Below are 60,948 nucleotides of genomic sequence, written 5' to 3'. Positions count from 1 at the left end.
GTTAAATATTTGATTTTACTAGTTTGAACGATTTACTCAAATGGTTTAAAAAGTATGTTTAAAAACTAAGAAAGTTTTTTGGGCCATTCTTGTATCCAATGTAGCTTTTTGTATTCAGCCATAACGACTGGGCTGGGTTTGGAAAGTTACAAATAGGGTGTAATAGCATGCTAAAATGTACCAAAAATTAAATAAAAAATTTAGAAGTGAAGAGACTTGAACCTAGGAGCCTTAAGTATTAATTAAAGCTCCTAAACACTTGGCCAAATTATTCTTTATTTATAAACTACAACATTTATTTTAAAAACATGGTGTGAACTTTGCTAAGGTTTGAAGCAAAATTGCACCACATAGAAAATAATGTGAGGGAAGGGATTCGAACACAGATCATCAAGGACATCTCTACCACTGGTTGATCACTAAAAAAAAATTCGAGCGTAACCACTCTCGGTTCATTAACTCAATTTCTACTAACCCAGTTTTTGGGATGTGACAACATGTGGATTAAAACAAACAAATTTGAAAACTATTTTTGAAACGTTGGTCTTAACTGCAAGTGAGCAATGTCAATTGTAATATTTATAGGTCCGATGGAACACGAAGTATTCCAAGGGGTCAAATCCAAAGGAGATGGCGGTTGAGTAAGAATTAGGGCACACTCTAGAGTCTAAGTATCTACTAGTGTGGTTTTATAGTACGAAAAAACATAATAAGAAAATGTTGCAAGGAAATTAAAAAAAATTAAAAATTCTACTCTATGGACTAAATTGTAAAGTGTGCAAAACTATGAAATTAACCAAGAAATGACGAAGGGTGATTGGTTGACTTCGATGTGGGTGGCCAATTTTTGAATAAAAGACTTCAATCACTTAAATTACTAAAGTGGCTCAATTTTATCTCCCGATCTCAATTTTACCAAATTAGACAAATTAGTCTAGTTTCTCTCTCGATCACATTAGGTAATCTTGTAATGCCCCAGAATTCTTATTTTTGTTATAGTGAAAATGTGACACAATTGTGTATCGACATTTGTGGTTAAGTGCTCTGGGTGAGTTTGGGAGGTCTTGAGTTCAAGCCTTGACTTTGGCAAATTCTAGAATTTTTCTGACTTAACCCCTATTTCTGGCTAGTAAGCTTTTAATTAAAAGTTTGTAAGTACTTATTAGAATGGGCTTGCTGGTCTGGTGGTTAAGGGGAGTATTGGTTGGCAAAGGGTTAGGAGTTCGAATCCTTATGTGAGTGTAAGGACAAATATATTTTTTTTATTTGCTCGTCAGTTGGAGAGTTTGAGTTGTATTGGAAATCTGAGTAGTGGGAGTTTGGTAGAGAGAATTTAGGGGAGTGTGTTTTGGGGTTATCAGATTTTTTGAGCATTATCATTTCCTTTGTGTAAAATTTTGATTTTCCCAAAACTCCCCACCTTTCTGACGCCATCTTTTCTCCTTTTCTTCTTCAACTTTAGTTTTTTTTGTTGTCAAACCTGAATTTTTTTCCTTCCATTATTCTTTTTGTTTCCGTCTCTTTTGTTGGCTACCATACCTTCGTTTCGTTGGGTCAATTTTCGTCGCACGTTCTGGTAAGTAGAGTTTTTCTTTCTTTAACTTACGATTTTTTTCCAACTTTGATTCGGGGGTTTGTGGCGTTTGGCAGCAACATCTCGCGTGGATTAGGGGTGTCATCGTGCTATTGCGTAACCAACTATTTTGAGGTGCTGGGGTAAGTTTTTCATCATTTAAGGGATGCCTTTCTCTTTTCGGATTTAGTTTTAGTTCGATCGATGAAGTGATAAATTTAGTGAAATTAGTCAATTATAGGTTTTGGAGTGGTTGGGATCATTGTAGCATCAATCGATACCAAGTGTGTACTCGAAAAACAAAAATAAGGGATTTGACGAAAAGCCGATATTGCCTACTGGTTGGACAGCAGTAGTAGGCTAATTTTAAAAAAATCACCATAAATCGTGTGAATCGAGTTAGAGGGTGAAAAAATATGGGATTAAAGATATTTAAGTCTAGTTTCTCATAGAAGAAACGAAGTAAGCAAAAGAATTTCATATTATGATATAATGGAATTTTAGTGAGACAGGGTCAGAATGATTTCAGAATCCCCTGTCTTGATTTTTGAAAATTATTAAAAATATAAAATATTTAAAATCTTGAATAAGTCTATTTTCAAGATATACAAATAGGAACATTGTCCAAAATATGTACGAAAAGATAATTAATTTTTAGTGCAGAAAGGTCGAAACTGCCAGACAGTAGAGTAGGGGAAACTTTAAAGAATAAACTGTACTTACTGGCTAAACCAAAAATTCTAAAAATTTTACTGTAAGAAGGATGTGAGTTTAGTTTCAGGGAAAATTTGCGGACCTTAATTCGAAATTATTTAGCTTAAGATACAAATAATTTAGTAGCAGTGACTCAAGTAGACAGCTTGAAGGATTATAAGTAAATAGTAGAAACACATATGATTAATTATCTAGCATGGGTTACACTAAAATGGATCACGAGGCCAAGGCCAATTTGGGCCATATGGGCCACATGGGCGTGTGGGCCCACACGGGCGAACTTTTTGGGCTCGTAGGTCCATTATCACTATTTGACTGATAAGGTTGCACGGGTCGCCCAAGTCGACTGTGAACCTACTGCAGGGACGGTAAGTTTACCTAGACCCCTAATTGACTGAAATGGCTATATGACTGATATGATTAAGCCTAATGATGTCCCAATGGTTTGATACTGTATGCTCTGTTTACATGCATGATATTATGTTACAGCATGCCATATCTGTATGTTGCATTACATTGGGTTGGGGAATTCTAATGTTCAGAGGAAGTGTACTGAAAGGTCTCGAGCTTAAGTTACTGACAGCTCTACTGCGAACTACTGTTTAGTGCCACATTTGATACTTTTTGGAATGTAGGGATGGGTGGGTTGATTATATCCCCACATAGAGTGTAGGGTTGGAAGGAGTAGGAGTGTAGAGGCTGGCTGGGTAGGATTTGAAACTGTATATCTGTTACTGCACTGAATATTGAAATTGTAATAGGCCAAGGCCCAAAATGCATGACTGCTTATGTATTGTAATGGGCTAAGGCTCTATTTAAAACTGAAATTGTACTGAAATGGGCTTAGGCCCAGTTTACAATTGCCTTCTGACTGTTTGCTTTATATGGGATTACACACTAAGTTTTCGTAAACTCACCCTTCTGATTTGACTGTACAGGTAATCCCCAGACATAGGCGGATCGGTGCGACGGAGGATTCTGCGGTGGCCACCTGACCTATTTAGTTCGACTTAGTAATTAATTATAAATTTTATTTTATTTTGGACTATTTTACTATAATAATGGCCTGTTTGGGTTTTTATTTTTAATTTGAGATTTTTATTGTTTTGATTTACAATTGCTAGTAGCAGGGATAATCAAGTTTTCAAAACGAATCAAACATTTTAACAAAATTTGCACAAACATGCAAACTGTTTTGAAAAACTTCTGCAATAAGTGACATTTTGAAAATTAATAACGTTTTGAAAGAGAATAACTTTTGAATACGAATCACGTTGAAATTGATCGACACGTCTTTGAATTAAACATAAGAGAGTGTAAAGAGGTGGTAAAGATAAGAGATTTTCGACGACAACTCATTTTTTTCGAAAAATACTACCATGTGACACCGCCAGATTCAGCCATAACATCCAGGTCAGGTTGGGGTGTTACAAATCTGGGATTAACGAATTGGTCCGCAAAAAGATTACTTCTCAATCTCACTTGTCTAGATGCACCCTTAAGGTCGTTAATCCTAAGTTTTCATGTACATTGAAATTAATCTAATTTATTACGATTTGGTCTTTCTTCGAAAAATCAACTCATCACATCTCCATCAACCAGCTCCCTTAAAGGTTTAGTTACTCATACTTAAAATACAACTAACAACCATGAAAATGAAAACTAAGGCAACCATGAAAATAAAGCTTAAGAAAAATATAAAAGTTAAGATTTTTATGCAAGAAAATTTAAAGAACATGAAACTAAAAGCATTCAATAAGAAAACCTAAAGCAATAAACATAAAAGGAACAAAATTTAACAACTACAAAGTAAAAGAAACTAAAATGCATTAAATTAAAGCTAAAAATGTCATTGCAACCAAAGTACATGGATTGAAAATGTAAATAATCCTAAGCTACAGTGATAACTAACTTAACTAACTACAAGAAGAAAATGTAGTAAAATAAACTCTAGAACTAATAAAGGAGAAGAAAAAAATAAAAAAAACCCTAAAAAAGTTGTAGAAAAGCTAAAAGAAAACCTAAAGAAACTAAAGCTAAAAACTAAACTAATGTGTGTCTCTTCTTTCCTCCACCAAAAATGGTTGTTTTAGGTTGACGGCTGATGAAATTTCATTGCCAAAATTGCCCATACACAGGCCTTGTGTTATTGGTGCATCGGGTGTTCAAAGACTAATCTTTTTGTCCAACTTTGTCCCCTCACGATATTGGTATCACGATACGTAAAAAGAAGGTATCGTGATACCCCGATCAGTTTTAAACTCGAAGGTCTTCTTGGAGGGTGGATATCGTAATACCCAAAGTGGATATTGTGATACCACTGAAGAGTGGTCTCCAATATTCAAGTCTGTTGGAGGTATCACGATTCTAAGGTTTGGATATCATGACACCCTTTCCTTTGGTACAGTTTTTGCTTGTTTTCAACCTCTAACACGTCCCTACACCACTCAACCACACGTTAGGTCACCCAATGGCATTATCAGCCAAATTGGGTAACAAAATGAGTAAAAATGAGACATTTACACTTATTAAATTATAATCTAAAAATTATTATCAGCCTAATTTGCCATATTAAATTATAGAAGATCACGTATAGAGAAAAAATAGGCATAGGTTTGGCCACAATAACAAAATGAAGAAGAAACGAGAAGAAAAAAAAAGAAGAAAAACGGCAACGGTGTGGCGATGGTGGGCGGTGAAAGGTGATGCAAGAAGGGGCTGTGATGAAGATGGGAGGAAGAAAAGGTTGTTTGGGGTCATGGTGTTGATGGTGGGGGTAAGAAATAATAATAAAATAAAGAAAACATAAAAAAGAAAAGAAAAGAAAAGAACTAAGGAGGAGTTAGAGAAGGGGGCGACTAAAGTGGATTATGAGAGAAAAAATGATAATAATCAAATTATGCTTAGGGTTTTTGGGGTTCAAAGGTGGTAAGAATAAAAAAGAAAAGGAAATAGAGGGAAAACATAAGAAGAGATATCTTTTCTTAAGAGTTTTGGGGTAAGAGAGGCAGTATGAACACAAAGAGAGATTAATAAGATTAAAATTTAGGGTTTCTAAAACCCTAAGGGTGGCAAAGAGAGGGAGTGCCAATTTTTTTTAAAAAATTAGAGTAAGGAATCAAACTCGGGTCTCAAGACCCAAAAGCAATTTTACTACTACTTAACCACTAGGCTAGATACTCATTCTTTTCTAAATGCTAACAACATTAAAACATAAATTGGGGCGTGAGACCATAGGTGGGATAAATTATATAAAATCCTGACAGACCCGACTAACTGTTTACAATAATTTATGCATCCTTAAAAGAAACGAAAGCCAAGTGACCATTAGGTAAGCCATGGTCGTACGTCACTATTAGGGGCATAAACATATCAATATCACCCCCAAAAATTTGTAGATATTATGATGTTCCATTCTATATGTATGATTTTTTTTTGCAAAAATCAGATTTAATTTTTTTCGAAACATAAACATTAACAACATCATAGACTACTTAACTGTCGGGAAAGCTGAATGGACACATCCGTTAGACATTGAGTTTCCAATATCGTTTTCACATGCGAGACTATCCCCTATGGCCAAAATGTGGTTCAAATTTATGTGCACTCGTATACATCCTAAGGTTAATGTGTCTAAAATCAGTACTTTTGTAGTCACTATGCTTTATGCAATCTTGTAGAAGGAGAGAATTTGTATTAGATCTTGGATATACCGAAGCATGATCTACTACGTTCGTAAGAAGAAAATAGGGCTAGTTTTCCCACATCTTGTGATAGCCTTATGCAAGCAAGAGAAAGTTCCCATGGGAAGGTCAGAATTATTTCTGCAACCATCAAAGAATCCTATACGAGAGTTTGTAGAAAGACAATTTGTAGAACTTCATAAACTAGAAAAGGGCTTCGAAGCCCAACAAAGGTTAAATGAAAATAGCATTCCTAACATAGAATGGATAATTCGATGTATGTAAGTGGCAAGGCCAATTTAAGAGGACTAGGCACGAAGACACAACTTGCAGATGCTACAATTCCCATCCTTCAAATACAATTTGAGACCAAGCAACAATAAAATTGATGAGGAGGACACAAATAGGGAGGAAGATTCTGAGGAAGAAGAGGACGAGGCGTCCAAACAAGACTTCTACTGAAATTGAGCTCTTTTTATATTTTGGGGATTGTAATTTTAAAACTTGGATGATTTTTTATTTTTGCTTTCGCTATGTTTTTTTTATATTTTTTGCTAATAAAAAAATAAAATGCTTATATCTTTCTAGGAACTCCATGCTTTAGACGACACTATATTTTGGAGCTAAACAAGTAAGGGGGAGGTCACTTGACAAACATCCTGGAGTTGTCACATCAAAACGGGTAATCTCTTTCTTTAATTATCTTTTGGGCACATTAGGAACAATGTGTCAAATAAAGTGTGGGGGTGAAGTAGAATTTTCAAGTTTTCAATTATTATTTTTTAGTATTTTCTTTAATGTTTGCTTAGTATTTTTTAGTTAAAAATTTTCTTTATTGTGTATTTTGTTTGTGCTCGAACTTGTAGAAATATAAGTGATTGGTTGGGAGCATGTAAATAGGATTGTGTATATAAACTGCCAATTTAGTTTGGTAATAATTAATTCTAGGTTATCTAATTTTAGACTAATTAGTTCAATTTATTACACTGTGAATTGGTTAAAGTGTGTTAAGCATACCACATGATAAATGAATACATAAAAAACATGAATGTTGATTGAATTATAAGTCATAAAAATTGATAAATAATTGAATCCATGTATTGAAATACCTAGGGATGACTTAAGGCATTGTTTGGTAGACACTTGAGCTAAAAAGCCGACTTGATGCATGAATTCCCTAGTACCCCATTTTGAGCCTAAATCCATTTTCTTGATAAACCGTGAATGAAACCATGAGCTTAATATATTATCTCTAGATCTTTTCTTTTTGGTCCTAGCACGAACTTACATGTTGGGCCATTAATATTGAGGGTTAGGTAGATGCATAACGGAGATTTCAAAATAAAGAAAAAAAAACAATAATTGAGAGTGAAAACTAGGGAATAGTATAGTATAGTACAGTATAGTATAGCGAGTATAAAATTCTTGCAAACTTGTGCTTTAATGAAAAAATCAAGTGGAGAAAAGCTTTGTGAAGGTTAAAAGCCAAGCGAGAAAATCTCGAACGAACAAATGCAAAGTGAGTAAAAGGAAAGGAAAAACTATAGAAAAAGAAAAATATACTCATTTTTTGCACAAAAGACTCGCCAAGATGATTGTACTCATGAATACTATATTGTACCTTAGGGAATGGAGAGAAAAGAAAAGTGAGAAAAGTGGATAAAATATGGTGAGTCTAGTGGGGACATTGAAGGAGAATTGGGAATAATATAATGTGCCAAATTATATTCAAGCTTAACCCATTTTGGTGAGCTTTTTCTTAAAATCCGAACCAGCCTAAGCTGTTGAACATTACAAGCCGAAAAGTCCTATGTGACTTAGGTGATACATGACATGGATGAAAATTGAACTGAAAATTGAAAATTGAAAATTCTTACATGCATTTGTTTTCATTGATAACTATGCTTGACATTCTTTGATTTGTTTGCTTAGTAATTTTTTGAACTAACCTACGTAATATTAGAAATCATGAGTCAGTTACATATCGTGCTAGAATTACATGTTTAGCCACACCATCTTGTTTATATTGTTCCTATCTAATTACGCATGCAAAACATGCTTGAGTACATTATTATCTTATGTGTTTTCTTTTCTCTGTCTTTTATTTTTTTTATCTTGTTTGCTTGAGGAAAAGCAACGGGTTAAGTGTGGGGGTATTTGACCTGCCACAATTTGTAATGGCAAATTAGGTACTTCCCAGCACTTAACGAGCTTATTTTTAAGTTATTTTAGGTTATTTTATTGCATTTTCAGTTTCAGTAGCTTAGATTTAAATTCTTTCAAAATAAGGATTTTTACGCATAATTTTAAATTAGTTGACCTTTTGGGCCAATACGAGCTTTAAGATAGTTTTAACGAGTTAATTGTGTAACATCCCAAATTTTTCTTAAAATAATGTATAATTATTTCAAAGATGAGTAAGTAACCCAGTGGTTAAATGAAAAATGAGGAGGCAGTGCAAATAGATCAAGGTTTTGAGTTTGATTCCCTTCCCTTGTAAAATAGCTTAATTTTGATTTTTTTCCCTTTCTCCCTATTTTTGTGCCACTCATGCCTATTAATCCAAGAATAAATATCAATTTTTCAATTATTTTTTAGTCTTTAGTCATTCTTTTACAACCCTAGCCACCCTTTCTCTTCATCTCTTCTCTCGCTCTTCATTTTTCCCCTTCTCCCTCATTGTGTTACCGCCCAAAGTTCCTCTCTTTCGCCCATCTTTCCTTTTTTGATAGAGGATTTTTACACAATTTTCCTCCTCACCTTTTATGTTTTTTTCCTTAAAATCTCCATCCTCAAATCTACCATTTTTATCATTTGAAAGTAAGCCTCCAAAGTCTCCAAAAAGATCACCATTGCCGCTTCTTTACTATCCTTCGAGTAAGTGACCTTTTTCTTCTGTTTTATTATTAAATTCTTTCCTATTAAATATCTCTTGTTTCAGATTTGGATTTTTATGGTTTTTATTGATTTAAATGGTAAATTTTCAGCTTTTAGACTCGTTTTTATTAAGCTCCCAAAACATCACCAAATTGCCATTGTTGGTGGTGGTGTGCCGCTCCTAGAACCACCAAAGGGGGGCTGCTTATTTTTAATACTTTTACCACTTTTTTCCAGTAAGATTTAGATCTACTAAACCACTTCCTATCAGCCTTTAATCATTTATGATTTAAGGAAATTCAACCTTAATCGTTTGACAACTTAGATCTGACGAAATGGGAAGCGTAAGTGCAATTGTTTGTGGGCTAATACGTAGATTTGACTTGGAAATTAGGGAATGAGTTAGATGATTAAATTAAGGTTTTAAATGGATTATTATCTACTGATTATTGGTATTTTAATTTTTTATGCACTTATTTAAATGCCCTGGACCAACAGTGAAGCCGTTTGTCGTTCGCGCGCACGTTTCGCATCAAATCAGTGTAAGTAGTCTAGTCCAATTGGATCTGAAAGTTAGTTGCTGTAACACTAATTTTGTTGAACCCTTAGAGGGTGTTTTAAGGATAATTTATTAGCATCTTAACTCGATAAATATTGTATTTCAATTTAGGTTCAATTTAAGTCTAAATGAGGAATCATGGGTTTCGCCAATAATGCTATGATTATGCGAAATTAAGCTGTGGATTCTAACCTATAAACTTGAAAGTCTAAATAATATTTTTAGTGATTAAATTGATTTTTAAGCTTGCTAGGTGGGCTTAGTTAAATGGCTATGTAAGTGATTTTAAGGTGGCCGAATCAGGTACGTTTTGTTCCTTAACTAATGGCATGCTTGCAAAGTTGCATGGTTGACTGATTATTTGTATGACTAGTATTGCTATGAAATAACATGAATGGTTTGAATATATAATGTGTGTTGGATGTATGTATAGCATGTATTAAAATGAAAATAAAGATTGACTGCATGAAATGTATGCATGAGTGAAATGCTATTAAATGTACTGAATGAAAGTTTGCTACTTATGCACTGGAAAAATTGCTTATAAAATGATAATGAAAGTATGGCCTGTTGGAACTTCATTGTATTGACGGTGAAATTGAATTCTTTACAAGTATTACTACAAAATGAAAGTGACTAATATTATGAGGGCATGTAAAACATGCTACTGAAATGTGAATGTAATGGGAACGTGTTCTTGGTCGTAATTTGTATGACATATTGCATATGCATGGGGTGGGTTATTGTGGATGACGAAGGAGTTCCGTGGAGTAATTGTGGCATATTAAGTTCGCATTTATGTTGTCAGTGCACTGCACCGGGAGTAATGAGGAGAATGGTGATTATATCATATTTTAAATGGTAGTATAACTACATTACGTATAATGATGGTTTAACCACATCAAGCCCAGCTCGTAATGTTTGGAGTTTGGTAGACGAGTTCTGGGGAACTCATAGTGTCTAGAGGATGGTTGGGTAGGATTCTTTATACATTGCATTATGTCCATGACACTCGAAAGATAATGTTTTATGCTATGTGATATGTTGCATTAAATTATTGATTGGCGTTTGTATGGATAATTGAATGTTCTTACAGTTTAGACTCACAATAAGATAGTTAGCTCACCCCATAGTTTGAAGCATCTCAGGAAATGCTTAATAGTAGGATCAGACACGACACACGGACATACGACGGACTTCGGACTAATTATTATTTATTTCATTTGAGTTTTATTTAAAATATAATTTATTTTGGGACTATAAAGTTATTTGGACCGTGGTTTGGATTTTACTTTGTTTTGTGGTTTTCATGCATTCATATTCGACATGTTAATTTGGTTTTAAAGTACATTTTGAAATTGGACAATGAATGATACTTGGCTTAATGTTAAAAAGGGGTAAAAATTGAGTTTTTTGCTGCAATTAAAAATAATGAGCTTTTGTTGAGTGAAGCAACGAGCAATGTGTTTTCTAAACTACGCAAACGCTAATAACATGACCTAAGGATGGTTGATTTAATTCATGAAATGTTTTCTAGAATAACAAAGGTATACCGTGGTTTTTCTTAAAAGAGTGAGGAGCTAAAGGTTTTCAAAGAATGGTAGGGTAGTTTAGCCATACAAGTGGCTAATGTGATCTTCACAATTCGACCATAACGTCTAGGCCTGGTTGGGGAGATTACAAATTGAGCGTGCTTGACACTTTTTTTTGGCCCAAAAGCATCAAGAATGACAACCAAGTCACAACACGAGCTTCCAGGGTTGCAACATAGCCAAACAAGGTTCAGATTTAAAACTCGAAGTTTGTGTCACGATATGCACAAGCCTATTTCATGAAACAGGTTTGACAAAGGTGTCATTGTCCGCACAATACATAGTTAGCCTAATTAAAGCTTGCAACTAGGGTAGAATTTAGGTTTTAGTTTTAGACTTAGTTTTTAATTTATTTTTAAAAATAATTTTTTTTATTTCTTGTTCGAAAAGATTCGATTTGAGTCCAAGACTTGGTTATTAAGTGTTTTGATTTTTTTTCTTTCACTTTTTGCTTGTCAACATTAATATCTCCATAGTTGTTAAAGGAATTTGCAGAACCGAGCGCATCCAGTTTATCAAACGGATCAATATCGATTTTCCTTTTATTTTAGTTTAATTTGTGTTTTTGCATAATTAAATTAATTCTTAGGAGAATGGTCTCGAGATTCATGAGTAGCTAAATCCTTTAGGAATGTTAACGAGTGGATGTGAGAGTAATTAATGGAAGAACGAGGGCTCCCCTTAGAATTAGTTGGTTTAAATTATGTATGCCGATTAAATCGTAATTTATCCCGATTTAGAAAACGAGGTCGAGAGATAGTGAATATTAATGGATTAATTAATCAATTAGAGGCTGAGAGGTATTAACTGGTTAGTTATTAGCTAGTTCACTAAAACCCGACTTCTGAAGTTATTTACAACCATTGAATCGAGTTAATATTTTGCCTGTTAATCGAGATTTCTTTGTTGATTAATTTTACTCTAGTAATTATATTTTATTTCATAATATTAATTTTCTTTATTATTGTAACACCCTAATCTGACCTAGGAGTTTTGCTTAAGTCAAGGGCATTACATTGATCATCGAAGTGATCCAATAAAGTCATTCACTTGTTTGAGTTGATTTGCATGAAAATCACTATTTAGTTTTTAAGACAAACATTCATTAATAAAATCGGCTTTACTTAGTAATCCAGTTACAATATTATTAATGTGAATTATTGAAAAATGGTTAAATTTTAAAAAGACCAATCAAAACTTTAAGTATGTTGCAAAGCAGTGGAAAACATTATTAAGAATAATGGTTTTCTAAACCAAATAACATGCAATTTATCAGAGTATTAACTATATGTCATGCTTAAACTAAAAAATCCTAAACCACAATTATAAAAGTAAGAAATAATTAATAATTACAATCCATTAAATAACCTAATAAAATGATTAAGGAAATTTTTAATAGAAACTTTTAAAATAATAATGAAAGAAAATGGGTCCGAGTCCTAGTTTTTTGCGTTACCTGAAAGGTAAGGAAAGTGGGGGTGAGCTTAGGAAAAATCAGTGTGAGTCTAATTTATAAACCATTATATGTGATTGATCAAACAGTAAAGCATTCAATTTATAGCATCATAGCAAATTAAGCATAATGTAAGGGACATTCAAAAATCAATGCATGTACAGATTATTTTCATGGCGTAATGCAAAAGCAAATTTTAATTTTCAGTTCTCACCCATCCATCCTATCCGCCCTTGAGCATCGCTCAACACTCCAAAACACATTTTAATAACTAACCATCCCGAATTTCCCGATGACGATGGTCGTTCACTTGTCATCTGTGATGATGACTTTTACTACAATAACTTACCATCTCGATTGTCTGGTTTTGATGGCATTTTAAACTATCATCCTGGTTTACTTGATTTCGATGACATTGTCGCTTACTTCATGCAATACTGACTTTCGATGTGGACTTAAATTATCACTTTCTCCTAGGAACTTCTCCGTCCTCCATACATAATTTCATGTAATCATGCACATAAACTGAAGATATCATGCTATTTATCAACAATCGATGCTATGCTTGTCAAGCACATTTATTATTTCATACTATTGTTTATTGGTATGGATTCATGCATTCATTCATATCAATTTCACATATTCAATTTCTTCATGCAAACTAAAAACTTGTATCGATATATTAATATTACATTGTTTATCATGCTTGTTCGGCTAACACATACATAACAAGTTCACATATAGGGTTCGCACATACAAGGTTTGCACATATAGGGTTTGCACATATAAGGTTCACACATATTAAATCACATACTATATAATATGAGGATTTGCATACTATGTCATACTATATAACATGATGGTTCGCATAAAATGTTATTTTATATAACATGGGGTTCTGATCGTCTCTGGATGTACTAACTTCCAGAGTGTGAATACTGCAATAGAATGAAGAATTACGAGGTGGTATCTGCAAGTATACGAGTTGAGTTGTAATATAGATTTTTCAACGAAGTAGGTAAGTACTCTGAGGATCGTACCCAATAGAGGTGAGTACTAAATCAATCTTAACCTAAACAATTAAAAATATAATTAATAATTTAAGTCAGTAGTACGAAAGCAAAATAAAAGATAATTTTAGGGTTTTTTAAACTAATGAAATAAAATAACATAAAAAATAAAATTGCAAGAGATAGAGAGAAATAAAGTGAATCAAATCTGAAGATGGGTGATTAGCTTGCTTCAAAAATCTCAATCAACTGTCGTCTCAGGTTCTTCATCAATCAACTAGTCGCTGCCCTAGCAGGATCTTTCGATCTTCCACTAACATAATGAGTTAGCAAAAACTACTTATCTTTCAACCTCACAGTCCAGACTGGTTTGGGGTCAAGACGTTCACGGATGGGCAATACCAATTTTGGGTTAATTCTCACCTTGATAACTTCCTGGGGTTATCAAACCTAGGGTTTTTTTCACGTTATTCCTTTCCCAAACAATTGGTCCGTTGAATAACCCTACAAAACAGTTAAAAGATCATACTTCCACTCACTATTCCCCCATAGAATGATTAGTTTCTCATAACTTTCATAAACATCATGGAATAAATGGAAGAATTAATCATAGGGAATGGATTGAAATAGAGAGTTTAAGAAAAGCCTAATTGATATTGATAATAAGCACGAATCTAAAGAAATTGATCTCCTTTACAATCAGATCTCTTGAAGAAAGCAAATAACTAAAACTATGAAAACTTAAGAAAAAAATAAAAAAAGAAAAAAATTCTTAAACCTAAAAAGAAAATCTAAGCTAATGGAGTGATGTCTATAATGTGTGCCAGAGAGGTCTATTTATAGCCTTCAGGTAGCCGTCGTCCTTAGCCCTAGGGTAATTGGCGTTCCTGAGCTTAAACTCGATTGTGTAGACCAAAACGCCTCTACTTCGTGTTTTATTCTCGCCACAAAGTCAATATCACGACACACTAAGACTTGTGTCGCAACGTAGCAACCATCATGTTCCTCTGTAGCCATCTTCAGGGGTATGTCGCGACATCCTCAGCCTGTGTTGCGACATTGAAGGCAGTTTCTCACTTTCTCTATTTTGCTCTCTATGTTGCGATATCAAATCCCCCATGTTGCGACATAGCATCCAATATTGACTCAAAATGCCCTCTAGTGGTCTTTTGTACACTCACAAATACGATAGCTCTCCCTTAGGCCTCATTCGGACCTTAAGGTTAATAAAAGATTCAATGTGCACATTTAATTGAATGTAAACAAAACTAAAGAAACTGAATTAAAACATAACAAAAATTCTTGTATTCAAGCTCCTTAAATGTGAAAACTAGTTTAATCTGCTACACTGAATTATGGCAAATCAGGTTCGCATGCTATGTCATACTAAATAACGTGGGTGTTCGCATACTATGTCATACTATATAACATAGGGGTTCACATACTTTGTCATACTATATAACATGAAGGTTCGTATACTATGTCATTCTATATAACATGGGGGTTCACATACTATGTCATGCTATATAATGTGAGGGTTCGCATACTATGTCCTACTATATAATGTGAGGGTTCGCATACTATGTCATACTATATAACATGGGGGTTTGCATAGTATGACATTCTATATAACATAGGGTTTGCATGCTATGTCATACTATATGATGTGGGGGTTTGTATACTATGTCATACTATATAACATGAGGGTTTGTATACTGTCATACTATATAACATTGGGGTTTGCATACTATGTCATACTATATAACATGAGAGTTCGCATATTAAGTCATACTATATAACATGGGGTTCGCATGTTTCTTACTTTCTACATTAATCCCTAATTCCTAATGCTTCAACTTAATTAATCATACATAATGACTTAAATTAGATCCCACACTTGATTAAAGACACAAAAAAACCCCTTAATTTTGGATGAAGAAATCAAAAATCATTGGGAGGAGAGAATTGCAATTGAAAACCTTGAAATCTCTTAAGAACCTTAATTACAATGAAGGTTTTGGCAATGAAGAAGAAGAATAAAGAATTCTGAAACCTTTTTTTCTTGAAATTTTTTCTAAATATGAGTTCTAGGTTTTGAAAAGATTGACTATTTATAAAAATTTCTTTCCCTAATTGAAATAGGTTTATGAATTCATTTAGAATTAGGATTGATTTAAATTAAAGATTAAATTAAAAAGCAGTTTTTGGTCTGGGTTTGTTTGAAAATTCAGTATTTAATAGGGTAAAAACAAGGAAGTAAAATATTTTAGCTGAAAAGTACACAACGAGTTTCAAACTTAGGACCTAAGGGAATGGTAAGTCTTAACCATTGAACCAACATGTTCATTCTTGTTATAAGCCTTTAAAATTTTGTTTTTAAAGAGTTTTGGCCAAGTTTAAGGGTAAATTAAAAAAGAGAGAGCAAAAAGTGTAATCAAGGGAGTTTGAACCTAGGACCTTAGCTTTGGCTAGCACCTAACCATCAAGCCTAATGGTCTATTCTTGTTAATTCCTTATCAAAAATAATTTTTAAGGCATTTTAAGTTCACTTACCCTATTCTTTTTATGCATTAGAAATCTAAATTTTATCTCTATTTCTTCTAGACCTAATTTTGGGATGTGACAATTATTATTTATCATAATATGATTTTTGGTGAGTACTGTTTAGACCTATTATTGTAGAAGATAATTATAGAGTTAATCCATCCTTCTTTAGGCACGATCATCAGTGTACTTCCTATACCTCGTTGTACAAAATTATATTATAACTTGACCTGTATACTTGTGGACACCGCTATTTGACTATATATATTTTTGCAACAGTATTTCCAGTCCAAAGGTTCACACGTTTGGTGGCGATCAATGTCGAAGCCTAGTGTTGCAAATCAAAGGTATCCCGATTAAGGCAAGTCACAATGTGGGTGAGTAAGAGTGGTGGGCTCTTGCGAACGAGATGTACCAATGAGTGAAATGGTTCGAGTTAGGCAACGATAGAAGCCAAGGCAAAGGTTCTAAGGGGCAAGACCACCTGATAGTAAGGCTAGTCGGGGAAGGGCTAATGTGTCGAGCAAATTCCAAGGTGAATCAAATTAGTGCCATTCCGAAGACGTGATGAGGGCGCTGGAAGAATGTGTAAGAGAGAATGTCACGGGTCGCGATTCAAAGTCCATCACCATTGCAATAAAAGTGTCCCACAGAGGTCTACATATTAAATGGGGCTCATTTGACCTACTTGAACTAGCCCGATTCGAAGAATAAGTAACAAAGCCCATCAACTTAAAGCCTTGGTCGCCCAGCGAAGCAATTATGGGAAATAGGGCTACCTTGGTAAATTGGGAAAGTAATCTTAAAAGATTTATAATCTGATAAGATTTGATTTTTGTAATCTTGGAGATTGGTTAAATCCCTTAATTGTAGGTAGGCTTTGATCTCGTCTGTCGATATAATTTGATCTATACTGTCGGTTTTAGAGGAGTTCAACTATAAATAGAGATTCTCTCCTTCATTTGTAATCATCCATTGTATCATATTCTTTGAGTTAAAATATATATAAAGAGCATTTACTCAAATACTTTTTGTGAATTATTTTTTGTGTGGCTATTCTACTCTTTTGAGCTTCTTTTGTCTTTGATATTGCTTTTGCTATATTTTGGTGTCTTAGAGGATTTCTGTGAGAATCTTTACTTTACAAGAGTTAGGTTAACTTAGGCGCATTTGAAGAGAAGGAATCGCCTAAGTCCACATGGATTGCGAAACGAAAGATCTAGTCCCGTTATAAGTAACTTTAAAATAAAAATTTTACCAAACTGTAATTGGCAACAATAGAAAGTTATGAAAATATAAAGCTTTCCATTTTTTTATTTTTAAATTTTTTTGACATTTTTTTTATTTTCGCTCCTTTTTTGAACATTATGTATTTTTAAAAAAAATAAAAATATTTTTTTAATAACAAGGAACCAAAATAAAATATTGTATAACCAAATGACACCTTAGGTACATGCCATGACCAAAATTAAAACATCACCAACACTTGAGTTCGGGATTGCCAATGGATGCTAAATTGACGATAGAATTGAAAAATACCTAGCCTGCGCACAGAAAACAAAATCGTACGCTGAGTACAACTCAGTGGTATTTCTATAATCAAACATTAAAACATAATTTAATAATATAATACAATGAACCAACAAACCAAAAATTCAAATGCAAGTTAGTATGCCAATCTACAAGTCCAGATATGTAACAACTTATTTCAGCACAAAACAGATTTGATTGCACATTTACAATCAATCCAAATCAATTCAAATAAGCTTGTTTTATCATTTCCAACTTACTTTATGATCTTACCATGTAGCACGGTTCATAAACGCATCAATTGAAAAGGTTCAAATTATAGAAATACAAACTGTAAACTCCAAGCTATTCGCCAACGACTTTATCCTTTCCTTTCCTTTTCAAATAATCAGGGTTAACGCTAGCTACGAATTAACATAAAAACATAACAGTATTAAAATACAACCAATTTCAGAATCAATCTCCAATTTATACATATTTTTCATTTTATTCAATTTAGTCCCTGAAATCGAAACTAACATAATTCTCAATTTAGAACTCCAAATTTCAAAAAAATTTCACTATAGTCCATTTAGAACCTCTTATTTTTTAATTTAACATCCAATTTCATAGTTTATGCACTTTAGTCCCTAATGCTAAAAACATTTAATCAAATTTACAATTTAGTCCTTTTTCACCTCTAAGCTTAAAATCTATCAATTTAGCACCTAAAACTTTAAATTTTCAACCATGATAACTCTCAAAACTTTAAAAATTCTAAAAATTAATACATAGGCTAAATAGATTAGACTTCCAATGTAACAGCCCGATTTTGACCCTAATCGCAATAGTGGTTTTGGGACCACAAATCTAAGTCAAAAAATATTTTAATATTATTTTTTGTGTTAATTATGTGTGAATTTACATGTGTGAAAGTTTCATGAATTAATTTTATTTTGTGTGTGCTTAATTTGAAAAAATGACTAAAGTGAAAATTTGAGGGTTAAATGTGAAAGTGCTTAATTTTTGTTGTCTTTATAAAATGGAGGTTTTATGTGGAAACTAGGCCATTTAATTTATAGTGGGTGGCAATGGTCAAATTTATCCTTAGATTATATGTTTTATATATTTAATATTAAAGGTTAAATTAGTAAAACAATAAAAGGTTGATATATGTTAAAATAAAACAAAAACTAAACCATTGTTATCATCTTTTTACACCTAAAATTAAAGAAAGAAAAATATAAGAAAGCTTAGTAGGTTTCGACACTTGTTCATCTTGATTAAGGTTAGTTTTTGTTTCGATTTTTGATAATTTTTACGTTTTTGAGATTGTTGCTTCGTGTTCTTCAAAACCCATGCTAGAATTTTTGATTTTGATGAATATTTTGAGTTATGCCATTGATGAATAATTGTGTTTTATAATTTTTGATAATGGATTACGAAATATATGTGTTAGATTAACATGTTTTGTCTTTGAATTTTTTGTGAATTTGAGTAATTAAGGCTAAATTAAGAAAAAAAATTTGAGGGACTAAAATGTGAAATAAATGAAATGTGTGGGCTTGTATGAAGACTATGAATATTAGGCCTAGCATGATGTGTGCAAATTTTGTGTATTTTGTGTTTTATTGAATAGGGACTAAATTGCAAAAAAGTGTAAAATGTTAGGGGCAAAATGGTAATTTGACCATTTATGTGTTTTTGGATAAAATTGAATGATTTTATGAATAAAAGGGTTAAATTTGAATATGTTTAGTTCGAGAACCGAAGAAAACGGAATTAGATCAGGGGAAGTCGAAAGTAGTCGATTAGTTGATTTCGTCCGTCGACATCCGAGGTAAGTCTATAAGCATATAAATGTTGTTAAATTTGACTGTATATATAAGTTACATGATAAATGAAATTTTATGAATTTTAATTGGTGTTGGCCGAAAGTTATTTGAGCATGAGAAATGTATTTTGAGTTCAATTTGATCAGGTTTCAGTATCCAAAAGCCCCGTACGAACCCTAGGAATAGATAGGATAATTATGTCATGACATAGGATTTTTTATATGTGTTTTCGTGTAATACCACTTCTGGGACGTTGGCATCAATTTATGTTTTCGTGTAAGACCCTGTCTGGGATAGTGGCGTCGATCTGTGATTACATGTAAGACCACGTCTGGGACGTTGGCATTGTACAAGCTTTTCGACCATCCACATATTTTTTTTAATTCCGAACGGTTCATCAAGCAATGTTAAACGAAGATCGGATATGAAATTTAATTATATGTTCAGGTATGTGTTTGTTAAATGTAAGTATGAAAATAAGGTAAGTTGTTTCATTGTAATTATATAAAGCATGTGAATATAATTTTTGAATTAACATATTTGACATAAATAGATATATATGATTCGTCCTTGTTGGTGTTAATTATGTTGTTTAAGGTGAAAGTTTTGTATGCACTTATAAAAGGATACATTCGATTATATAAATTGTATATGTGATCAAAGTATGACTTTATAGTGTATGATATCTTTATATAGTAAATTATATGACTTTAGTTTTACTAGTTAAATGTTATTTGCCCTAATTAAAATACTTGCTTTTGCTTATGAATTACTAAGCTTTAAATAGCTTACTGTGTGTTCGTATTTGTTTACCTCTGTTTTATAGATTTTGAAGTCGTTACGAGCTCGAGGATCGTTAGTAAAGCCTATCACACTATCGACTAACTACGATATTTTATAAGCTGAAATTTCTTTTGAAACTATGCCATGTATAGGTTAGCTTTGGAGTTAGCTTAATTCCGAAAGTGTATGTATTAAAGCCATGCAAAAATGGCTTAAGTCTCGTGTTTGTGTTCGGTTTTGGTTGAATTATGGCTTAAGTATATTTTGATCATGGTTTAATCTTAAATGGATAGTAATTATATGGTAAAACACACATATATGTATATGGTGGTGTTTCATTCATGTGTCTTGGCATTAAAGTAGATGATGTACATATGTTTGATGTATGTATTAAGATAAATAATGTTAAGTTAAATGATTTGGTTATTTGTTATATATATATAAACGATATGTATGATATGTTTGGATTTAGTAATTAAGTAAATATAGGTTATGTTTTATAAATTGAAATATGCTTGTAAAGGTTGGTAACTACTTATATTCGGCTTATTAATGGAGTATATGAATGTGTGTGTGTGGTCGAGTGTGTAATGAATTAAGATTTGTGGCTTTGTTATGAAATTGGAAATGGCATGTTTCAAATGCATAAGTTGGTTTAGAAATGATAGTTTATAAGTATATATATATATTAGGTTAAGGGGTCGATATATGTATATATACAAAACCGAATAGGTATTCTTTAATTTTGTAAAGGTAATGAAATATGGACACTTGGAAATGGTTTAATTATGTACATATATGCACAAGTTTGTAAATGAAAAATATGCATGTTTTGGTTCTATGAAAGTTTTAAAGAAAAATTTGTGAAATGTTAATTATGTTTTTAGTTATTAAGCCTTATATTAGGTTTCGTTAAATCTACTAAAAGTGGGTATACTATTAAGCATAAAGTGTTCATAGTAATTATATTTATTATTCGATTATCTTAGTAGATTATGTATATTATTGAAACTATCATTTGTGGTTAAATATGGCGTATTATTCGGTGACTTAATTAATGGTTTATAATAGGTTCAAGTTGTTTGGTCATAGTATAACATTAATTAATGCCGCATATATGTATAAGAACAAAATAAAAAGTAGGCCTTGTAATATGTGCATGTTTAGAATTTATAAAGATGTTATGATTAACAGATAGTCTATGAGATATTTGTCTCGACATTTAAGGTTATATATATTTGAACATGTATTCAGGAAGCAAATGCCAATAATGTTGAAGTCATATGCATTGAGTATGATTTGTAATAATAGACATTGACTGCTTAAAATTGTAAAGCATGATTTGCGTATGAATTTTAAGTCGTGAAGCTTGTTTGAGTTTTAGTTGATTAAATGAACTATATGTATTATAATTATTTGAATGTGTTATGATTTATAAATTGTGTATTAATAAGATTGAATTACAAAACAAGAAAGGTAGTAAATGTTTGTTTTAATCTGTGCTATGTTCAGTAATACCTTATAACCCTAATCCGGCGACAGATATAGGTTAAGGTGTTACATCCAAAATCTCAAAAATATAAAAATTATAAGAAAATGATTAAATTGTATTATATTAAATTTTAGAACCCTAGATCATCTAACATTCGGCAATTTGAGGATCAAAAGAGAAATGTGTTCTCTCTTGTCCCACTTAATCCATTTTATCTTATATTTTAATTTTATTAATATTATAACATATGTTTTATAATTTTAATAATTCACTTTTGCACATTAAAAACCCACCGTTCACTATAATTTAAAGAAGGAATAATTGCTTTCTTAATCCCTGCTCTTTGTTTCTAATTACAAATTGTTTAGCAATTAAATTTTTACCACTTTTATAATTTAGGACCACTATTTTGATAAAATTATCTAACCAAAATTAAATTCACCTATAACATAACTCCTTAAATATTTAATAAAAATATTTACGGCATCAGTTTACAGAAAGGAGGTCCCAAAACCAAATTTTTCGACACCACTAACTTTCGAGTTGCTACAATTCTCCCCTCATAAAATTTCGTTTATATATAACAATCAGTATTCATAGTCAAGTCTCATTATTAATAATTTAAATTATTTTACCATTAGTAAACTCTAATAAAATTACTTAAATACATGAAAACCATCCAAAACACCAGAGAGCACAGAAGTGCTTAACCCTAAGACATCATATCACATCCCTCCAAATTTTCCATGGTGACATATTTACACATTTCTATTTTAATATCACATTTAATGACTCTACACTAGAGGTGTTCATGGGCAGGGCCGGGCCAGGCCCAAAAAATTTCTAGCCCGCTTCCTAGGCCCGGGACCGGCCCGGCCTAAAATATGGGCCTGAGATTTTGTCCAGGCCCGACCCAGGGAAAAATATGGAACCCGATCCCGGCCCGGCCCGGCCCATTTTTTTAATTAAAATTAAAATTATATTTTTATTAAAATTAAAACTAATTGTTATTAAAATTAATTGTTATCAAAATTAATTGTTATTAAAATTGTATCAAATTATATATTTTTGTACCAGTCAACATTTTGTAAAATCTAACATTTTGTTAGTAAAATTATTAATTATTAATTGTATTAATTGTTACAAATTATCAAATTATATCAAATTATTAATTATTAATTGTTACTAATATTTTGTTAGTAAAATTATTAATTGTTAATTGTATTAATTGTTAGTAAAATTATCAAATTATATCAAATTATTAATTGTTAATTGTATTAATTGTTGTAAAAAAATCTAACATTTTGTAACTTAAAACTAAAACTAGTATATTTTAAAAATAAAAATTAATATATTTAATATATTTTCGGGCCGGGCCCGGGCCAAAAAAATTTTGCCTGAGGTCCTGCCCGTTTTCTAAACGGGCCTCGTTTTTTGCCCAAGCTCATATTTTGGGACTATATTTTTACCCAAATCCTCCCATATTTCGGGCAGGCCGTCGGGCCGGGCCACCCGACCCATGGACACCTCTACTCTACACATACACCAAAATTTTTCTTATTAGTGATTCTATGACAACCAAAATATACATAATACATTATTAGTTAATAAGGCATTTCATAACCAACCATTTCTACCTCAACTTTGTTAATGGCTTATTTCAACACCTTTTAAACATAGAGTTTATACATATTTATTTCACAATAAATCTTATATTTATCCATTATTTTCATATTTTCCTCACTAGTTCATTATTTCCACATCTTAATCCATGGAAATTTCCTTACATTCATACACATGCTTATTTTTATATTAATGTCACAAATTTTTTTTATTAATCCTCTAAATATGTTAAAATAGGAGTAATGGTATCCAATGACACTTACACTACTTAATCACTAGACCAATAATTTTCTTATTCAAAAAACACACAATGATAACCTTATAAATCGGGATGTGATCACTCTCGATTTTCACAAACCCGAATCTTCTAACCCGATTTTTGAGGTGCAACAGGAATTCATGGAACTCCAATTATATGTAACATAAGCTTTTCCTTTGATTTTTGAGTTTCAAAATTGATTGATAATGCAACAACATTTACAAGTTCATCATTTGAAGAAATCTATTAATGTTGCATCGAATGCATTTTAGATAAACATTGATGTATTATGTTCTCATTGTTCCTTTTTTTTTAAAGAACTCTTTTATCAACTATGACATTCTATAAAAACTTAAAATTTCCCAGACCATTCAATACCTTTCTCATTTATTACATTCACAATAAATAGATTATGTAGTAATTAAATACTGTTTTTGTTTAATTAAAACTTGGTTTATGCTCAATTTAGTTTATGAACTTTGAATAGCAAGAAGAGACCTTGTACTGTGGATAAGATGGCTTGAATTATTGGAGACGTTTGTTTTGTTAAAATCGATAGGAGAGTAAATGTTATAGCTGATACTTTGGCTGGGGGTGGACTGCATTCATCTTGTATTTTATGTTTTCTTAAAATCGATAGACGTTGGTTTATTTTATGTTTTGTTGTTCTCTTGTTTCAAGGAAGCAAACTATATGGTTGTTTCTTTGACAAAGGTAGGAATACTTTGATCCTCTTCCATCGCATGGTGGTGATTTGGAGTTCCTTACTAGCCTAGGATCACTTATGGCCATCGATAGTGTTTTAACACCTTTGCTAAGGACTTACGTACGTATAAGCACTAAATGCAAGTGGATTAACTAGTTCTTCGGATTCATGTAATTTGCTTTATTAAAGTCGATTCTTAGAAAAAAAAAACCAAAATCAACCAATAGAATTTAAAGATTGCAAGCAGTTTTTGGAACACTAATTGTGAATCTGTCTGACTTCAACAACACTACTACTTACTGTAACCAACCCATTATGAATAGTTTTAATCAACATTGCGTTGTCACTTTTCAACGCAACACACCTGAATCCTTTAGCTCAAGTCAATTTCAGTCCTTCAAGAATCGCTCTGGCTTCAATTTGGAAGATATCATTCATACCTAATACCATCTTGAATCCTACCAACCATCCTCCACTAAGCCCTCTCACTACCCCTCCTACTGCTGCTTTTGGGTTATTTCTTGACACTGAACCATCAACGTTAACTTTAACCCAATCAGCCATCGGGGGTTGCCATCTTCCAATTGTCATTGTTGTACGTGTGATGCACATGTTACTTATATATTTTATAAAGTTTTTATTATTTAAATAAATATTTATGGTCAAAGTTATAAAAAATGTTTTAAACTTATTTAGTTTTAAAAAAAACGTTTTTTTATTTAGTTGTTTAAAACATTTTATTAACAAAAATATAAACAATATTTTAAACTTTAAAAACTTGTAAAATTATTTTAAAAATAGTCAACATTTTGAGCCTTTTAAAATGCATAAAACATTTGATAAATTATATTTATATTGTATTTAAAAGCGTTTTTATTTTTTATCATTAAATATAAAATATTTTTAAAACTTTTTATAAACAATTACAAAGATTTTATTTTAAAACATTTCTAATACAATTTAGTTTTAATATTATTGATAAAGTGGTATTTCAATTTTAATTTTTTAAAAAGTATTTTTTTAACATTTTATATTTAAAAAACATTATACGTTTGTAAAAATGTTTTTAAAAGTAAGTAAACATCTATGTAAAATTTTAAATAAAACTTCAAAATAATTTTAAAATTATTTACACATATTTGGGGAAAGGTGTTTAAATTATTATTTTTTGAAAAGATAAATTTAATTGTGATAGAAAACATATTTATATTTAATGAATTTTAATAATTTATAAAAAATCTAATTCAGATATCTTTTCTAATTTAATTTATTTCATATAAAATAGTAAATACAAGTTTAATTAATAATATAAAAAATATACTAACAATGTTAAATTATCTTATTAAAGAGTTCTAGAATTATGATTTTCAATGTTTTTATCATTTTAATTAATTTTTAAACAAACTGAAGTAAAATAGATTTTATTTTTAAAAAAATTGTAAAGCGTTTATAAAAAAATAAATTTTATATATTTTTTAATATCAAAAGTATGTTTAAACATATTATTTAAATTATTAAAAGCATTTTGTTGAGGCAAATGTTAAGAGTTGCTGAGTGGCACTTGGTAATACCAACTACAGACTGCCACTAAAATGGTTAAATACTTGTCTTATTACTTATTGAGCTAGGCTCCGTAGATGTAGGGAAACTGAACTGCGTAAACAAAACGTCATGTTATTTCTATTTTGTTTAACAATTTTTCTCAGTGCCGGTCGTAGCGACCACTGCAATCTAACACTTTGATTGTAGTTTTGCTTTCAGTAAATAAGCAAATTGAAGTAGCAACAATTGGCATCAAAGTAAAATTGCTTAAGTTTTACAATGTATAAATGAATCTCTCCCCTATATATATGATGTAATTTATAACATAAATAAAAATTAAATCTATAAACTATTATAAACATTAAAAAAATGTTAAAATGTTTATATATAAAATTTTAATAAATGAAAAAATATAAATGTATTGAATATTAAATTAAAAAAATTAATATGTAAATATTTAAAATGGATTTAAAGTAACTATTTACAAATATAAACCTTTTAAAATATTTATTTCAACAAGGGAAAACAAAACAAAGTCAAAAATTGCATGTTCCTAGCTTCTATATAAGAAAATTCATTCCCAGTCATAGAAACACACACTCACAATCCCTTTGGAAATGGCTAGTCTGCTTACTTCATCGCCAATTTGTAGTTTCCCAAAACAGGCTCAGTGGAAACGCTTCTCAAATAATAGATCAAGCTACCATATTTTAAATGTTTTTAGTCCCTCACAATCTGAAGCTACAACTGAAATTTCAGTTGAAAACGATATCGTTCGGCGATCTGCTGATTATCATCCTCCTATTTGGGATTATGATTCTCTTCAGTCACTTGGGCTCCATCATGTGGAGGTATATGTATCACTTTCTTATTGCTTTAATGCTTGATTTTCTTAGTGCAAAAGTGTTCATGCAACGGATTGGGTAAGGTTTGAGTCTAATTTATAATAAATAGGGATTTACTTACACTGGTGTAAAATTTAAGTAATTTTATACTCTTTCGTAACTTTTTATACGATTAATGTTTTAATAATTCAATCATCATATGTCATTCTCTATTGTTGTAGGTCATGTATGTCAAGTTTTGTATAAATTAAAAATTCCTAACTATTCATTTTATATAAAAGACTTTCAACCGTTAAATATATATTAGAATAGATAATATTTTAGATCAATATGATAGAGATTTTGAATTGATTAAAAAATTTGCATGCATGACAAATACAAATATTTTGATAAATTCAACGACTAAATTGTTAAAATATTAATTGTATAAAAAATTACAAAAAAAATATAAAACGACCTAAGTTTTACACCGATCTAAATAGACTACTCTCCATTTATAATTGTCCAAGCTTAGTTGGGTATGAACAAATTCTCAAACTCATCCATATTTCTAAATACCTATTCTAAGCTGATTTTAGCTGTTGCCTATATATATTTTTAAAAAAATTAATATTTGTATTTTTTAATTTAGTATATAATTGTTCTCTATGTTTTTTCTTTTATTAAAATATTAAATATATATAAGTAAACATATTATTATTTACATTATAGTATTATATATTTAAAATTTTGATTTTCGCATTATACAAATTACATAAAACATAAAAATGATTATAATATTAAAAATGGGTTAAGGGACTAAATGTTGGAGCTCAAACCTAGTCTATATTTTCAATGGATTTCTTGCACAAGCCTATTTTGTAGCATAATATTTTTATGCAATTTCTACTAAAAATTAGGTAAAACTCTGTGTTTGAATGGATAGTCAAACCTTTAAACAAGTCTAGTTGGCATTAGTTTTAGTTTTTCATGCTTTTTTCCATTATAAGCTAATTTTGGATGAAGCTAAAAAAAAATTGCGAATGTATGTATAGGATGAATTATACAAGGAACGAGCGAGCAAACTGAAGGAAGAAGTGAGGATGATGTTTGACAATGTGGTGGATCCTTTGGAGAAACTTGAGCTTATTGATGCCTTACAAAGACTTGGATTGTCATATTACTTTGAGGATGAAATAAGGAAAACTTTAAAGAATATAAGTAATAATCTAAGCAGTAATGTTGCATGGAAGAAAGACAATTTATATGCTACATCGCTTGAATTTAGACTGCTTAGAAAGCACGGATACGAGGTCAATCAAGGTAAAAATAAGAAGCACATTCAAAATTAGATGTATTAAAGATACTTTAACATTGAATTTTTTTTTCATGTACTAGATGTTTTCACTAGCTTCATGGATAAGGATGGAAACATTAAAGCAAGCTTTACCCATGATTGCAAGGGACTACTCAACCTATATGAGGCTTCATACCACTTAGTAGAAGGTGAAACAATGCTAGAGAATGCAAGAGAGTTAGCGGCTAAACTTCTCAAACAGTGTTTAAAGCAAAACAATGATCAATATCTTTCGATGCTTGTGGAACATGCCTTGGAGCTTCCTCTACATTGGAGGATGTTAAGGTTGGAGGCCAGATGGTTCATAGATGCGTATGAAAAAAACAAGGACAAAAATCCCATTATTTTAGAGCTTGCAATACTGGATTACAACATAGTCCAAGCTATGCACCAAGAAGATCTAAGATATGCTTCAGGGTAAGTATCACTACTGCATACTAAAGGTAAAAGTATCATAAAGGCTCTTATACTAGAAGTTAGATTGCATTTTGCCCCTTATATTCAAAAAACGAACAAATTAGTCCTTACACATTAAATCAAAGAGCAAATCGATCCTTTATGTTAAAGATTTCATCCATTTGTATTGTTAAAAACTGGCTTGATTGATGGAATAACCAGATAGTGACACGTGACATGCCATGCATACCTTATGTTGATGTATAGGGACAAGTTTTTAACAATAAAAATGAATGAACTTTTTAACAGAATGGCCAGTTTGCTTTTTAATCTAATGTATAGGGACTAATTTGTCCATTTTTTTGGTAAATGAAGCAAAATGCAATCCAACTCCTAATACAGGACCTCCACAGTTATTTTACTTATATGGTTCTTTTACCTATGTAGTACTTCTAAATTGTTAAACTAAATGAATTTGGTTTATGGATTTATAATCTTTAGATGGTGGAAGGATCTTGGTATTGGTGAGAGGTTGACCTTTGCTAGAGATAGGTTGATGGAAAACTTCTTATGGAGTGTGGGAATCATAGGTGCTCCTCAGTTTGAAAGAGGTAGAAGAATTCAAACAAAGGTCAATGCCCTAATAACATATATAGATGATGTGTACGATGTTTATGGCACCATGGATGAGTTGGAGCTCTTTACAGATGCTGTTGAAAGGTTTGCTACTATAGTTTTAAATTATTTGTCTTTTTTAATAAAGTGCCATAAAATGTTTCACTAACAATGTAAAGAATTATAGATGGTAAAAGTATCATAAAGGGCCCTATACTAAGAGTCAAATTGTTTTTTGTCCTCTTCACTGAAAAATGGGTAAATTAGTCCTTGTACGTTATATCAAAGTGCAAATTGATCATTTCTGTTAAAAAGTTCATTCATTTCTACTGTTAAAAACTGATATGGCTAATAGAATAACTAGACAGTTACACCTAACATACCACGTGTAACTCATGCTGACATATCAGTTTTTAACAATAAAAATGGATGAATTTTTTAATAGAAATGACCAATTTGCTCTTTGGTCTAATGTATAGGGGCTAATTTGCCCATTTTTTTAGTAGAGGGATAAAATGCAATCTAACTCCCTGTATAATGGTCTCTATGGTATTTTTACCAATCGTAGATTCATAGTTCATCAAATTCAAACTCATTAATACGTCGTAATTTTAGATGGGATGTCAATGCAACACAGAAGCTTCCAAACTATATGAAGTTATGTTTCCATGCTCTTCACAGTTCGATAAATGATATGGCTTTTCATACTCTTAAGGAACAAGGAATTGATGTCCTTCCCTTCCTTAAGAATCTGGTACTGAGCCAATCTCCAGAATTTTCTTCATCTTCTTTTTCCATATTTCTTATGAACACTATCTAATTGTAGTTATTCATGGTTCAATAATATTTTTTTAGTGGGCAAATCTTTGTAAATCTTATATGTTGGAGGCAAGATGGTATTACATTGGATATAAGCCAAACTTACAAGAATACATTGACAATGCCTGGATTTCAATATCGGGTCCTGTACTACTTGGTCATGCTTATTTGGAAACAAATCATGTAACAAAGGAGGGATTGCAGACCTTTGAGGAATATCATCCCAATATAATTCGTTGGTCATCCACAGTTCTAAGATTAGCAAACGATCTAGCAACATCATCAGTAAGCAATATATACTAATCATCATACCATGTTATTAGTCTAATAATGATATGCTTAATTAGTTTTTTTTTTTGAACCAGTATGAAATAAAAAGAGGTGATATACCAAAATCAATCCAATGTTACATGCATGAAACTGGAAGATCTGAAGAAGAAGCTCGTGAGCACATAAAGAAGTTGATTGATGCGACATGGAAAAACATGAACAGAGATCGTATGGCCGCTAAGTCTCTTTCGTCTCAAATGTTTTTTGAAACTGCTATGAACCTTGCGAGAGTGTCCATGTTGGTATACCAAAATGATGACGGTCATGGTATTGAAGATGGTGAGCCTAAGGAGAGAGCGTTACGATTATTTATTCAATCAATTCCATCGCCAAAATAATTTAAGTACATGTTTTGTACTTTTCATGTAAAAGACATGTTATCTTAAATAAGTTTACTTTTCATGTAAAAGACGTGTTGTCTCAAATAAGTTTCAAAATATAAAATGTTTGTTTGTTTTTTTTAGTAACTTTATATTTGCTATGAGTTAAGCTTGAAATATCTATTTTTAGCTAATCTTTCACCTTCTAGATTTTCATTAATATTCTTTATTCCAAATTTTCAAGTTTGAAGAAAATATAAATTTTGAAATGTGAAATTGATTTAACCTTGCTAATGTGAAAAACGAAAAAGTCAAACCATTTTAACATAATAATTAAAGTCAAATTTTATTATTCTTTGAAAATTAAAAAATCAATAAAGAATTTTTCTATTGAGAGGAAGTGTCTGTGTTTGATTTTTTGAATTAAAATTCTTTTTAATCCACGTTAAAATCCAGAGTACAATTCTTATCCATAGCCAATTTACAAAGATGGTTGGTAATTGTATTACAACATCTCGGAGCCCAATTAACTTTGAAAAAATTAAAAAACTCCAACAGCAACGCGATGGCCCATTGTAGTTAAGTCATAATTCCTCTTATTAAAGCAGGCTGACACAGTCAGGAAAAATCTAACATCTTCTATTGAATTCATTAATGAATGGGCCTTGGCCAACAGTTTGTACAAAAACACAAAAAAATGTAAACTAAGCCTACAATAAAAATGAAACTAGGCCTATTGCAACTAACAGAAACTTTTCTTAACTCAACCCAAAACCTAAATCTAACTTTCCTAAAACCCTCCAGGCCCATTTCGATACAATCAATGCCTAGCATTCAACCTGAGAAAAATCCCTTCCTCTCCCTAAAAGAATTAATTACTTAATTCAATTCCCAATATTTTCTCATTGATGATACTATTCCTTTTCCAATTACCATTTCCATATTCTTCTTTCCGTCCTTTCGTTACGGACTTAGATTTTTCCTACGCAATCCGTGCGACCTTAAGCAGTTTCTTCGCTCAAAAACGCTTAAGTTAGCCTAACTCACAACAATTGAGGATTCAACAAAATTTCCTCTAAAGCACCCACAAAGAACAGCAAAAGAATGAAATAAGAACGAACTTGAAAGATGAACAAAAGCCACATAAAAACAAGAACACTTGAGAGAAAAGTTTGAGTGAATACTCTGAAAATTCTATTAATAACTGAATGAATATACAATGAGGGGGAGAGGTCTCTATTTATAGTTGAGCCTTCCCAAAATCAACGGTACAGATCAAAATATATCAATGACTAAGATTAAAAACTATATATATATCAAATCTCTAATATTACAAAATCGTATCTTCTAAAGATTACATTTAATGTCTAGGATCACATATCTTTAAAGATCACCTTCCATATTTGCCAAGCATATCTTTGAAGATCACTTTCCATATTTACCAAGCTCCGAAGATGGGCTTTCAATCTCTCCAAGCAATGGACCAATCCGATTGGGCCAAATAACCTCCCTCGAATGCGATGGATCATATAAGTTCGTCATGGTTGCGGGCTCTCATGCGCAACCCATGGCATTCTCCCCTACTTGTTCTAGCGATAGCCTCGTCGCATCCTCCTCGTGGAACTGGTCTATCTTTCCTTGAACCTGCCACAATGCTTCGGCAGGTTCCTAACTTGCTTCACTGTCGGGAAGTCCTTTCCATCGAACTACGTATTCATGCCACGGCCAATGGTTCTCTCATCTAATCACATGATCTGCCTCAATGTTTTCAACTTCACAGTCATAAGAGACCTTTACCCTGATTGGTGCTCGTTCGGACTTGATTCAATTCGGATCCTCTTAATCCCCATTGAATGGCTTAAGCTTGCTTACATGAAACACTAAGTGGACTTTGAGCTTTGCTGGCAACTCAAGCTTGCAGGCCACCTTGCCTACTCTCTTCACAACTCTAAATAGTCCCTCATACCTTCGCATAAGCCCCTTGTGCAAACTCGTATATCCCAAAATCAAGTGCAGTTTGGCAAGGACTAAGCCACCCATCTGAAATTGCACATCTTTTCGATTCTGATTGGCCCACTTCTTATTGCGCTTACTTGCCATGTGCAAACAAGCTTTAGCCAATTCATTCTTCTCTTGCCAATCTTTCACAAATCGATAAGCTAACGGATTTGGTCTTGTATAACGGGTCACAACAGCGTTGGGTATGAGTGGTTGCTAGCCTGTCACTATCTCGAATAGACTTTGATTCGTGGCCCCACTTCGCTACAAGTTGTATGAAAATTGGGCCACATCTAGCAACTTTGGCCAATCCCTTTGTGTAGCACTCACATAGTGCTAAAGATATGTCTTCAACAATGCATTCACTCGTTCGGTTTGCCCATCTATTTGCGGATGCATGCTCGTGGAAAAGTTCAAGTTTGGCACATTGACTTGAACAACTCCGTCCAGAACCGGCCCATAAATTACCCATCTCAACCACTGATAATAGACAGTGGCACTCCCTAATATTTCACCACGTGTTTAAAGAATAAACGAGCTGCCTCCTCAGTAAGGCACTCCTTGGTAGCTGGAATAAACGTTGCGTACTTCGAAAACTTGTCCACCAAAACAAGAATACTTGCAAACCTATCAGACTTAGGCAAGCCAACAATAAAATCCATGGATACACTCTCCCATGGTCTTTTCGGAATGGGCAAGGGTTGTAGCAAATCGGTTGAAGCCTTTAACTCGACTTTGTCTTGTTGGCATACTAGACAAGTTTTCACATAGGTCTCCACATCATCACCCATGTGAGGCTAATAGTAACGATCCTCCAAAAGGGCCAATGTACGGTGCATCCCTAGATAGCCCCCCTATCTCGAGTCATGACACTCTTTCATGACTTTCTTATGCAATTTTTCATAATGTGGCACATAGAGACGGTGCCCATGAGTATATTGTAAGTCCCCATCAAGCCAAAATCACCTTATTTTCCCCTCCTTGGCAAGCTCAATCAAATTTTTGGCTCTGGGATCATGGGCCAATCCCTCTTGAATGCGTTCCAATAAGGAACCATCAGCTTGGCGATTGCCGCAAACTCCATCTTTCAGCTAAGTGCATCAACCATAATATTGGCGCTCCCCAGCTTATAGTCCATTGTGAAATCAACCTCAGTTAGGAAAACCTACCAACAAGCCTATTTGGGAGACAACTTTTTCAATGTTAGAAAATAAGTGTTGGCAATATTATCGGTAAGGACCACGAACCTAGAACCCAGTAAACAATGTCATTATGTGCACAAGTAGTACACCATAGCAGTCATCTCCTTTTCTTGGACCGTGTACCTCTGCTCCGTCTCATTAAGCTTTCGACTCTCGAAAGTAATTGGATAACCATCTTGTATTAGTACTCCCTCAATGGCACAATCTGATGCATCCGTGCGTACCTCATAAGGCTTCGAATAATCTAGCAAAGTAAGTATGAGCTCCCTCGTCATCACTTGTTTCAATTGATTAAAGGCCCTCTCACATTGCGGATTTCAATCCCATACCTTCTCCTTTTTTAACATGTCCGTTAAGGGTGTGGTAATTCTAGAGTAGTCTTCTACGAAGCGTCGATAGTAATTCGCCAACCCAAGAAAAGATCTCAACTCTATCACCTTGGTTGGAGGCTCCCACTCAACAATAGCCCAAATATTGCTTTCATCCATTCAGATCTTGCCACCTCCCACAATGTGGCCTAGGAATAACACTTGTTGTTGGGCAAACAAGCACTTCTCATCTTTGGTGAATAGCTCATTTTCCCTCAAAGTCTGGAACACCTCCCTCAAGTGTCCTACATGCGCCTCGAGAGACTTACTATACACCACAATATCATCAAGGTAAATAACCACGAAACGATCAAGGAAAGGTTGAAGTACCTTATTCATTAGGGTGTAGAATGTAGCTGGGGCATTTGTAAGTCCAAAAGGTATCACAAGGAACTCATACGAACCATACCGCGTCACACAAGTTGTCTTTGGTTCGTCCTCATCGACTATCCAAACTTGATGGTACCTCGATCTCAAATCTAACTTGGTAAACCATCTCGCACTACCAAGTTGATCAAACAAATCTGTAATAAGAGGAATAGTGTACCTGTTCTTCATAGTGATATTGTTTAAAGCCTGATAATCGATGTACATTCTCAATGACCCATCATGTTTCTTTTGAAACAACACTAGCGCACCATATGGAGATTTAGATGGCTTAATGAACCCCGCATCTAAAAGCTCATTCAATTATTTTTGCAACTCTTCTAATTTCGGTGGAGACATACGATAAGGGGCCCTTGCTAGAGGTACCATGTTGGATACTAACTCGATCTTGTGCTTCACCTCCCTTTTGGGTGGCAACATTTTGGGCAACTAAGAGGGTATCACATCCTGAAAAAACTGTAACAATTGGCCTACTTCTTTCGGGATCTCACCAACGGACTTAACGGTTTTCTCAATCTTTAAGGTGGCTAAATAAGAGACTTTCTCTCTATGTACTCCTTTAGCAAATTGAATTGCTGATAATGTTTTTCCCTCCAAGCTTCTTTTTCTTGTCATTCTCACCATGCATTGATGGTTCGAATCCGAAATCACCATGTAATTACCCGAATAATGATAAACGCATTAACCCGGTTAAAAAAACTTAATCCAACCACAAAATCATAGTCATCAACTGGTATTACCTTAATGGATGCTTTACCGATCCAATTGCCAAATTAGAGATCCACTCCCTTTGTAACCCCTTTGATTGGAACACTATCTGAGTTCACCATTTTGATCTGACCCGGCTCATTCTCGATCTTAAGGCTAAGTTTACGAATAGCCTCTTCGGACATGAACAAATCAGACACACCTATGTCGACAAGCGTATTCAACTTTCTATTGACCACGATGATGTTTACAAACATCGGCCTATGACCCGTCTTGTCTTCGACACCCCCTAGTATCGAACCAAGATTGTTATCCTCCACATCTGACTTCACTTTTTCTTCTATAGTAGAGAGTGCAGCCTTCTTTGGACAATCCTTGATCATATGTGGGTCATCACAATGAAAATAACTTATAGGCCCACTCTTCCTTTTGTTCCAAGGCTTCCTACCATTGTCCTTCCTAGTAGGTCTTTCTTTGTCTTCCCTACTTTGCCCTTTGGATTGAATTTGGGCTTGAAAGGCTCAGGCTTGTCTTTTTTCCCACTAAATTTGGCAAACGATTCTGCTACAGACATGGCCTTGGTAAGCTCTTGGACTCCTCGGTGTTGCAACTCTTGCTTCTCCCATGGTTTTAACCCATCCATGAAGGAAAAGAATGTCTCTTTCTCACTTATATCTGAGATTTGAAGCATGAGTTCGCTAAACTCCTGCACATACTCCCTCACAGTGCCTTGTTGCGCAAGCCGACGTAACCTTGCCCGAGCCTCATCCTCGGTATACTCTAAATAAAGCTATACTTTGAACTCATATTGGAATTCTTCTTAAGTCTCAATTTCGGTCCCACCATGTTTCACATTGGTGGACCTATGACACGACCACAATAAAGCAACGTTAGTAAGATACATAGCAGCAGTAATTACTTTAGTGGCATTGTCTGTGATGCCTTTGGTACAGAAGTATTGCTCGATTCCCCACAGAAAATTATCTACATTTCTCGCGGACCTTGTTCCCTTGAACTCTTTGGGCTTGGAAACATCCACACTGGGCTTGGGTGGGACAGCAGCTAACCCTCCATTGCCCAAAACAGCCTTGTAGATTGCGAGTTCACCCTTGAACTCCGCAATCTCTTCTTTCAAGGCCGTCATCATAGCCTCAATGACATCATCCTTACCAGTCAGCTTTTCAACATTATCCAACACATACATTTTAAGCTGCTCCTGCATAGACTGTAACCCATTGAGCCTATCATCAACATCATCAATCCTCTCATTGATATCTCCCACAAATTCTTCGGTAGTGACCACTCGATCCTCCAAACCCAACAGTATGTCCCTCGAGAGACTAACTTTCTTAGCCCTCCCGCGGGTCTCCATTCCCTTAACATTCTTAGCAACTTCTTTCGACATCTTTTAATGGTGCCTTTGAACGCTAGCTCGGATACCAACTGTCACGAACTTAAGATTTTTTCCACACAATCTGTGTGGCTTTAAGCAGTTTCTTCGCTCAAAAATGCTTAAATCAACCTAACTTGCAACAATTGAGGATTCAACAGAATTTCCTCTAAGGCACCCATGAAGAACAGTAGAAGAACGAAGTAAGAACGAACTTGAAAGATGAAAAAAAGTCACAGAAAAACAAGAACACTTGAGAGAAAAGTTTGAGTAATTGCTCTCAAAATTCTATTAATAACTAAATGAATATACAATGAGGGGGAGAGGTCTCTATTTATAGCTAAGCCTTCCCAAAATCAATGATACAGATCGAAATACATCAATGGCTAAGATTAAAAGCTATCTAGATATCAAATCTCTAAGATTACAAAATCATATCTTCTAAAGATTACATTTAATGTCTAAGACCACATATCTTTAAAGATCACATTCCATATTTGCCAAGCATATCTTTGAAGATCACTTTCCATATTTACCAAGCTCCAGAGATGGGCTTTCAATCTCTCCAAGCAATGGACCAGTCCAATTGGGCCAAATGACCTCCCTCAAATGCGATGGATCATACAAGTTCATCATAGTTGCGGGCTCTCGCACAACCCATGACACTTTCGCTGCCTAATGACTCTCATTTTCCTTTTGTTAGACATGATTTTCAGATCTCTCTTCTCCTCTCATTACCGCTTGGTGTCTCACATCCTCCTCCAATGCCATTAATGCCTTTCATGGTAGCTGATAATCCAAGTCGGTACTTCTTAAACTCGTAACTTCTTCTTTACAAGTTCATGTGCTACCCCATTCCCAGATCTAAACACTTTTTTAAACTGGCATTATTTAAATACTCTGCTTAATGTTTTTATGTCATGTATATATGAGCATATAACTGACCGATCTTCTTTTGTTGTTTGGACCCGTCTAATAATACTGAGCGCATCCCCTTCAATTATTACTCTTTAGAGCCCCATTTCTACCCCAGTTGTACTACCTGCAAGTAACCTATTGCCTCCGCCATAAAGGGTAAAGGTATTTGGTCGTTGACTGTCATTTTGACACCCAAAATTTCTCCTTTTGAGTTTCTACAAATTATGTCCGTACCTGATTTTTTCCTCTATTTATCATATAGCCCATTAAAATTTATTTTGGCCATAAGTCGGACTGGCGGTTTCCAGCATTCATCATCACATCTCTGCCCAGGTACGCTATTATTTTTTGTCTTCCATTCGCTTATGTATTTCTTAATAAACTGAATTGTTTATGTCACTGACTTTTGGATTCTTTCGTGTAACACTTTGTTTCGTCTCATCCAGACTGCCTATATGCTTCTAAAAAGGAGTTGCTTTTGTGAGGCTGTCATTATGATGAGTTGCTTCCCAACTCATGCTTGAAAATTTTCATTTGGTTCTTCGTTAGATTCCCTAAACCCTAACTTTGACCATATCTCATTTACTGTAGAACAATCCCAAATAGTGTGTTCTAGAGTCTCTATGCCTCCCTACACCTCGAGCATAAAGCCGAATTACTGATTCTTTTATCATGTAAATTACCAAACATAGGAATATAGTTATTATAGATTCTTCAGTTTGTTATTTTAATTTTGCTAGGCAAATCTGCCTGCCATAGATTATTGTAATATTCTTTGCTTGTATCTTCGTTGTTGTCTATTTTTGGGTTTGTACTTCCCCTTAGTAGCCTCTTGTATCCGCTTTTTATTGTGTACTCCTCCGTTAGTTCTTCACTCCAAACTCTACTATCTTCTCACAGATACTTTACTAGAAGGATATGCAGTATTGCACCTGCCTCAATGTTATTGAACAATCTAGTAATCCATTATCCTGAGTTTGAGTCAATTAAATTAACCACTTTATTCACACTGTTGTTCCTTACTAACTCTTGTATTCTTTGCTTTTCCAATCCAGGGACCCAGACATCCTACCAAATTGAAATGCAATCACCATTACTAACTCTCCAAGTCATCCCATCCTACAACAACTTTTTCATTGCCCATATACTTCTCCAAGTATACGAAATGTAATTTCCTAACTCTGCTCGCATAAAATCGGTGTTTGGATAATATTTTGCCTTTAAGGCCTTTGCTAATAATGAATCTAGGAATTCTATTAATCACCAGTCTTGTTTTGTAAGAAGGGCTACATTAAATTCAGACAAACTTTGGAAACCCATCCCACCATCCTCCTTTAATTTGCTTAACTTATTCCAACTCCACCAATGCATTCCCCTCTTATTCTTCTATTTTTGCCACCAAAACCTACTAATTATCTGTTTCATTTCTCTGCATAATGAATTTGGTAACAAGACGCATGACATAGCATAGGTTGGAATTGATTTCAATACACTCTTTATAAAGACCTCTTTCCACCCTGCGGTAAGGTTTTAACGCGTCAGTTATTCACACGTTCCACCATTTTGTCTTTTAAGCCTAGGAAGCTTCTCCTCTTTTATCTCCCTACAACATTTGGCAAACCAAAAATTTTTTCTAGATCCTCCAAACATCTTACTATCAATACTTGTGAAATCAAATCTTTTTCTCGCATTGAGCTGTTAGAAATGAAAAATAAAGTTGATTTGTTTAAAATAACTTTTTTCCCTGACATGCATTCATATTTTTCCAGAATACCTTTCAACTTATTTGCCCCTTTCGTCGTCGCCTCACCAAATAAAATACAATCATCAGCAAAAAGAAAATGAGTTATCTCCGGTCCTCTTCTACTTGCCTTTACACCTTTTATTCTTCTCTCATTTTTCATCGTTCTCATTAGTGTTGACAAGCCCTCCCTACAAATCATAAATAAGTAAAGGCTAAGAGGATCACCTTGTCTTAACCCTCTATTCGGCTTAAAGCTCTCTCCCTTTTCTCCATTGAAGCAAACTGAGTAAGAAATGTTATTAATGCACTTTATTATGAAATTTATCCACCTCACATCAAAACCCATTCTCACCATCATCTCTTCTAAAAAGCCCTCATTCAACCCTATCATATGTCTTACTCATATCAAGTTTAAGTGCAAAAGAGCCCTTCTTCCCAAATCTTTTTTGTTTTAACATGTGCAAAATCTCGTAGGCAAGTAGCACATTATCAGTGATCATTCTCCCTGGTATAGAAGCACTCTGTGCTTTGTCAATGCAATCGGCAAGTACTTTTTGAAAACGATTAGCCACTGTCTTTGAGATAATTTTATATAAAACTGAGCAAAGGCTAATAGGTCTAAAATCTTTTAAACTGTTCAGCCTAGCATGATGAAGGTATAATTAATACCTTCCATAGAATTTCCTTTGTTAAGAATGCTGAAGAAATATTTCCCCACATCTTTACCAAAAATGTGCCAGAATATTTGAAAAAATAGAGCAAGGAAGCCGTCATCCCCGAAAACCTTTAATGAGGCCATTTCTTTTAGCGCTAAAAGGACCTCCTCAATTTTGTACTCCGTAGTTAACTCTCGATTCATTGTCGTTGTTATGCATCTTTCAACACCTTCAAGCCCACCCATCATAACTCCCTTTCTTTTCGATGTGAATAAGCCAGAAAAATACTTCTTCACAATTTTGGCCATCTCCTGTTTATTCGTCTCGATCGAACCATCCTCCCGTTTAAGTTCCTTGATATGGTTAACTCTACGTCTTTGTGAAGCAAATCGATAAAATAAAGTTGTATTTCAGTCACCATTCTTCTTTTAGTTCGCCCTCACCCTTTATTCCCAATATAACTTCATTTTATCAATCTTCATATTAAGTTCAAAATTTGCTTCAATTAGATCACTATGTGTAGCATTCGTTCGATCATCTCCATTAAGTTCATCTACCCTTCCCTTTAAATCATTTATCTTACTAAAGTGTTGCCTTTTTAATTTTCCAACCTATCGCATTAGGCCTTTCCCCAACATTACAAGACACTTCGGAACACTCATGTTACTACTATCCCATAAGCCACATATTTCTTTTTCATATGATTCCTCAAAAAACTACCATTGTTCGAATCTAAAGCTTTTTATTCGAGATCTTTGATCATTAAACCCTATTTTCATTAATAATGGGCAATGATCCAAAAAAGAATGCCTGAAGTGCTTGACCCTATAATTTGGGAACAATGCCTACCACTCCATATTAGCCACAAAATGATCTAGCCTCTCTCTTACGTTGCTCCTAAAGTTTCTTTTTTCCCATGTAAACCATAGGCCAGTGAACCCCAAATCCTCTAGTTGACATTGATCCAAAGTTTCTTTGAAAGCTCCCATTCTCTCCCCCTGTCTTACCACTCCCCTCTTTTTCTTAAAGAAATAAAAAATTTCATTGAAATCCCCACCAACAATCCATGGAAGCCTCATATCTTTCCCTAATGAGTTCAACTAATTCTAAGTTATCTCTTTGAAATGAACATCTAGAGAACGGTAAAACCTTGTAAATCTCCATCTTCTACCTACAAACTCATCATCCACCTCAACATCAATATGATTAGTTGAGAAGCTTTTCAGACTTACTTTAGTTCTTTCCATCCATCCTAATCTTAATCTACCCCTCGTACCTTCTACCGGTACATCGATCCCATTGTAATACCTATACTGCCATCGAACACGCTCCATCCTTCTACAAATTAGTTTGGTCTCCATTAAGAAGACCATTTGGAGACGATTGGCTTTCAGCACATGCTGAAACCTTCTTCAAGCCTGAGGACTCCCCAATCCTCGAACATTCCAACAAAAGATTTTTATTACTACCGGTCAGTCGACCTCTTGACGGTTGCTGATCTTTTTTGCTGACTGATTGACCCTTGACCCCTCGAGCAATCGATTGAATCTGAACTACCTTCCAAAACCTGACTCTCTACTGAAACCCTCTGCCTCTTCTTCCCTTCCACTTCTTCTAAAAGCATATATTTTTCCTATTGCATTGTCCACCTTTCTTTCATATCATCCATATATCGTTCATCTTCTCCAAACCCCTTTAGTTCTCTCTTCTAAGTTAAAACACAAGGTTGGGTTCACGTACCATCCCCCCTCAAAATGTGACTTCAGTTACTCTCCATCCCTTTTTTATTCACTTTATTCCTTCCTACCAAACCTTCCTCCATTCAATCTGCTTCCATAATCCTCCCTCAGCCATACACTTGTGGGTATATTTGCTCTTCTATCTTGCGTCTTCAAAGATACATCCCATCTTAATTCAAGCTCCTGCCCTTTACTCTGAATTCTTAGCGAACAAAAGTTGTCGCTATGGCCTAGGCGACCACACAAGAAGCAAAAGAGAATCAATTTCTCATATTGGAATTTAGCATAGAATTGTTTTCCGCTTGGTATCATCTATTTTTCCTTCTTTTCAAAGGAACCCTCACATCCACTAGCACCCACACTCTCATATAATTTCGGTAGCCCTTCTCAATTTACTTCGCATCATATTCAACAAAGGATCCAATAAAATATCCAAATTGTTTAGCCACTACTTCCGACATCATTTCAAGCAACAAATCATGGATTTGTACCCAAAAAAAGGATTAGGTCAATGGTACCTCCATCAGGTCCTCATTCTTCAATAACCTGTGAATGATCAACAGATGGTTATTAAAAGTCCATGGGTCCCCTTTAATCACCCTCTCAATATCCACTTCATGGTAGAATTTAAACAGAAACCTCTTCTCGTCCAAATCTGAGATAACCACTCCTCCAATCAGATGCCAAACATTGACCAACGTATTCTTCATGGCTTGAAAATTAACCATTCGTGTTGTTAAGAAGCACCCCACCAGGCAATAATCATGATCTACCTCTTCCTCCACGTCCTCTTCCACTACCCAAACTTCCTCCACCCTGTCATGTATTTTCAAATTAACGATACTGTCCTCTATCAAAACGTTTCAGCTTTTGATCAGATTAATGTTTCTTTTTTACTTATCAAATAGTGTTTTACCACTTAGATGTCGAAAAAATAGCCCCTAACACCTAATAAATTAAGAGTCCTATTTGAAACCTTCTACCCTAGCAGACCGACTTAGAGAGAAACTGTCATTGCGACAAACTTTTCTAATTCCTAAATCTGACATCTTAAAACTTGACTTGTGTTTTTAACCTCACCTAAAACTTGAAAATTCAAGTATTTAATTTGAACATATTTATTACTATATGTACACAATAAAAGTCTCAAAAACTTTTTGTGCTAACCCAACAATAACTATAATTATATTTAACATAATGTTAGTATAGAAATTTTATAAGAGCACCACCTATGCCAAAAGACAACACTCTTAGAGTAATAAAAAGCTTTTCTCTTATACCATTTTACACAATTTTGCCATTACCAAAGCCTCACATCTCAAAGTCTTAAGCTTTCTTATACCCTACAATTGCATCTTATTCTCTCTAAAAAATAAATAAATTGGTCCTTTTATATTAATTAAAAAAATAAATTGATCTTTTCAATTAAAAATTTTATCTATTTGTACAATTAAAAACTGACATGGCTGATGAAATAATCAGATAATGATACGTGGTGTGCTTCATATACATCATGTTAGCGTACATGAATCAGTTTTTAATAGTAAAAATTGATGAATTTTTTACAGAAGAACTAGTTTTCTCTTTTATATAACATACAAGAATTAATTTACCTATTTTTTTAATAGAGAGGGTAAAATGTAATCTGACTCTTAATACAAATGTAATATAGTTTCACCGAAAAACACACTATATTTATTATCTTCTTATAGTTCAACTTTCCACTTAAAGAAATTAGAAGAAAAAGTAAATAATAATAAAATCACTTTCTTCTAGGCTTGTAAGGAGTGGAAGAACCCAGTTTTGTAGTAGATGAAGAAGATGAAGATGAAGGTGACAATACAGGCCTATGATTATGCTTCTTTTGATCAGCTTTATCTTTGTAAAATGCTTCTAATAACTCTTCTTTCAGTTCAGTAAATCGTCTTTTCTTCACTCTTTGTTCTTCGGAACTGCCATCTTCAAAGAAAGAAGGATCCGACATATCATCCACCAAGAACTTGTCAAGCACTTCAGCACAATGTGGGAAATATCGCCTCCCAGTTTCCACTGCCATTTACAGTTCAATATTGTTCACAAAAATATCTCCAAATGGTCTAATGATTTACTACAAACAGTGTGAATCTAGAAAATATTTTAGGATGGGTAGGAAATTGAATCATAATTTTTTGAGAGGAAAAAATATAATTTTATCTATGATTTTGTCATTTTTGAAAATGATTAAATTACTTTTATGTTATTTTAGAGGATTCAAAATGCTTCCTCAACTGTTAAATGGGAGGATAATGCGTTTCAGTTCACTCGAACTCACGACCTCCTACACTTGTAACAATACCAATGCATTTTTTTGAGCAGCCCTTGCCTACCCTTTGTATTCGGTGGTGTAACCGAATAATTGGATTATGATCTAGACAGTTTAATGCTTTTTTTATTATTATTTTTATTTTTTAAATATTTTATTATAAAATATTTAGAGCTACTCATAACCCTTTCTAATCTTTAAATAAATAATAAGCATACTTCAACACGCTCGAACCTACGTCTTCCTATACTAATAATAATATCAATGCAAGCCGAGCTAAAACTCAATTGACTAATTTTTTTTAAATACTTTAGACACTAATTACAAAATAATGCATTTGGGGTTAACGTTAATATTTTTAATATAAGATTAAAATTATAAAAGTGCTTTTTTGAAATAAATTTTTGAATTTATATGTATATATATAGAGAAAACAGATTTGTTAGTGGTTGAATTAATTTTTTATATCTTCGTTAGGGGAAAAGGCGTTTGAACTCTAAATATGGTAGATGTATCATTTAATCCTTTAAAATTTTATAAAATTATATGTTCGTATAATGGTAAAAATTATATTTTATCTCTCTTAAAATTTATAATTCATCTCTAATTCTCTAAAGTATTTTTTTTTTTGGTTTCGTACATATTCATTAGAATGTCCAATGATACTTGTTTTAATTGGTTGAAGTAGTTGGTCCGATCAGATTTTAATTCTTTGAATTTTTTATAAAATGCTTATACTTACTTATAGTTCCTCTCAAACCCTAAGTAGGAGGATAAATGCACTTTAATGCACTCAAATTCGCATCTTTTTACACTGACAATAATGTCGATATTAATTGAGCTAAGACCTAATCAGCATTCTTTTGAAATGAATGTAGCTACAAATTAGAAAATAGGGGATGTGTATGAAAGCGTGATATACCTGTTCTAAAGAGGGTTTGCAATCTCAAATGAAGCCTTCTGGTGTGTGATGTAGGTGATTCGTTCAAATCAGCTTCACTTATGTTTGAATCTGCCTCTGCAATTTCCATGGCTACCTTGGCTTCCGCAGGATACAACAACCTTGCAAATGATACTGACAAAATTCAACAAAATTTATTACCATTCAACCTTCAACGTTCTCTTGTTAAAAATTTATTAGTCATCTTATTAGTGTATGAAATAACTGGTATGTTATTCGGATTCGGATATCATTGCTGAAGAATGTTATATCTTTAATTTGGGTATATTCATTATTTTTTTTCAAAATTTTCTTAAATTTAAAAGTCAACAAATAAATTAATCACTGAATTATTCAAAAGTTAAAAGTTACTCATAGTAGAGTTTTAGTGTATCTAGTAACTATTATTCAAAAGTTACAGGTTATTATTGGATAGTTAAGGTATTAGTCATGGTGATTGCATATCAGCTGTTGTTAGTGTATTTAGTAACTATTATGTTACTCGGATTTAGAAATTATCGTCGAACAATGTTTTTTTAGTAACTGAAATATTTTCGGTTAATTCGATAAATTTTTAATGGACAGAACATAATTAATAACATTTCATCTTTTTATAATAAATAATTTTATATATGCAACAAAATATTAAAATTATTGGTTACCTATAAACTAATCACAATTGGTAATTTTTAGCTATTCACACGACTTGTTTGTTGTAAAAAGAGGGAACATTTTTCACTTATTTTGAAAATGTCTTATTTTTTATAAGAGTTTTTACTATTTGTTAATTTCATGTTTAAATTTCTACTAATTATTCTTTATTTTGTGTCTAACTATTTTAAAGCATATGTTTGAAATAAGCTTTTTCCTCGTGTTATTACACTAATAACCAAACGTAAAGTTATTAATTAATTTACGTAAATTACATTAGTAGTCACCAAACTCTGGGTTTTTTTCTTTTTTGGTTACTCAACTATTTCTTTTTTGAGTTTTTTCATTTTTTTGACAAAAAATAAAAATAAATAAATAGTTGACCATTTTGTAACATTTCATAGTTAAGTGACTAAAAATGAAAAAAAAAAACATAGTTGGATGACCTCTAACATAATTTACCCTAATAAGTTTAGAATAAACTACAGTCAAAGTTTCTCAATTATAAGTAAATTTACACTTGAGTGATCCAATCTCAAAAAGATACAAAATAGCAACTAAACTATATAAAAGAGTTGATTACTAGAAAGTTAAGTTTCTAATATGTACATTAACTCACTATTCATAGTAGGGTTTTATATTTTCCATAGGTTAATTCAATCAAAATCAAATGATAAAAATATGTATTTCAAGGATAAAATAGCATTGGATATTCGGAATATTTCTAAGAAAACTAAAGGCACAATTTTCAGAATACTTACCTCGATTTTCATAGTAATCCAGTTTCATGTGTAAATCATAAGCAATCACTTGCGTAGGAACTCCCAAATTCTCAGATTCCGAGCACCGCATCTTCGCCTCAAGTACATCAATACACAAACGATCTTTATTCGATGGCGCCCCTTGTTTTTTTTTCTCATTATAATCCTTAACCCGAGTTAATCTCCTACAAATATCAACAGCAGTTCGGCCATCCAATGTAGTTTCCGTCACATTCGCTCCTTTATTCAGCAACGCCACCAGCACTGATGGTTCTTTACGTCTAGCGGCTACGTGAAGAGCCGTGAATCCTCGGTGGTCTTTGAGATAGACGTTAGCTAGCCCGAGACAAAGTACCTCACTAACAATCTTGGGATCACAATAGGCAACAGCATAGTGAAGTGCATAAGCTTCATCTAATGTGACATTTGATTCCCTTAGGAGAAGCTCCAATAGTTCAATATCATCAGAATCTAGTGCTTTATGGATTCTCTTGATTTTCGTTTCGTGGACCAAGTCGGATTCGACCAGCTCAGGTACGAGTCGGAGTGACCGAATCTTGGCATAAACTTCGGGAGGTAGTTCTTTCTCGAGACACACATTGTCGAGGTCAGATTTTGCTACTCTTTCGATGCATTGAGATAAAAGCTGGTTTAGTTGATAGTGAAAGGCAGCTACGAGAACTGGGATCACATCTTCTATAAGAGCCTTCTCAACAATGTTCAAAAGATGACGCTTTATTTATACAAGGAAGTTGAGTCAGTAACATCTTTGCCAAGAATAGTATTATTAATATTCTTCTTCTTCATCATATTCACATACTATTATAAATATAATTGTAGATTTAATTTATATTTTCTAATTGAATTATTTTAAGTTTTTATACTAATTCTATATGTGACACACTACGTGTAATTATTTGTTTATTCAATTAATTACATAAGTTTCTAATAATAAAAATTTTAACAAAAAAGACCAATTTAATTTAGATCAAACATGTAGAGAATGATTTGCTCAGTTTTTTTGAATAAATGGGGGCAAACATGTATGCATCAAATATAGCTAATTCCCAACAAAAAAATTTAGGTAGTTACCTGCACGAGCAAAACCAATTCCTTCGTGTGGAAAGTTGCAGAAGCATACATCAACTCCAAAGCATAATTTATAAGAGGGCCACAAGCATCATGGGAACAGCTCTCATCTACACATGTTGAAACATCCCTCGGTGATGCTTTAATCTTCCCTGTGTACAAATACTGCAAGAACACTTTAAAAGCTTCATATCCCACTTTACCAAATGGCAGTATTTCAGACATCAGATACTTTGGTTTCCGACCATCTTTGGGATCTTGTCGGAAAAGTTGATGAAAGTAAGGGCTTCGAGCAGCTAGGATACACCTATTGACACTCACAACAACATTGCCTTCCACTACTATCTCAGCATCATTGTAGTTCTCATATTCCTCGTTAATCACTAAGTTTTCAAGGTTGCCACTGAGCTTGTTTAGGCTCAAATTTTCAAGGTCCGTCTCTTCAGGATCCGAACTAGCTCCCATTAGGTGACTCCCAGACCCGAACCCGGATCCATTTGATAGATAAGAGGTGGATGGAAAGGTTAAAGAAGATGAAATCTCGCTTCCATAGTCCATGTTTTTGTTAATCTAATAGGTGATGAAATATACTATACAAAATAAGAATAATAGCAAGAAATAAGCTAGCAAAAGTCCTTTTTTTTTTTCCAAAAAAGAAAATAAATTAAGATTTACAAATTACCCAGTTTTATACAGGACCAAAGAATCTCCAAATCCATGAAAAAAGGCTGAAAAAGAAAATCTGAAATTAACAAAGAAAATAAAGGAAGAAAACAGGCTATGACCTTACTCGAAAACCACTCAAGCGAATTTTGGATACTGAAGTGGAAGAACCAGACAGGGTTAAGAAGAAGAACAAATCTTAAAGACAGTTGACTGAGAAATAGAAGTATTTCAAGTAGGTTCTCAACGAAATTTTAAGTGTTTTTTTTCGACTGCACTAATAGTGGGTAAGATTTTATTTTAATCATTTAATTAAAAAAATTTACAATTTAAATATTGAATTATTTGAAATTTTTTTATCTAAGTTATTAAACTATCCAAAAGTTTTTATTTAAATTACTTGATTGTTAAATTTTTTCTTAAAGAAAAAAAAAATACTAGTGAGCTCTAAGCTACAATTCAACAATCAGTATGGTAAGTTAATATCTATCGACAAGTAGAAGAACATACTTTAGATCTAATGTTCAGTGTTGAAGATCAAAGGAAAAATTGTTTGAATTTTGATTTGTAAATTTGTGACGTTCAAAACTGTTTCATGAAAAAAAACTTGAAGTACAAAAAACAAAGAAAAAAAGAGCTTTCTCGATTGGTGTAAAAAATGCTAGAAAATCATTTAGCATCGATTTTAATAGTCCATTAATTCAAATAAAATTTTTTGAATAATTTAATAATTAAATTATATTTTTTTAATTAAATGAAAAAAAATTTAACCTATGGTGTAAAATTTTTTTTTTTTGGTTGTTTAGAATTTTAACTTTGATTTGAGTTGGTGGATAGTAATGAATCTAACTGTTACAAGCATTGTTGTCATATCTTGTTGTAAAGTTAGGCAAAGAATAAAATAGAAGAAAAGGGAAATTAAACAAGTAATATCCAAATAGTACAATAACAATAAAAATGACAGAAGATAAGCTTGTCGTATCCCGGATACAGGGAAAAGGATATATTCTGTTCTAAAGCAAAGATAATTAATCGGTGGAAAAAAGAAGTTCTTTATCTAGAAGGATTTGATCTTAATATATATATATATATATATATTAAGTTTAACTTAATTCTATATTTATTTTGGTTTGTCAATATTATTTTAAAAGTAATTAAAGTGTATTGTTATAATACACAAGTGATATCATATATTGAATAGTGATACCAAATATTGAATGGGTTCACATTATGAGATACGAAGAGTCTCTAGAACGAGAATGATTTATACCATGAATGGTGCGAAGAGTCGTTATATTGATGGTTTGAAAGACTTCGGGTTAAGTTTTTCGTACGGTATATACTATGTGTATAGCATCTCCTTTATCGCAATGCTAAGAAGATATTTATAGGAGGATGGTTGGGCACAAAGGTGAAGGCCCTATCTAGGGGTAAGTGTTCAATTGAATCAAATCGAATGAAAAAATTTCGAGTTAATCGAGTAGATGAATCTCATTTTATCATTCTAACTTGATTTTAAATTTTCTCAAATCGAGTCAAGTGAGATAAAATTCGAATCGAATCCAATCGAATCAAATATATTTGTTCGAGCTAAATTAATAAATGGACTTTGGATCCTTGTAACCACTGTCACCCACCCTAATTAAATTTTCTCACCGTAATCAAATTTGTTATTAACTTTCATATCCTCGTAATTTATTTATTAATCTTTTATATACGGTTAACTTCTTTTCTTGCTTAGTTGATTCAATTATCTTCTGAATTTTGTCACGATGTATTTTGAAATTCAAAAATATATTAAATATAAAAAATGTGATTTTTTTAATAAAAGTTATCTTAAAGATAAAATGTGAAATTGATATCAACAAATAATTTTAACACAAATATTTTATAGCATCATCAGTAATTCAATTTTAACATAAATTTATAAAGATTTAATATGATTAAACAATTCAATAATATAAATAGTACAAAATGTGAAATTTAATTTAATAATATTAATAGTAGATATAAATAAAATTATTACTATTTAGGTTTACAAGTTTTTTTGGATGATTTTTTATTTGGGGGTAAAGGGTGACAAATAAAAGTTTAGGAGGAAAATAAAAAGTTTTGAGGGTTGGGGGAGTAAAATTTTGAGGGGAAAGTAAATGGGGAAAATATTCAAAGAAAATTGGGGGGAAAATAGGTTTCGGGTAGATGGGGGATAGAATGGGAGAGGAGTAAAAGTTTTTGGGGAAAAGTGTGAGGGAGTAAAGTATTGGGGGAAAGTAAAAAGGTTTGAGGTTTGGGGTAAAAATGTAAAATATTATAGTCTAGTATTGGGTTTATTCGAATTATTCAAATTTGAAAATTAAACTCGATTCGAACTCGCAATTTGAAAAAAAAATTGAGTTGACTCAAATAACTCAAATAACTCTATTCGTTTAACTCGAAATTTGAAATTTTTTTCTATTTTTTGAGTCGAATCGAGTTTTGCTCACGCCTAGCTTTATTTATCTCCCCTAAAATGGGAATTTTTTGCTTTAAACTTCCCAAAATTTATAAAATTATAAGTTAATATATAATAAAATTATAGTTTGGCCCCTCGAAAAATGATGAAATTTAGAGTTAGTCCTAAACATGTAAAGATATAAGTCAATATAATAATGAAATTACATTTTAACTCTTATAAGAATATATAATTTGATCTTCCCTTCTCAACAGGACAAAATTTTAGCTTCCCCCATGGTTGGGTATGGGTTACAGCCATTGAGATCTCTACTCCATGGGTGCCATGGAGTAGAGATCCGAATGTATTTCTAGAGTTGACTTGAAGAAATTAGACGAGGAGCTAGTTAGGCCTGGACGTGATGACTGACAGATGTTGTTAGGAACTCTTCAACATATATCTTTATAGGATTGTGTGCATCTACTCAGTGTAACATGATGTTTAAGAAAAAATTATTACTTTCTAGCGAGATCATAAGACAAAGCTCCCACTCAATATTTTAAAATCATGCAAGATTTTTATTTCTGATTTCAATCATGAATGATTAATAAATGCATGATAAGTACATGTGACATTCTTTTCCTAAATTATATGACATGTTTATCATACATATGCATGAACATACTTTGTAGTCAATTTAAATATCATCATGAGATCACAGAAAAGCATAAAATTAAATGACTTTAACCAGCCAAAGTTTTCATAATTTCATCCTATAAAATAAAAAAAAAATTAAAATTACAATTATTACCCCCAAAGCATACTTTTGGTCTTCTAGGTGAAAGACAAATATCTTGATTTCTAGGGTTTTTTCCTGAAACCACAAATTACTTGAAAACTATCAAAGGGATCTATTGTCACCACCACAGACTTCTAATACCTCTACGGTTTACGTTGTCGTCATCACGTCACATCGTTGCCACCATAGTACTACCTGTGGCCACCACCGTTGGATCATCAATAACCAGCGCCATTGAAACACTATAAGACTTTTTTTGCTTGGTTGGGTCGGGTTTGTATCGAATCAATCAGTCTTGGATGCATCTCGGCTCTCCAAGATTCATTGAAAAAATCAGTTGCATAATACTTATGTCCGTTTTCAGTTCACATGGATTATTCTAAAAATAAATAAATAAATAAAAATAAGTCCTACATGGAGATGATAGTCCACGATCTAATTACATATCTTGAAAAAAATATTAAAATAATAATTACAACCACTTTAATTTCTAGTAATCACGATTTTAGAAAAATTACTTTATCATATAAAAAATAAAATACATACACTCACATACATAACCCTAAACATGCTTATAATTACAAGAATGTCACATCTTATAAAAAATTAACCAAACATGAATAAGAGAGAAATTTCAGTATTGATTTATACTATAAACATAGCACAACTTGACTCTGATGTTAATTGTTGGAAAAATCTGATTTGAAAATGATTTTCTTGCACAAAGGGAAAATAAAAAGTTGAAAATCAAATCGGTTTGTAATATTTATAGCAATAAAATTTTCTCATTAAGCACCTATGCTTTGTGCGAGATGGATCTTTGACGTTCCCGACTTTCAACTAAATGACCTTCTCCACTATCATCATACCAAGAATCGTTTCGAGTGTGGGCTCCAACAATTACAAATCAAACACAGAATCAAAAATAATTTTCTTACTTTCATTAGGAAAGCAAATCTCTCTCTTATAGAAACCGGTAAAATTGTTATTCTCAAAAAATAGAATTTATACTTAGAAATAAATTATGGCTATTTTCAGGTAAAATAACAATATCTCAAAATTGTGTAAAACTTATGTATTTCAACCTTACGAGTGTCATCTATTTAATGAGAGAGATAGAGGAACCCTAGTTGAATTAGTAAAATACAAATAATACTTATTTAATACAAATAATACTTAGATCAGGAGAGTGGGGTGGCTAACCCTAGTTAAATACACTAGGGTTTCCGCCCCTCATACATATTATGAGGGGTTTTGGGCCTCTCCTATATTGGGTTCAATTATATGTGTTTCCTAAACTTTTAACCCGATACTTTATAATTTAATCCAACCCAATATATATTTTTTATTTTCTAAAATAAATATTATTTATTAAATTAGTTTAAATAAATTAATTTTCCAATTCAATAATTTTTAACTCAATTCTAATTCCGTTAAAGTAATAACAACTTTATCATAAAAGAATATATGAGAAATATATATTTAATTTCTACATTCAACGGATTCACAATGACCAATAAATTTAATTCTATTTTTGAACTTCAATTATTTACTTAAATAATAATTCGGAAAACTTAAATTAATTCTCAAGTCATTTCCATACTTAGTGAGAAACCACATTCATTTTCGAATATAACCTATTTCTCTAACTTTATAATTTTTTATCAATTTCTTTCCCAATACAATTGATTTCTAGTTTCAATGAGCTAGCGGAGGGATCGATTGGACATACATAATTGTGGCCCAAATGGTTTATAATTAAGTTCATGCTTTTCGCCTATTAATATGATCCAACCCAATTCAGTTTTTCTATTTTCCAAAATAAACTTTAATATTTATATAAAATAATTTTTTTCATCCCTATTTTACCCCCAACAAAATTTTGACGATTTTACCCCTGTTAAAATTTTGACGATTTTACCCCTGGTAACATTTTGATGATTTTGCCCTTGGTAAAATTTTGAGAAAATATACAGTATTTCACAACTCAACATGTTCTCTATGACCAAATAGTCTATTTTCATTTTCGGACTTCAAAACAGTCCAAAAATAAACTTATTTTTTCGGTCATTTTTTAAGTAATCCATATAGGATTGCAAATTTTATTTTCATTTTCATTTCCATTTTCATTTTTGGAAACCTACATTCATTTCCAAATGATTTCATTTCTCCATTTTAGAGAAAACCATAATTATTCTTGAATGTATTCCATTTCTCTTTTTCTATTCATTTTGTTAATTTCTATTCAAACATGCAATTTATTTTTTGTTTCAACGAGCTAGTAAAGGGACTGACTGGACATATGTAGTTAAGGCTCAAATGATTTATAATTAAGTTTCGGCTTTTCTCCTATTAATTATAAACTCATTTAGTCATGAAGTCATTCCACTATAGTATCGTGGCTGAGCTCTCCCCAGCGACATACCATTACGAGAAGAACTACTCAGTGCTCGTCCAATGCCTTGTCATTAGTGTGTTACCCTTAAAGTGTACGAGTCATGCATACATAGTCCGTCATCCATTCAGGATTTAGGTATGCTACACTATGAACGTCACATGTAAATAAATCCATAAACGGATTCAAGATTTATTCTACTTGGGTATTGTCTGATGTACTATTAGTCCTATTAGCCACATCTATGTCTCTATCTTCTAGGAGTCATCCACTTCGATGTTCAAGACAAGACATCTCCCTAATTAGACTTGAAGATAACATATTAGTCTCTCAATCGGTTTGCTCATTTCTGATTAGACTAAGGACATGTTTAGGCTTATCTACTAATACTAGTTGTCTTTCCGTACTACGATCCGACCACGTAATACCTTTTAGTATTAGATAAACATTAGACAACCAATGAGCAATATTTGCTTCCATTTTGTTTTGTATGTAAAAACCATGTGAGGACAATGATACAATGTATATTAATGTAATCAATGAACTTGTTTTGTTAACCAATCTATTTGACAATTTACAAGTTTACAGATGAATATACTACACTCAGGGCACTAGATCCAACAGTTACATGTCATTACGGAAGTTACTTGATCAGTACTCGTCCAATGACCTTGTTATAAGTGTGTTACCCTCATAGGGTATCCTTAATATCTTTGGAATAAATTCGTTCTCCCAATATGAAATAGGAATTAAGGGCTAGTTTAGCATTACTTTTGAGAAGTGCTTTAAAAAAGTACCATGGAAAAGTGATTTTGAGAAGTGCTTTTGAAAAGTTTGGTTTAAGATTTAAGTATTTAGTATTACTGTTAAAAAGTGTTTTTGAAAAATAAAATGTCCATTTCAGACATGGTGTTATAAAATAACAAATAAATATTTAAATAATGTTCAAATTGATTAATATTATGATATTTTAATAAGAATATAGAAAATAATTTATTATAATTTTTTGTTAATATTTTAATATATGAAAAAGAAATTTAAAATATTTTTTAAACAATTAATATTAATTATTTATAAAATTTAATTACTATATTTTAAATATTAAAATATAACTAATAAAATTTTAAACATATAATATTATTTATTTAAAATAAATTTCAATAGAAAAAAAATTACATATCCAATATAAATATTATATAAAATATTTTATAATGGTTCAAATTTTCATTTGGTCTTACAAGTGCTTTTCCCAAAAGCAAAAGCTAAAAAAAACTACTTTTGATTTTAGGTTCAAAAGTGTTTTTGAAAAACACTTCCGACTCTAAAAGTGCTTTTGGAAAGCACTTTTAACTCCAAAAGTTATTTGTTTAGTATTGCTTATGGTTTCAAAAGCACTTTTAATCCCAAAAGTACTTTTGAAAAGTACTGCTAAACACACCCGAAGTCATTCATCACAAAGACAAAAGACTCGTGTCACGTTTACTTTTCATCTATCATGTAATGCCAATGAGAGGATATTATTTACCCATTTCTTGGGTTATGACTTTCATTATCATGAATGGTGCTACATACTACAAAAGTCGTATACCCAAATAACAACTTTTGGTTCCATATCTATTTGAACTCAGGCTTTTACTTATATCAAAGTATACAAGTCATACATACATAGTCCATCATCCATTCAGGATTCAGATATGCCACACTATGAATATAAAAAAAATGAATAAATCCATAAATGGATTCCAGATCTATTCTACTTGAGTCATGTCTGATGTACTATCAATCCAGTTAGTCACATTTATGTCTCCATTTTTTAGGAGTCATCCGCTTCAATGCTTAAGACATAGCATCTCCCAATTGAACTTAATAGACAATATAGTAGTCTTTCAATTGGTTTGCTTATTTTTTATTAGGCTAAGGACTTGTTTAGGTTTATCTACTAATATAAATTATCTTTTCGTATTACGATCTGACCACGTAATACCGCTTAATATTAGTTAAACATTAGATAACCAGTGAACTAATATTTACTTCTATTTTACTTTATGTGCAAAAATCATTGAAGACAATATATAAAGGGTATTAATGTAATTCATTAAAAATTTTATTAAATCAATTTATTCTAAAAAATATAAGTATACAAGCGAATATGCTACACTTATGGAACTATATCCATATTTTATTAATGTAATTCATTTCCATATTTTATTTCTTTAGGTTTTGATGAGTTTTGCTTTTTTCAAGAAATTCTTTAAATTTAATGCAGTTTTTAATTTACGGGCTAAACCTTATTACATAAGGTAATTGATATATAATGTTAATTCAATTATAGTTGACCAAAATTTGTGCAATTGAAATTATGCCATTAAAATTATTCATTGCAAAAAAGAATACATTAGGGACAACATGACTCTAAACTTAAATTATACATTATTTAAAATTAATTGCATTAATTTTATTAATGATCACACTGAATTACTGAATTTATAATTTGCTTAATGCATGCTATGATTATGGATTATTTATCTGTCCCCTTTTTGGGTTCTTGAGATGATTCCACAAAGTACATTTAAGTAATATTATATGTTTAAGATAATTAAAATTAGTTAAAAAAATTTACTCATACAATACTCTGATTTTATTCAAAAATAAAATAAAGGGATTAGGGTTTACTCAAATGTGTAATTTGTGTGAAAGGGATTTGTGCCATTTATATATCTCTATGTTTGACGATAATAAGGAATGGAAAATTCGTATTTTTATTATTCACTTAATAAAATATATTTGTCGGTTAAGTTTTAATTTGATTAGTATTGACATTATTGTTAATAGAAGAGGACATAGATTCGAATCGCTGAAATACATTATTCTCCTATTTATGAGTTAGGGAAGGACTATGAGTAGTTCTATGCATTGTGTCAAAACGAGTAAATATGATCAGAACCTATAATAAGATTGTTAAAAAAAATTAATTGTGAAAATCAGGGTTTTCTAAAACTGGAAATTGTTTGTTACTATCTATATAATAAAATATAAATTCTCAAATCAAAATTGTTTACAATTATTTCGCTAAATATTGTTATATTTTTGCACACATTTATTAACACTAGATCTTAAAGATGTAGGGTCTTTTTGGATGGGCGTTTACCTCCAGTACGACGCATTTAGTTTTTTTTTTTTTTCTGTTTCATGCTATAGTATTTAATCTCATTATCACCGTTGTTTTTATACTAACTATAAGTATACGCATCGCTCATCCAAAGGGCCTCTTAATAAATAATAAGTGAATTTTTATTTGCATTCCATCAGGAGCGTAGCCCTGCCAGCACCCCTAAAATGGAAAAAAATTTATTTAGACCATCTAATTTTTTTAATTTTAAATTAGTAAAAGTAAAATTACACTTTGGCCCCCTAAAAATGATAAAAATTGATTTAATCCTTTAAAAATTATAAAAATATAGACTATTAAAATGATAGAATTATATTTTACTATCATAAAAATTATAATTTAATTTCAACCCTTAACTTCACTGTTTTTATTTCATCGTTAATTTTGTTTTTGCATAAGAAATTTTGTGTACACATCACTATTTTTCCGAAACATCAAATCCACTTGTCTATCACACAAATTCTGTTGATTTTTCAATTATTCATTTGGTTTCATGAACTAATTTAAGTTTATATATCAAACACTATAATATGTATAATTTAATTTGCAATTCTTTTAACATATATATAATTTTTTTATATGAATGAGTATTTAATATGGTACATAATTAGCGGGTCAAAATGATACTTTGTGCAAACTTGCGGCTTAATATATATATATAATTGGTAATTAATTGTAATCGATTATTTATATAATTGATATAAAGAATTTTAAAATAAACAAAACTTGAAAAAAGTGAAAACTTTATTTCTTATAAAAACAATAAATTTGATAATCACCCCATCAAATAGGATGCAAAGAATAAATATGATTGCAATAAACATGATGCTTTATAGTGAACTGGTAAATCTAATTAACAGTTGATATAAAACAAATTGTATTATATGTATATATAGATTTATGAGTTCTATTATGGTAAAAGTACTTACAATAGAACATGAATCAAACCCAAAATAGAATGAATGACAAAATCGATCAAGCATGCAAATGGGAATATTACAACAAATCTAAAGAGAGAGTTTATGCTAATTCCTAAACTATAAGGATTAAGATGCAAATAATCCAATTTCACAATTAAACAAATATGCAATCAATGTAGTTGATTAATATTCATGTTAATAATGGATTCGTAGTTCAGGGGACTAAATGTCTAATTTTCTTATTTAGTTCAATTTTACCTAAATAAGCAATTTATTTCAATTTATCTCTCGGTCTCACTAGATTAAACCAAACTAAGTGAATTATTACACAATAAGCTCTCCTCTCCATCTCACCTATCTAAATATTTCCCTAGAGTTGCCAATTCTAAGTTTTCAATTTAATTCAATCTAATCCAATTTTTACGATCTAGTCCCTAAACATGAAATCCAACATTTCACAGTTCAATCAATCAACTACTCAAAGAATTAGTTCATACCCATCACAAAATCAATACACCCAGTCAATTTCTTGCTAAGATCAAACAAGAAAGTAACCGAAATTAAAGAGCGTTTAGAAATTGGTCAGTGTAATTGTCAAAAATCCTTGAATTGATGAACAAATAATGCTGGAATTCCACAAATATCGAAAGCCCAATAGTCAAAATGTGTAAACGGATAACTAGAACACAAAAAATATGAGAAAACCTTTAAAAAAATCTGTAAGGAATAAAGTGGTCCCTGTACCTTTGCTAAGAAAATTATAAGGTTGCAGGGAAAATCAAAGGAAATTAAAAAAAAGTCTAATCTAAAACGTCTATTTCTAAAATTCTATATCTAGAATGTTTTATAAATTATATTCTAACACTATTTAGACAATAATGTCTTCTCAAATTATTCATGTCTTGTTAAACATCGGTGTGGCGACATCTACATGCTAGTATTAAGACAACTTTTATAGTTTTGACATTTGGAGTTTTTGGACCATTGGTGTCGCAACAATGATAATCGGTGTCGTGACCTTGTGCATAGTTTGGCTCGATTCTCCATCTTTAGGGATTGTGGTTGGAGTTGCGACATCACCAAACCAGTGTTGTGATCATGGAGGCTAGGGTCATGACTTCGGTTGTAGTTCACTCGAGACTACAATTCTTGAAGGTTACTCCTTAGTCGATGGAAAATGCATTGGTATCGTAACATTGACTCCTCAATGTCACGACCTTGACTCCAATTTAAACTCATTTTCTCATTTTTTTTCCATCAATTAAGTACCTGAAACAAGCTCCACTAAGAGATTAAGTCTTTAATGATATCTACTTGCCATTTTATTTAGAAGAACATGAAAATACGATAAAAACTAAAACTAAAGTGAAAGTCTATTAAACATGAAAACAATTTTTGTTAATTTCTTTTATTTTAGTTCTTAAATCAGTATTGTTTTATATTGCTCACCTTTAATGTTGAGTGAAAAAGGAGGATAAAAAGAAGGCTAACTTAAGTTTTTCAATTTCAACCAAAAAAAAGTTGAGGAACTCACCCAACATGTTGTAAGGCTTGTTCGAGAATGTTCTTAGAAGTTGAAAAACACTTTTAGACAGTTAAAGCAATGCTAAATAGATTATGGTTTCAAGAAGTACTTATTAACCCAAGTTGGCATCAACTTGCTTTAATTGTTTGGGGTGAAAGTTACTCTTACCCACTCAAGTACAAAGTGCAGTAATGTAAGCCTTGATTCAAGCATAGCTTTGAGGTATATTTGTAAACTATCGGTAGCTGTTAAACCATTTTTCAGACCCCTATTTTAATAAAACATTGTAGAGTAAATTCCTTAAATGAATTATTTCTGATTTCCGTTTTTGGTCTTTTAATTATATTAAAGTAAGTTATAGCCTATCATCTATCTTTTGTTTTTTTTTTTAATTATGCATATGCTATTCCTGTGATCAGAAGTGAGTAAAACTAGATTCGATTTCAATTTTTTAAAAAAAAAATCCAATTTCGAGTTAATCGAATCGAGTTATTCAATTTTTTTAGTCAACTCAAATAAGTACTTTGAGTATCAAGTTCGAGTGGAGTTGAATTTTACCATTTGAATAACTCAAATAACATATTAGTGTAAATACCCCTTTGATCCCTATCAATTTTGTAAATGAGTAAATTGGTCTCCCTCAATAAAAATTACAAAAATAATAAAAATAATTTTCACAAAATTTAAAATAATTTTTAAAATTCAAAATATTTGTAAAAATTTCAAAATTTACATTTTTAAAAATTATAAAAATTCTAAAGAATAGATAAAAAAAGTTAAAAATTTTAAAAAAATATAAAATAATAATTTTGGGACCTAAATAAGTAAATTAACTATTTTAGTTTATCACAGTAAAATATTTATTTTTTCTATTATCTTCTTTTGAAAATATTTTCAAATATATATGATTTCTAATTTATGTGCTTTAACATTGAATTCATTATATTGTAACAATATTTTAATTTAACATGCTTAATTTTTTAATTTAACTCGAACCATTTTACTTGATTCGACTCGACTCGAATTATATTTCACTTGACTCAATTCCAAAAAAAATTCAAATCGAGTTAGAATAATAAAATGGGACTCGTTAACTTAGCTAACTCGAAACTTTTTTACTCGATTCAATCAAATATTCACCTCTACTTGCAAATTTTAGTGTGTTTCTTTTTTAAAGAAATGTGTCTTTGTTTTTCTCTGGTTTAATATTAATAAATTGTGAAATGTTAGTTTAATAGAAAAGATAAAGTAATTTCTAGGTGAGCTCGAATAATACAGATTTATCAAAAAATTTAGAAGTTGAATATTTTAATATGAGGTTGAAAATTTTAGTGTGAGCTTAGAGCGCAGATGGTGGTGTAGATTTATAAAGATTTTTGTTTAATTCCTCTGGGTGAGATTTGTAAAGGTTATAAATTCAAAAATAAAATAAAATGCCATTGAGTATGGTGTGAATAAGAATGTCTTTGTTTAGGTTTTTCATGGGAGAGTGAAATAATGTAGGTGAAGGAGATAGAGAAAGATTGTGAAAGAAATTGAAAGAATAGGGAAAAGAAAAAAAAGGAGAGAGCAAAATCTGATTTGATTCGAAAATTTTAATAAAAAGTTTAAATTTTAAATTAAATAGTTTGAGTTATTTGAGTTAATTAAGTTATTCGGATAAACTCGAATAAAAAATTAAAATTTTCTGTTTAATTCAAATATGAATTATACAATTCAAGTTATCCAAAAATTCGAATAAGAAAAGACAAAACTACGCTATTTTGATAAATATTTAC

The 60,948-nt window shown here is 32.0% G+C and overlaps 2 protein-coding genes and 1 long non-coding RNA gene across 3 annotated transcripts; 2 read left to right on the top strand and 1 right to left on the bottom strand.

Moving 5' to 3' along the window:
• The first annotated feature begins 8,405 nt into the window (after nt 1–8,405).
• LOC107939033 (uncharacterized) lies at nt 8,406–9,812 on the top strand. The gene is made up of 2 exons (XR_001695031.2): nt 8,406–8,847; nt 9,346–9,812. It is a non-coding gene; the product is annotated as an uncharacterized lncRNA (long non-coding RNA).
• Nucleotides 9,813–26,348: 16,536 nt separating this feature from the next.
• LOC107939025 (terpene synthase 10-like) lies at nt 26,349–30,562 on the top strand. The gene is made up of 7 exons (NM_001327424.2): nt 26,349–26,605; nt 27,634–27,901; nt 27,977–28,352; nt 28,833–29,051; nt 29,562–29,700; nt 29,802–30,050; nt 30,131–30,562. Exons 1-7 carry the CDS (start codon nt 26,372–26,374, stop codon nt 30,431–30,433), a joined length of 1,788 nt encoding a protein of 595 aa, NP_001314353.1. The 5' UTR covers nt 26,349–26,371; the 3' UTR covers nt 30,434–30,562.
• A 12,467-nt stretch (nt 30,563–43,029) lies between these two features.
• On the bottom strand, nt 43,030–48,176 carry LOC107939029 (BTB/POZ domain and ankyrin repeat-containing protein NPR1). Its single transcript, XM_041101551.1, has 5 exons — nt 47,951–48,176; nt 47,272–47,838; nt 46,180–46,912; nt 44,750–44,902; nt 43,030–43,574 (listed from the first exon to the last, which is right to left on the bottom strand). The coding sequence occupies exons 2-5, from the start codon at nt 47,824–47,826 to the stop codon at nt 43,288–43,290; spliced, it is 1,728 nt and encodes a 575-aa protein (XP_040957485.1). The 5' UTR covers nt 47,827–47,838; nt 47,951–48,176; the 3' UTR covers nt 43,030–43,287.
• Nucleotides 48,177–60,948: the final 12,772 nt, after the last annotated feature.

The sequence above is a fragment of the Gossypium hirsutum genome, chromosome D09 (genome assembly GCF_007990345.1).
Source record: "Gossypium hirsutum isolate 1008001.06 chromosome D09, Gossypium_hirsutum_v2.1, whole genome shotgun sequence".
Classification (NCBI taxonomy): Eukaryota; Viridiplantae; Streptophyta; class Magnoliopsida; order Malvales; family Malvaceae; genus Gossypium; species Gossypium hirsutum.
The sequence above is the reverse complement of the archived record's forward strand: the minus strand, read 5'-3'. Positions and strand labels throughout refer to the sequence as shown.

What these genes read in the sequence shown, in the direction of transcription:
- LOC107939029 (XM_041101551.1), bottom strand. Translation starts at nt 47,826, where the DNA reads ATGGACTATGGAAGCGAGATTTCATCTTCTTTAACCTTTCCATCCACC. An exon ending in AATTGGTTTTGCTCGTGCAG is followed by an intron (nt 46,913 to 47,271) that starts GTAACTACCTAA and finishes GTATAAATAAAG; the next exon opens with CGTCATCTTTTGAACATTGT. An exon ending in GCAAACCCTCTTTAGAACAG is followed by an intron (nt 43,575 to 44,749) that starts GTATATCACGCT and finishes TGTAAATGGCAG; the next exon opens with TGGAAACTGGGAGGCGATAT.
- LOC107939025 (NM_001327424.2), top strand. Translation starts at nt 26,372, where the DNA reads ATGGCTAGTCTGCTTACTTCATCGCCAATTTGTAGTTTCCCAAAACAG. An exon ending in TTCCCTTCCTTAAGAATCTG is followed by an intron (nt 29,701 to 29,801) that starts GTACTGAGCCAA and finishes ATATTTTTTTAG; the next exon opens with TGGGCAAATCTTTGTAAATC. An exon ending in ACGATCTAGCAACATCATCA is followed by an intron (nt 30,051 to 30,130) that starts GTAAGCAATATA and finishes TTTTTGAACCAG; the next exon opens with TATGAAATAAAAAGAGGTGA.